We start from the raw sequence: 72,089 nt of genomic DNA on the forward strand, positions 1-72,089 counted from the left end.
GTGTCCGGAACATAATAAGTATTCAGTGTTTTCTTCTGCACAAATAAATTAGAGATTTCATTACAAGAAGAAACAGGAGGTAAATTTTATAAAATAGGTTGGTGTTGGACTACACAGGATGTCAATGTAATTTATTTCAGAGGCAATATAACATCCTTAAAGGTTTTGGTACTATTTATTAGAAAGATTCATGTGGAATCAGTATGTAGGATGCAAAAGTCAGAGTGAGACTAAAGCCTAGCTGGAAGGCTATTGCAAAATGCTGGGGAGGTCACTAGAAGGGAGTGGCCATGGCAATGGAAGAGAATCAGATCATAAGATAAAATTAAGAAAATGCTAGAACCTGATTGGTTCTTGGTGGAGAAAGAAGAGAGGAAGGAATGTTTTCATGTCTTCATTGCAGTATGAAATCCATTAAAAATCCATGCTCTATAATTATTATTGTAAAAGAAAAAAAGTTGCCCCAAGAACTTTCCCTCACTCTATTCATTCTAAGGCATTTTCTAACTCAGGAAAAGAAAAATTACTGCAGAACAGCAGAAAAGGATGTCAGATTCTTTACTGTTAGCTTCAAAAGCAGTGTTCCAGGACAACAAAGACATTGCAAAAGTACTTGCAGAAAGAGACTACATCATTCCTCTCCACTGAACCTTCCACGCCCAGAAGATAAGAGCCTTCTGATTAGGATGAAAAGAAGTCATGAAGGAGAAGCAAAGGGGTTAAACGCACACATGAGGAGGATTGGAACAGGATCTTCTCTCACAAGTGTGTAGCTTAGGGAGACAGAAGGTTGGAGAAAAGTGTGGTGTTCTAGATCTACCACTTCAATTTGGTACCCCAGGACACAAATGATGGTGTGGGTCTCTCTACACCATAATAACATCGAGCCAACAATTACACACGGCTGGGTATGACACAAGGGAATAATGAGGCTCTGATTCTACCTTAAACTCGCCACCGAGAAGTGGACAAATAAACTTTCCCCACTTCCCCAAGAAGGGCTCAGATGTTTGTTGAAGGAGACAGCTGAGGGCCAAAGGGGCTTAAATTTGTAACCCAAATGCCAGTGTGAATCATGGAACTGAGGTTTTTACAAGTGCAGAGATTTCAGAAGGTGACCTTAGGAAGAGTGACAAATACTATGACCACCAAAGATCAGATACTCTCTCTCCCTGACTTCCCACCTCAACTTCAATCCTGTCATTATCATAAATATGCTTTGGAACAGGAGTGCCACCCTAAAGAGAAGGAGAGGAAGGTAAAATCCAGAACTGACACAATTTTAAGCTTGACTGAAAAAGTATGACAAAGACTGAGTTCACCTGGAAATGACTAGATACAGTTTTATAGCATCAGGAGAAATCAGGCATATAATAGAAACTAAATGTAAAAACGGGAAAATAAAATGTTACCTGTTTTGCATATATGATTTCAGGGCCCACGAAAATTATACTTACAGCAGGTATAAAGGAATTTACTGCATTCTTAAGAGGATTAAGAACTCTCTTTGGGGAACTATAACATATTTTGTAAAAAAAAAAAAAACAAAAAAACATAATAAATCATTGACTGAAATGCTGTGACACTAAATTGAAATTAACAAAGTGAACTGCTATTTTCCTCATGCCTGGGCTTCCCTCTGAGGCATGGGCTGATTCTAATTTAGTGCTGAGTTTGAATAACTAAGGTGATAAGGGTCACTAACCAGTATTCTTCAGTACAGGGTATTCCAAAGATTTCCAGGCCATTCTTGGGTCAAAGTCTACAGGACTCCAAAAAAAAAAAAAAAAAAAAGCATTAGGTATTGAAGGTAACCTGATAGTTAAGATAAACTCTAGAGAAGTGGTTCTTAATGGAGAAGATGGGGGAGAGGCAGCAGGTAGTTGGCGGGGGAGGGGAGAAGGAGGAAGGGGGTGGCATCCCATGGGACAGTTGGCGATGTCTAGAGATAGTTTTGGTTGTCATAACTTAGGGTGGTGCGACGAGCATCTAGTAGGCAGAGGCCAGAGATGCTGCTAAACATCCTACAAAGCATAGACAGTCCCCACAACAATCAATAGTCAAAATGTCAATAATGTCAAGGTTGAGAGACATGCTCTAGAGGTGAGTGAGAAGCCTAACCACGCTGAGGATCCTGGCAGCTTCATAAAGTTGACCTATCACTTTGATTGTTAATATAACAAAGTTATTGTTCACCGGATCTTTTGTTCTGGGAAGAGCTTGGACAGAACTTCTAGAATTTTTACAAAAAATACTTTTTCTTTTAAAGGGCTCTTGATGATGATAATGATAAAATTCAGGTGAACTTAGTTCTAGTCATAGTTTAGAGCAAGAAAGACCCAGATAACAATCTACTCATCTCTCTATTTTGGATTCTATATTCTGGGCACTTAAATATAGTTATCAGGGGAAGGACAGAATAGAGGGAAAGGAAGAAGCCTGTAAGAGAAAGAAGCTCAATATTATCATTTCTGTTATACTGGGGAATGAATAACTAGGTCATTTAGTAATATCAGCTTTGAAAAATATAAACTTCAAATTTTAAAATGGTCATTAGATTAAGAAATATTTTAAATTCTAAATAAAAATAGTCTTTAAATTCTTTCCTTTCCTCCTTTGATTGTAGAATTCAATTTATCAATAAATAAATACATTGCCTCCCTCTTAATTTCAGCAATCTGTTCTTGAATAGTTCAGTAAAAAATACTTACTGTGAACCTAATTACCATGATTTTAATGGGAAAAATTATAATGTATATGTCAACCACAAACCCACAGCCAATTTCCTAAAATGCAGTAAAACACCCCTAAATAATTAACGAACTATCATGTTAGAACATAAAATGTTTAAACATTACTTCCCAACAAATCAATATAGCTAATAACTTAGCAATATACTGAACATCTCCTCTCTGAAGACTCAAGAGCTTTTCAAATATCAACATGTGGGTCTGATGTTGCGGCTGAAATAACTCAAAAACACTCCTATACATTGTTTCATTGGACATATTTTGTTGATTTTTCATTTCACTGACAATTAACAGTGCTATGTACTTTTTCATGTGCTTACAGGGTATTTGTATATCTTCCTTTGTTAAATTCTGTTCAAGTATTTTAGCTATTTCTTTTATTTAATTGTATGTATTTTTACAAGTCCTTTGTCAAATATATTACTTTGAAAATTTTTTGTCCAGTTTATAGTTGGCTTTTCATTTCTTAAATATCTTTCAAAGAGCAGAAGCTTTTAATTTTAATGAATACAATTATTTAATTTTTACTTTTATGGTTAGTGGTTTCTATAAGAAATTTTTACCTACTTCTAGGTCACAAAGATATTCTCATGTTTCTTTCTTCCAGAAGCTTTATACATACTAGAATGGCTGAAAATAAAGGTTGACAACACCTAATACAGGCAAGGATGTGGAGCAACCAGATCTTTCATAAATTACTGCTGAGACTGCAAAATGGAACAAGTACTTTGGAAAATTGCTTGGCAGGTTCTTAAGCTGTGAAACTGTTAAACGTATACCTACACTATGACCCAGCAATTCTAGGTATTTATTCAAGAGAAGTGAAAACAAGTCCATCAAAAGTTTATACAAATATACTTACAGCGACTATATTCGTAACAGCTTAGAACTGGAAGCCACACAATTGTCCAAAAAGAGGTAGCAGAAAAACATACTGCAGTACTGTATATTCATATAATGATAAACGAACTACTGCTACAAACAATAATATAGATGAATCTCAAAAATATGATGAGCAAAAGAAGCCAGACACAAAAGAGTTCATACTTTATGGTTCCACTTATATGAATTTCAAAACAGGTAAAATAATTGACATTGATAGAAATTAGAATAGTGATTGCCTTGGGGTAGAGGGAAAGATAGGGGATTGAACAGGAAGGGATACAAGGGAACTTTCTAAGGTGTTGAAAATGTTTTATATTTTGACAATGGTGTGGATTGCCTAGGTGTATTGATTTATTATTGGCTTGTATACTTGAAATTTGTGCATTTCACCACATGTAAATTATACCTAAAAAATATAGAGCATATTATATTTTAGAAGCACAAGTATAAATTTTTCCTACAGCTGAGATAGGTACACTTTATGACATATTAAAAGTCACAGGCATTCTACTAGAAAAATGTTAAACTAGGAGAAATCCTGTTGGGGTATGCCTGTATTTCCTACATGCCTGGGAAGATCTGTCTTTGTCTATGCCCTTTTAGATGTATTAAGTAGAGAGTCAGATTATGTGCTGAAGGTTGTTTCACTCTGGATTACAACATTTTAACTCAGTGGGAATTCCCAACAGTGGGGCTATGTTCTCCACTATGTTTGAACTGTACTACTGGGCAAGTGCCAAGAGTTAATTCAATCTCTACCGAAAGTTGTAAATACAAAACATGGAATAACAGGGTTTTATTTATAAAATAACAAGGTTGGAAACTATTTTTGTTAGCTATAAAATTACATGTAACCCACTCGAACCAGGGTGAGTGTACACTTGATCAGTGACCGAGATCTGCTAAGACTCCAACTCAGTCTTAATAGTACAAGAGAGACTACATAACTGCAGGTAAAGCATTAACAAAACCTCTTGTCCTTTATGAACAAACTTGACCCTGGTTAACTTTACAGCACTGTTTCCCTGGAAACCTGAAAAAGGTAGAATGGCAGTGGTGCTACTAGGCAATATTTCTCACGATAAAAAAATTACAAATTGCATCTGGCAGGAGAGAAACTATACATGAACTATAAAAACCTGGTGGGAAACCACAGTATGGGGCTCCCTGCATGTGATGACTCTAATAACGAGGCAGGCTCTAGAATTTATGATTGGGAAATTCACTGCTGTTAGACTCATTGTCATCTCTGTCCCACGGATAAGTCACTCTTCAATGCCACAACATAAAGTGGAGATAGCATCTGCTCCTGTACAACAGTAGGAATGTCATGAACATAAAATAACACATGAAATACTTTGACCTCCTTAGAAGAAAATCAAAACATGTTTTGGGGCTTCCCTGGTGGCGCAGTGGTTGAGAGTCTGCCTGCTGATGCAGGGGACACGGGTTCGTGCCCTGGTCCGGGAGGATCCCACATGCCGCGGAGCGGCTGGGCCCATGAGCCATGGCCGCTGAGCCTACACGTCCGGAGGCTGCGCTCCGCAACGAGAGAGGCCACGGTGGTGAGAGGCCCGCGTACCGCAAAAAAAAAAAAAAAACCATGTTTTGGTACAGGCACAGCTGCTAGCCTTACGTCCCTGGACATTTTTGACAATATTCTATTTTTTGTTTTCCTCTCAGATATATACATAAGCAGTTCCTCTTTTTAAAATACTAAGTTTATGTGTATCAAAGATGAAAATTATAATCTCTCCCCTACATCTGGTTAACTCTAACTAGCCATTAAATATCACAAACCAGAAGCAAACAAAGGGAAGAGTCAAATACCATTAGAGAAGTTAGTGACCAGAGAGTAGACAGAAACAAAAAATGGAAATCCCCAAACCATTCTAAAGCAGAGAGAAAAAAATTAAGGATATTTAGACTTAAAGGCACTTGATACAAACTTTAAATAGATAAACTAAGAGTAGCTCCTGAACAGTCTCCCATGAGCATATAAATTAATCTATCTGTTGAGTCTATCAGAAATCAGTATAATACTCTAAGTCACTACCTTTTTTTGAGTTTTGCTATATAAACCTTTTTCCTACAGAAACTTTTAACGTTCCCAACGTAAAAAGTAAGCCAATGAACCTAATATTATGATGCACTGTAGAGAGACTGAGTCTCATACTGAGAATACATGAATTTGTCATTTGAACTTTAATTATGAAAAAGAGCTGGATATAGTCATCTTCTCTTACTGAGTTCCAGATAGAAAGCCCACATCCTCATTTGTCAGCTAACATTACCATTTGCACATACTGAATGACTTTGCAAAAAAAAAGGTTCAACATATCAATGACTAGATAGCTACTTTGGGCGGATAAAGCTGCAGGGTTTTTTTTGTTTTGTTTTATTTTTGAGGACATAAAACCACTACAGGTTTCCAGATGATTAAACTGAAATATTTAACAATCTGCAATTCTAATTTATTTTCTAGGCATACATGCAAATTTTACCAATAGCCTGTAGCAAAATACTTAAGCTGCCACAATTGATTGACACATTCTAGCCAGAGTCAGTTCCATTCTCCTGGGTGTTTAAGAAGTACCTAGGGGTAGAGATGGAGGAGAAAAAGGAAAACTAACTCACCCAACTCCTTAACCCTATAATCTTCTCCACCAATGAGTTTATGTCTGAGTGGATAAGAAATAAACAATATGGCCAAAATTGTCTACACTGGTGTCACTCCTATGGCAATAGAAAAGAGCCTCTCTCAAATGGTGCCTTATAGTAGAATCCATGTGGGCCCATTGCAGAGATGACAGGATAGACTACCTCTAGGAGGTACCAACTAGGAGTGCCTAAAAGACTAACCAGTTCCACTAGTTATACTGAATTGGAATGCTAATAAGCACTTGCTCTGTGATAACAGTGTGTTAGATAGATGACTCTGTGATTATTCATTTGTACCCTTATTGTCAATTCCTCAAGGATATGCATGAACAGAATAGTGGTCATTTAGTCTCAGCAGCTACTGAAGATACTGCTACTCTATCAATTAGGATGTTTTCAGCTACAATCAACAAGTAACAGAAAAGCAGACCAAAAATGGATTAAATGAAGTAGACATTATTATCTTATTTTTAAAAAGGTGAATCCAAGATTGCTGCAGTGATTCAATTATGTCACATGGGTCCAGGTCCTTTCTATCTTTACACTCTTCTAACCTCAGTATGTTAGCAATGTCTGCCTTCATGGTCACAAGATGGCAGGTAAAGCTTCAACATCACATCAACACAAGAGTAAAGAATCGCCAAAGCAAAAAGAAGGGGGTGAGCAGAATTTTCTTTTTTATTTCCAGAGGTTTTTCCATTCTACCACATTTTTGCTTACCTCTCACTTGCCAAGACTGAAACTTGTCCATTGTTAGTCTAGATGAAGAAGAATATAATTTCCATAACTGGCATAGAAGAGTTCTCTAGGGCTAGAGAACAGAGAACAAAGATGGATCCTCCCTGCCCTACTCTACCAATGAAGACAATGAGGATGGTTTACATGGAAGAGGAGGAAATAGCTATAACCAGCAGTATTTGCATAGCTCATTAACAAAATAGTATATAGCAGATCCTGAAAAGTCAGCACACTCTCAAATCATTCATTCATTCATTTATTCATTCAACAAATATTTGGCAGGCACTATTCTCTGTCCCTGAGATATATGAGAGAAGAAAATATAACTTCCAAACCTCATGGAATTTACATGCTAGAGGAAGAAGACAGACAATAAACAATAATTATGATAAATAAGATAAATGTATCTCATATATACATATTTCATATATACATGAAAGTAATGATTTCTTTTTAAAGACTGGGGTAAGGTGGGACTGAGAGGAAGCTTTAAGTAGGGTGATTGGAGAAGGCCTCCTAAGGGAGTGATAATGATTAAACAGCAAAAGGTCAGACTGTTACCTTCCCAGTCCACCCTAATTTTTCAGATGGCCTCAAGATAACTGCAACTAAAATAAAAGAACATGTCAGAGGAAGAAGAAAGCAAAAACTGAAGTACTGTATAGAATATATCCAGAAAAAATTTTTGGTTGTGCTTACAGACATATTGGAAGCAAATAACCTACGAGCTTACTAAGATTGAGGAAATTGTGTTGGTAAAGAATCTATGAGCCTGAGAACCAAAGATCCATCTGACTCTGAGCCTTAAAACAACCTACAGGCTTACAAAAAGCTGCAAAATACACACAGCCCCTAAGGGGAACATATTCCCACAACACATTTCAGATGTGGCCAAGAAGAATAATAGATGAGGAAGGTTCTTCCAGAAGGTAGCGCAAGGGGCCACAGAGAGCAATGGATAAGAATTCCCTCCCAGAGAGTAAAAACAGGATGCAATCAAGGCACTTCTGCCACTGCCAGAGCAAAGGTCTTTTTCTTTTTTTTTTTTTTTTGTGGTACGCGGGCCTCTCACTGTTGTGGCCTCTCCCGTTGCGGAGCATAGGCTCCGGACGCACAGGCTCAGCGGCCATGACTCACGGGCCCAGCCACTCCGCGGCATGTGGGATCCTCCCGGACCAGGGCACGGACCTGTGTCCCCTGCATCGGCAGGTGGACTCTCAACCACTGCGCCTCCAGGGGTCTTTAAGACCCCTGCCCAGCTGGTATCCATCAGTGCTATGGACCAATGACTGCTGTGTCTCTCATTGTTTTCTTACCTGAATAGAGGTTTTAATTTTTTGGGCCACCCTGATCTACCTGAGTTACATCTGGACCTGAGTGAAAAGACTAAACATCACTCAGAAATCCTTGGATTTGAGCTGGATATAGTAAGTAGATGGAACTTTGAGCTGTCTCCCTTGGGAAAGGGGTGAGTGTGCTCTATGTGTCTTGCATGGAGAAAGGATGAATGTGAGAAGGACATACACAACACTTGGCAGCCAGAATTGCAGGTTATGTGAGAGACAGCTAGCTTCCCATCAATATTCATCCACTCCTTATTCCTGGCACATAATTAGGTTACATTTCCCAGTCTCCCTTGCAGACTGATGTAACCATGTGACTAAAATCTCAGCTATGATATGTGAGTAGCTGTGATACGCACCTGTCTCTTCAGGACTCCAGCCTTTAAGAGAGGTGTGCCTCATCCACACTGTTCCCCTCTCCACTGGCTGAACCTGAGGTGGTGAACAAGCGTTGACATGATGACAAGGTGCCAGAGGATAAAAGAGTCACAAGATGACAAGTTGGGAGAATCTGGGTCCCTGAATCACCATGTGGAATAGAGTTGCTACCAACCTGGAACACCCTCGATTATTCCATGAGGGAGAAATAACCTTCTTGTTCATTGTCACTGATTTTCTAAGTCTATTTTTACTACAACTTAGTCTACTCTAACACAGAAATTTAACTCCCCAGCTAATGTAGAAATTATCTTCTATATTTTTAAGATGGCAAAAAAGAACATAATGTTGATACATTTTTGAAAACTTTTGTCTTAGTTTGGGCTGCTATTACCCATACCATAGAACACCATAGACTAGGTGGCTTATAAACAACACAAATTTATTTCTCACAGTTTTGGAGGCTGGAACTCCAAAATTCAGGTGCTGGCAGATTCAGTGTCTGGTGAGATCCTACTTCCTGGTTCATAAACAACCACCTTTTCACTGAGTCCCATGTGGCAGAAGGGAAAGGGAGCCCGCTAAGGTCTCTTTTAGAAGGGCACTAATCCTATTCATGAGGGCTCCACCCTCATGACCAAATCACCTCCCAAAGGCCTCACCTCCAAATACCATCACACTGGTGGTTAGGATTTCAACATATGAATTTGGGGAGAACGTTCAATCTATTGCAGCTTTCTTTCAAAATAGCTAAAATTTTTAAAGTATTAAAAAGTATCATTTTCCAGTTATTCTGGAAATAAAAAACTGTGGTGGACCCCCTCATTTCCTACAGATTATAGATAAGTGAATCATTACTATACTTAACATGTAAAATTTATCAGAATAATGAAAAAAAAGCAGAATACAAAAATATATGCCAATGTGGTACTTAGACATCTTTATAATGCTACGGCAATTAAAATGTAAATATATTTCAATGCCATTAAAAACTCCATTCCAAAAGCAATTACTTAATGCCTGTCCCTTGCATCAGTGGTAAATTTCTCAAGAGTAGGCACTCTCTTGCTCTCTACTGTATAACTAATACCTGGAAAAGTATCTCAAATATAAAGAGCATTTAATAAGAAATTGTTAAATGAACAAATAAATAAATGAATGATTAAATGAATGAAAAAAGTATTTTAAAAATTGAATTAGTTTTAACTTTTGTGAAAAAGTACACGTTTAGTAGAAATTCCAAAAACAAAAAAGTTGTATTCTTTTTCACTTACCATTAATGCTATCATCTCCCATCCACAAACCTCACTGAATTAAAGAAAATCCTGAAAATTTTAAAATTCTGAAATTTAAAATTCTCTATCTAACTCAATTGGTACACTAATAGTTAACTCAGAAATATGTCGGGATTTCAATGTCTAGCTTGAGTATTCCATACCCAGACATCTTATATTTATACAATGAAATATAAAAATAAACCTCTGGTAAAATATTGTGAAACAGACTGTTTTCTAACTTCAGACATCAATCCCAAACTTCCCTTTTATCACCTTGAATTTAACAGCGGGAATGGTGCACATTACTAAAGACTGGATTTGAACCACAGTGGAAAAAAAAAAAAATCAATAGCTTAGTAGTTAACTCCCAATCTCCTCCCAGCAATGCCAACAGTGAATTCATCTACAGACTGGAAATAGGTTTGGTTTGTTCTGCTTGCACAACAGGACAATGGATCAACAGACAGCTTACCCATAAAGTCAGCATTACTGAAACTATAAGTGGTAAATCCCTTTAATGCAAATATTTGTAGCCCAAACTTTCGAAGGGATGCTGGTCTAAGCTTAAGAGGACCCATAATTTTAAGAGAGACATTTTCTTCAGAGTTAAGAATTCCAATAGAGCAGTACTAAACTTTGTCTATAATCCTATAAAAATTAGACTTTTAGAAAATGGATCAACAACACTGAAATAAGCCTACCACACTGCTCAATTTGAGTGTAAAGCAAAAAGAATTCTAAAACAGTCAATTTTTGCTTTCTTGCTTGCTAAAAATGAGAAATAGGATAGGTATTTTACCTCAAATAGGTTATTTAAGCCAGCATTGAATCTAAGATTGAAAATTTAGTCTTCAGAGTTTATTAACCAATTTTAATTTTTAATACATGATTCATTCACTTAACACATTCATTCAAGAAATATCTATTGAGTACTGTGCCAGAGATTGCTTGTTGCCTATTCTAATATACACTGTTCCTATTTAGAAGCCCTGATTTTTAGCTGGGCACATGGATGCTGGAATAAAGGTCTGATCCCAAGTCTCCCTTTCATCCAGGCTCTTACCACTGGAAGGGTGGGAGGTAACCAGAAATGTTTTGTAGCAGCTTCTCAGAAATATCCTTAAAAAGCAGCTGGTATATATTCTTTGCCCTGTCTTCTCATCTTCCTTCACCCTGCTGTTTAACATTTGTTTCTAATGAAAGGGGCTATCTCTTGCACAAAAAGATGAGTCCATGTCCTAGGGATGACAGAGTAGAAAACTAGGAGCAGCATGCGTTCCTGAGGACTTTGTGGGTCAGAGCCACCACATCTACCCTAGACTGCACATCCCCAGACTTTAATGTTAGAGAAAAAATAAAGCCCTATCTTTTAAAGTTACTTGTATTCAGGGTTTTTATATTACTGCAGTGAAACCTAATCCTAACTGATACAAGCACAATCTGTAAGGTAAGTGTTGAAATACAAGATGACTAAAGCAGGGTTCCTTGCAAACAACCGGCTTAAATTCTAGCGATGAATATTGAAGTATAAAGAACACCAGAGTGAATTAACAATAGTTTTTGCCTGTTTGTTATATTTTCAAACCAACTCCCTTCTTCTGGTAACAACAACCACTTTTCTTTGGAGGAGTTCTTCTCCCATATTATGAGATCAAATTTTAATCCCTGCAGCCCCATTCCTGAGCCAACCTGTTTTCTGGGGAGGGGTGAGGTGGGAGATGCGGGAATGTAATCAAAGCCGGGCCAACTGAAGTACTGGTTTGGCCAAAAAGTTCATTCGGCTTTTCCGTAACATCTTAATGCAAAAGCCAAATGAACTTTTTGGCCAACCCAATACTAGCCACTATAATTGATTCAGAAATGAGCATATGAATTAAACTTGGCCATTTAGAATCCTGCTGTATTAACAACCATCGCTACAATATGTTGCATAACAAAACAACCCACAACTCAGTGTTTATAACAACAAGTATCTATCACAGGTTTGTAGGTCAGGTAGGCCTCCCTAGCTTTAGGCTGCTGATTGGACGCAGGTCTGCTCCACATCTTTCATCCTCCTTGCACTGGCAACTATCTGGGCGAAATTCTCTTAGTGATATATGACAGAGGCACAAGAAGCCAAGTTAAATCACACAAGCACATTTAAGGTCTCTGCTCACGTCATGTTCATTAATATTCCATCAGGGTGGGGAAATATATTCTGCCCACTATAGTGAGCTATGAGGTCACATGGCAGAGGGAGGGTATGAAGAAGTGGAAATAATAATGCAATTGATTATGCACACATCTTGAGTTTCTGGGTCCTTTAGGGTCATGGTACTAGAAGGCTCTAAGCCTGGGGCTGCATGCATCAATCTTCCAGGCTAAATGGATGAAGCACATCTCCAACAGCAGAGAATGAATTAACACATAAAGAGAAGCAAAGGCAGCAAAGGTAAGAGATGGATGAATAGATACACTAAGTATACTGAATCCTTTACTTTAAAATAGGAACATGCCAGAAAAAATACCAAGAATAGCAGTGGTATGAACAAGAGTTGTGGGGATTCAGAAAAGCGAGAAGATTAGAGAAATTTTTATAGCAGACATTCATTGGAATGATGAGCGAGGGTCATTTGCACCAGAGCAGACATAAAAATGATATTCAGAAAAGAAAATTATGTAAACTCTCTAGCAGTCATTGTTGGTTTATATACCTAACTTCTTTTCCTTGCCTCTGTTATAGAGGTTGAAAAAACTAAATACTTCCCTAGAATCCATTGTTGTCATGTAATTTCTAGTGATTAGATATAAGCAGAAATCTGCTGGGGTCTCTCAGGAAAGCTTTTCCTTCCTCACAAAAATGAAAGAGGCAGCTTTCCCTCCCACTTCTCCCTACATCTTCCATTTCCATCCTCTTGCCTGGAAGACAATATGTTGCTTAACTGTAGGGCAGCCATTCTGCTCTTGAAAGGGAAAGCCAGAATAGATGCAGAGAAGGTAGTCCCGATATAATGAGCCAGTGAACCACTGCCGGGAGATGGCTCCTCAGATCTTGTTCGGTGAAACAAATAAAACCTTACCTGATTCAGACACTGTTAATCAGGTTTCCTGTTACTTTCATCTGAAAGGATTCCTAACTGATTTAAGCCTGAAGTCAAGGTAATGTCGGTTTTAGGTCAAGAACAAATTATATAACTAATCTTTGTATATATCCCCTTACAGTTTGTAACACATTTTTGCACACTTTACTCAGTTACTAAATTAGAAAGGATTGCAGTTAATTAAAAATAAAATCCTTGACTATCCAAGTAAATGTTAGGTTTTATCAAATGAGACAGTAAACTGGAAAGCCCATTGTAACTGTCTAAATGCTGAATAGATTCATGTATTACTGTTAGGAGAAAGGCAAGATGCCATGACAAGTTTTTGAGAAGGGGAGTTCACCTGTGTTTATTTCATAATGGACTGTGAAAGACAGACTGAAAAAAAACTAGATCGGAAGCAAAGAGACCTGGGAAGAAGCTCTTATTTGATGAATGAAGGATCCACTGACAAAATAACAAGGGATTCTAGCCAGGATGGAGTAAGGAGTACCAGAATAGCTCTTCAAAGTTAGAAAACAGGGCAAAATTTATGAAATAACTATTTTCAGACACTGAAACACACGCAGAGCAAACATGTCATCCCAGAAAGAAAGGAAACAAATGAGGTGAGCCCTACAATTGCCCTGGTTTTATGCCTGGAGGTACTTTCAAACCATGGTCCACATGAGGAGATTCAAGCAAAGCTGGGAGGAGGAGACAAAGATTGAGTCTGGGGAGTACAAGATGTCTGGAATTTGTAATCAGGAATGCAAGAAAGGAAGAGCTATACACAGAAAGAGTCTCAGAACACGCTTTAAGTCTTCACCTGAATACTAAGCTGTGCATGTACAGGGTGAAGCTCCAAGAGGCTGGGCAAAAATTAATTACCAGGGAAAAAAGAATTACTTGGGAACTACAATATGAACAACTACTGGAACTCATAGGGAAAGTAATTATTTGAGTTTTCTCCAAGTAGAGTATAGAAACTTTATTAAAGACCTGTGACATACAATAGACAGCCTAAGCCACTCCTTAAGAGAGAACTAGAAATTCTTATAGCAAAAGGATAGTCTAGAGTCTCACAAAAGTTTAATAGGCTACTAGAGTAACAGCCTCCCAAATAAAGCCCAACACTCTTTAAAAATCTAGACACTCAATGTATTAGTTTTTTAATGCTGCCATAACAAATGAACACAAATTTAATGGCTTAAGACAATACCATTTACTATCTTACAGTTCTGTAGGTAAGAAGTCCAGGTACAATGGATTTCTAATCCTCCATTTAGAATTTCACAAAGCTAAAATCAAGATGTAGACCAGGTTCTGGATTGAACTTCCAAATCCATTCAGTTTTTTGGTTGAATTTAGTTCTCCAAGTTTTAGGACTGAAGTCCCCATTTCCTTGCTGGCTGTCAGCTGGGATCCAGTCTTTGCTCCTAGAGCAATGCTAACTCAAAGTTTCTAATCACTTTGACTTCCTCTTCTGCTGCATCGCTTGACTTTAGTTGGAGAAAGTTCTTTGCTTTTAAGGGTTCATGTGATTAAACTGGGATCACTCCCCAGTAATCCAGGATAATCTCCCTCTTAAAGTCCACAACCTTAATTATATCTGCAAAATCTCTTTTGCTATGTTACATACATATTCACAGGATGCAGGGATTAGGGTGTGAACATCTTTGGGGAGCTATTCTGCCTACTACACTCAACAATATCACTTTTACATTGTTCAGCAACTAATCAATGCATATCATATAAAAAGCAAGAAAATATGACGTACCCAGCAGCGGAAAAAATAGTCCGTTAATAGAAACAGGCAGCACATTAGTATAAAGACATAGAGGGGTTAAAAATAAAAAGAGGAGAAAAGAAACACATGGAAACACTAATCATAAGAGAGCAGGAGTGGCTATATTGATATCGGATAAAGTAGATTTCAGGAGAAGAAATGCCACCAGAGATAAAAATATCACCAATGATAAAAGGGTCAAATCATCAAGAAAATAAAACAGTCCTAACTATGTAAAATGGCATAACCACATGGGAAAGCAGTTTGGCAATTTATTTTAAAATTAAAAGTAAGTGTACACTTACCATACATACGACTCGGCAATTCCACTCCTAGTTATTTCCCTAAGAGAAAGAAAACATAAACACACAGAGACTTTTACATTAATACTCATAGCAGCTTTATAATAGTCTCCAAACTAGAAACAATTCAAGTATTCATCAATATGTGAATGGATAAACAAATTGTGGAATATTATTCAGCAATAAAAGGAACTACTATTACAAAACATCATTGTGAATCTCAAAAACATGCTGAATGAGAGCAATCACAAAATAATACATACCATTTATTTCCATGTACATAAAGTCCTAGAGCAGGTAAAACTTGTCTTTAGTGATATAAATTAGATCAGATGTTGGTGGGAGGCTTGACTGAGAAGGGGCATAGGGAATTCTGGGGTCGTGGAAATGTTCTGTATCTTAATTGGGGTGGTGGACTCAGCAACTGTACTTTTAAAACGGGAAAAATTTTTTTCTGTAAGTTAAACCCCAATGTGTAGGCTTTTAAAAATAATTTAAAATAAAAAACAAGGTGAAAGGTTTAAGGAGAGTTAAAAAGGCAAAATGCCACAGAAAGAGAGATAACCCTGAGAAATGAAAAGAACTTGTTCGATACAAGAAAATCGTTAAGCCGCAGCACACAGACAGGATCTTCGTTGTGGCATGCATGTGGGATCTAGTTCCCTGACCAGAGATCGAACGCAGGCCCCTGCTTTAGGAGCAGAGTCTTACCCACTGGACCACCAGGGAAGTCCCTTGTTAGTGATTTTAGAAAGCACTTTCATTGAAAAGATGGGTAGAATCCAAGATGTAAGACATTTTAGTCATATTTACTTAGAATGTGAAATTCAAGTAGAAAACGCATAGATTTTTCTATTTCAATTAGTGCTTCTCAAACTTTCATCTGCATAGGAATCACCTGGGGGGTCTTGTTAAAATACAGGTTCTGATTCAGGAAGTCTTGGGTGAGACTCCATAGTCTACGTTTCTAACAAGATACCAGGCAGGTGAGGCCAATGTTGCTGGTTCATCTCCTACACTTCAAGTAGCAAAAACACAGACCACTTTTCTGGGGCACTGATGGTTTATATCAAGTGTCAGTTTGGTCTAGAAGTTCCCAAGATCTATGGAATGCATTCCTACCACCGGTTACATGTAGACTGACAACCTAGTCCCCTTTCTCTTTGTTGGTGTAACCAGGACAGCTGTTTATGATGCTCTGGAAAATAGCAGCGATTTTACGTCAGCAGCCTTGGGTTCAAGTCCCAGCTCTGTTTCTAACCAATAGATAATCTGGGTTAGTCATTTTTAGGATGCAAAAGAAGAAAACTCTTTTCGTTTCTCTTCTCTGGCTGTTTTGAGGATTACAATAGAAAATGTAAGTGAAAGTGTTACATGAATTATAACCTTAAAAAAATGGTTTAAAATGTCAAGCAAAGTGAGCAAAAAGAGATCAGCTTTTTAAAGAGGCAGGACCTAAAGTAAGAGGTGGGGCTCCGGGATTATCCTCGTGGGCGTGTAAGGAATGCGCCATATTACAGGGGAGGGGCGCCCCATTTCTAAGACAATCTGTAAAAAATAAGCTTCTGTATTTAAGATTATCCCTAAATTATGAAACTTGAAAACGAACTTTTCCCTCATTAAATACTTCAACTGGCACCTAACTCAAAGATCAAATGATACTATTTTGCTTCAGTCTACCGATTTCACACGAAGTTCCACCCACGCATCTCTGGCCCTCTCACCCATCCACTCATCACTTTTCTGCCCCCGCCCCTGCGGCCCCCGCCCGGGGGCAGTAGTTTCCACTACCCTGAAGGGGGAGGTGGTAACGGACTCCTCTATCTACTTGCCTAGAGGAGGGGGCGTGCGAGGAGCTACCTTCCACAGAACGGTAAGAGACCCCGGCCAAGAGGGGCGGAATCAAGAGAAAATCCGAGTTGAGGCCGCGGCGTCGGTGCAGCAGGGGAGCGGCGGTGCCCGCGGCCGCCGAGCGAGCGCGCGGCTTCGCTATCAGCCGCGCCGTCCCCCATCCCCCCCAGAGCCTCCGAGGGATGGCACCGGCGGGAGGGGGCGGGGCCGGCGCACGGCAGCCTTCTCCGCTGCGGCCGCCTGCGCTGCGGCCGGAAACAATAGTGGAGGAGCCTGGGCCGCGCGGATCGGCGGCGGCGCGCGAAGCCGGACGGTAAAGCCCCAGCTCCCCTGCCCCCGACTGCCTGCGCCCCGGTCCCTGACCCCTCGGTCCAGCCGCCTTCGCACTCTGAGCCCCGCGGCCCCTGGCGCTGCTCCGCGCGGGCTGCCCCGACGGACGGTCGGAGAGAATGACGGGTTCGCGGCACCCTGAGGGGCAAGCGCGCGCCCCAACGCCGGGCACCCGGCTCCCAGAGGCGCTGAGTCCAGATGGACCAGCTGCCGTGGCCCTCGAACGCCTTCTTCCTGGGTGGGAGGAAGCCCGGGGCGAGGGGACGCGGCGCTCCCGCCGGCCGGGCTCCGGGACCCCCAGCCTTGCTTGGCCACCCCGCCTCCGGCCGTGCCCGGGCCGCACAGCGGAGCCGCTGCCCGACCTTCCGTGAGGATGCTTTGTAAGCGGCCGGGCCCCCTCCCTAGTGTTCACTTTTCCATGTGCATTTTCCTGCCCCGGATCTCGAATAGGAAACCTCGCTACGCCGAGCTAGCGAAACGCATCTGAGGTTCCCACAATGAAGTTAGCAAAGCAGTGTCCCGAGCAGATCGTTCGTCCTACCTTTAACAGCGTTAAGTAGGTTGACCCCGGTAGCTGAATAGGTGTCGCTGCTAAGATCCTTCACCTACTCAGGGATGGGGGTGGGCTATAATACCCGAAAACTGCTTTCCGTCAGACCCGGTCAACTAAATAAAACACAAGACCGAAAAAGGCGCTTAGGCGTAGTGTCACTTACGGCTAGGCTTTAAGTTTTACTAGCTTTGTGTCTTTGCACAATAAAAGTATAATATTGAAGTACAAGTATGGCAATGCTTGTTTGATGGGGCTGTTGCTTTAGATAACCTGAACAGCATCCTTTGTCTTCCTAGAAGTTCCTAATATTGCCGTTAATGGCAAGTTCTTGAAATTGTGTAACTTTCTTTTTCTGTTTCTTAACAGGGGCACTATGAACGAAGAGGAGCAGTTTGTAAGCATTGATTTGAATGATGACAACATCTGCAGTGTTTGTAAACTGGGAACAGACAAAGAAACACTCTCCTTCTGCCACGTTTGTTTTGAGCTAAATATTGATGGTAAGGACACAGTGTAATTAATTTTATGGCATGAACTTTACAGAACTATTTTATGCTGAACTAGTTACAAGGTAAAACTAAAATTTCTTGAATGATTGTAAATTGTGTCAAGTAGGAAGTGGAGATCTGTTAAAGATAAGGGTTTCTGGAAATGAAACTGAAGGTAGCACAGCTATGAATTTAAGAGAAACTTTTTTTTTTAACTCCCACAGCATTAATCCCAATTTTACTAATATAAAAATGAGGAATGAGTATTGACTAGTAAACTTTGCTGGTTTGAGAGCTTAAGTTGTCAGATTTTAACATACGTGTGTGTGTGTTTTGTTTTGTTTTAATATTAAGAAATAACATAACCAAACATTTACATTGATAGGCGAATGTAATTTTATTCTTTTGGCCTACCGTGCTAGTACCTAATTGAGGTGAGCTATAACTTTTTTCCCCAGTGCTATCTTATTATCTGCAACACATTTTAAAATTTTTAGATAACCTCTTTTCGGTGATCACACACACCTTTAAACTAAAAAGGCTTTTAAAATTTCTCAGTAGTATCTCTAAGAGTATACGAAAAAGAGTTCTCCAAATACTTAAAAAAAAATCTCTATTAAAGTATTTGGGTTGGTGCACAATTAATGTGTCTGTGGGTATCAGTAGTTTGTCCCTGAGAAACATGTGGGATATGTTTTCTTAATCTTAATGTTACCGTGATAAATTCTGATTTTTTTTTTTAATATTTGAGTCACACTAAAAAAGAATCTTAATATTCTGGCAATAAAAAAAGTTGGCCTGCCATTTGAATTTTGAATTGTAACATTTCAGTAGAGAGATTTTGTTAGATCTTTAGATTAATTTGTATTATCTCTACTTGTTCTATTTATTAAATAGGAAATATCAAATGTTCTTGCCATTAAAAAAAAATAGGATTATGTACCTTGAGATTCCTATTAAGACTTGTTTTTCAGAAATTGTTGTAAGCGCCAAATTAATATATATAGATACTCTGTAGTAAAAGTCAAAATTATAACCATAAGTAGACTACTAAAAACATGTAGAGTTAATTATATGACATTCATTTTCCATTTAAGATCATATTGGTTTTGACAGTTTTGCCATTGTACTCAGAACTGTAGTTGCTAAACGTGATAATCGATGGAAGATCATGGATTTCCTGTGGGTTGCATAGAACGCATAAAACTTTGGCTTTAGTAAATGTAGCATTATAACTAATTTCAAAGGGGTGACTTAAAAACATGATTCTTCTGTAGCATTTAAATTACCATGTCCTTAATCATGCTAGAGTGAAAGATATTAATGTATGTTCTTTAGAAATAGAGCTGGCCCTATACATTCTTTTACATTGTAGATTTTAGTTTTAGATGGGCAAAGGCATTAGAAATGACTCAGCCAAACCTGTATTTACATTGAGGAAAACTGGCAACCAGGTAGTTGGACTGTTCAAGGTTGCTCTAGCAGTGATGGCAAGCTGTTGTTATGTGCCAGGCATTGTACTAAGCACCTTACATGGATTATCTATTTCAGCTCAAAATAGCTCTGGGATGGCTACTATTATCCATTTTAAAGTTGATGGAGTCTAACCTTCAAGACCTAAAAAATGCACTTTGAAGTTGCCCAGCAGTGAATGACAGTGCTGGGCTTTGAAGCCTGCCAATCTAGTTCTAGTATATGTGATTTTAATTCCATTGATCTACTGTCAGTAGTTATTTTAGTTGGTAGGGCTAATATTAGAAACCTGTTTTCCTGACTCCTAATTGCTCTCCTTGATATTCGGTCAGCCAACTTTTCCTTATCAGTGCTTCCTGCTAAATCATTAGTGTTGTTCATGCTGTGATAGGATTTATCTACAGAAATGTAAACTTTCATATTTGCTTTTCTAGCCTGTTTTTAATGCCTTTTAACTGGTTCTTCATCATTGTATAGAGAATATACAAGTATTCCTCAGGTACCATCTTATAAATATTTCATCTCTGATAACATTTATCTCAATATATAAGCTTGTCATAAGCCCTATGTGTTGAAATAAGAGTTGTCTTTAACTTAAAAGACGAAAATTATTCTCAATTTGTATTAGAACTCTATATTCTATGTACACTCAAGGTTGTATATTTTTAAATGCCAATTAAATCTTCATAAGAAAAATTATTTTAGAATTTTCTTCTCAATTTATCTGAAGTCAATTCCTAGATCTCACAGATACAATACATTTTATATTTACTACAGTGATGAGCTTGTGCATATAACCATTTTAATATCATGAGATTTTTTTTCTAAGTATTAGGAATTTTAGGGGAAAAGGAGGGAAATGAGAACGCTGAATTCCTCAAAATTTCTATTTTTATATCAGTATACAGGTTTTTATTTTTATTTATTTATTTTTTTGCGGTACGCGGGCCTCTCACTCTTGTGGCCTCTCCTGTCGCGGAGCAGAGGCTCCGGACGCGCAGGCTTAGCGGCCATGGCTCATGGGCCTAGCCGCTCTGCAGTATGTGGGATCTTCCCGGACTGGGGCACGAACCCGTGTACCCTGCATCGGCAGGCGGACTCTTAACCACTGTGCCACCAGGGAAGCCCAGTATACAGGTTTTTTAAAAATCAATGGTAAAAAGTGATAATAAAGTAATCACATACCTGAAAAATAACAAAGTCTGTTCTTTGTCAGTAGACCTTTTTAAACATTTTTGAAGTTTTCTTTCCCCTACCAAATTCTCAGCACAGTGCCAATCAATAAATAGATAAGAGGGACTTTAAAAAAATATGACATTTAACTTTACTATTTTTGGTATAACTTTTTTGTAGTATGGTAATGTTGCTGTTACTTGGTTTCTTAGCTTTCTAATTGCTGAGTTTGCTCTAAAGCCTTCTATTCTTTTTTCAGCTAAGAGGCTAGATAAAAATTTTCTTAGAATTTTTAGGGTAGTTTTGAGTCCACAGGTTTGTAGTAAACAAAAATATTTTACACCTTTTGGATTGTTACTTATGTCAAATCAAAACTGCGCTAATCAAGTGTTGCTTATGTCAAATCAAAACTAGTCTAATCAAATTTTTTAAAATGTGCTCATGCATATATTTATAAAATTAAGATGAAAGAAAGAAATAACAAAAGACAGTCTAATCTTGTAGGAGAGATTTCATATTCTGAGCTTGGCTCTAAGTTGCCTTTTTTTCTATGACTTTACAGTACTTAAAAGTAAACGAGTACCTACATTTCATATACTTTCAACCCATAGGTGATATACTTCAAGGACCTAATAAATGCACTTTAAGGAGATTGATGGGGGGGCACTTATAATTCACCATTAGAATTACTTGTCCACTTCTAGGATTAGGAGATAGCTGCTTAAACTTCTTAATACTGATGGCCTGTCCTTGACACTAAGACGCTATATGCATGAATGATCAAATACATTAATATGCCTCATGGTTCATGGTGCTAAAATCTCTAAAGTTATTTACCAACTACTATTACCTACGCTATTAAGTCTGGGAGGAAGGTAGCCCAGAGTGGTCAGGAGCCAGTAATGAAACTCAACTGTAATATAAGAAAGTCAGAAATGAAACTACAGCTGGGGGATGGGAGAGAGATCCAGGGCTCCAATCTATTACTTCATACTGTCAGTTTTCATTTTGTACCAAAATACTGTGCAAATAGTTAGTATTTGTACCTTCCTCTAATAATTGACTTCCTTTCTATTCTATAGAGAGAAACTTTTTTTTTTTTTTTTCCTGTATACGGGCCTCTCACTGTTGTGGCCTCTCCTGTTGCGGAGCACAGGCTCCGGACGCGGAGGCTCAGCGGCCATGGCTCACGGGCCCAACCGCTCCGTGGCATGTGGGATCCTCCCAGACCGGGGCACGAACCCGTGTCCCCTGCATCGGCAGGCGGACTCTCAACCACTGCACCACCAGGGAAGCCCGAGAGAAACTTTTTTATAAGACAAGATCAGTTCCTCTTATGCCAAAGTTTTCAGTGTGAGTTGATCTTGCTAGTTGATTAGTAAGCATTTTTAATGCCTACTAGTCCATCTTGGACTGTAAAATCCATCTCAGACTTCATTTTCCTCTAATTTGTTGAACTGCCCAGGAACGTTTCTAGAAACAGACCCTAATGCAGATCCTTAGTAATCTTTCCAGCAAGAGAAGTCTATAGGTGTTTTCTCTTGATTAAGGCACCGGTGAACCCAATGCTCACTTTTCATTTCATTCTTCCTTGATTCTCTGTGTCTTTGACCAAAACATGGTTCACATGGTCAGTAGTCAGGAAGCAGTTTGAATCTCAATATTAAATCTTGACTTAGCTTGGAAGTCAAGATTGATTATTAACTACTCAAAGCCTGTCAACAGCTCTTCCTTTGACTTGCTTCTGGCACATCAGCATCTTTCCACTTAAGTAAAAGCCCACCACTTTACTTGTGATAAGGAGACTGTATATTGCTAATTCAATCTGGCATTAACCTCTTTCTCTTGTTTCCCGTAATGACAAACATCATGCCTTGCTATTAACTAAAAGAGCACTTTTAAATATAAAGCCTAATATGCCTTTTGAACTTCAGCTTGGCTATCTTTGATATACTTAGAAATACAGATGAAAGGTTTATTTTTTCTTTAACTGCCTTTTAATTCTACTTTAAATAAATTTGAACACTTTTTAAATGGCTCTGATAGTAAAATCTCATTATTTGGACAGGAGTAGGGAGGGTAGAAGTGAAATGTAGGTTTAATTGGTGATAACTTTAAATTATAGAATATTTTTTAAAAATAAAACTAGGCTAACAACATCTGGTAAAGACTTGTGACTTAACTAACAACCCATATCTGAGGAGCCAGGTTCTAGATTCTTATCCCAGTCCTAGTAATTGTGGCCTCTTTTTAGTTACTCCCAACTTTTTCTCCTTTTAACTTTAAGCTGTCTAATTTTAAAGTCTAGGATGAATTTAAAATTGAGATCGTACATGAATTTCAGTTGGAATGGTATATTCTATTAGGAGTTAGGTCTGGCTGTATGTAATAGAAAATCCAAATAATAATGATGAAATAAAATGGAATGGATATTTATATGTCTCATATTAAAAGAAGTTGAGTCTGGAGTTGGTATGGTAGCTCCATGATCAGAAAGACTCAAGCTGCTTCTGTTTTTCTAATCCACTTTCCTTAACACATATTTATTTATTTTTTTTTTTTGCGGTACACGGGCCTCTCACTATTGGGGCCTCTCCTGTCACGGAGCACAGGCTCCAGACGCGCAGGCTCAGCGGCCATGGCTCATGGGCCCAGCCGCTCCATGGCATGTGGGATCTTCCCGGACCGGGGCACGAACCCATGTCCCCTGCATCGGCAGGGGGACTCTCAACCACTGCGCCACCAGGGAAGCCCCTTAACACATATTTGCCATCGTCAGTCATCTCATGAGCCAGGGTGGATGCTAGAACTCCAGCCATTGCTTCCTTATTCTCAGACAGAAAAGAAAGGACATCTGACAAAAGATACATGTTAGCATTCTCTCCTGCATCTAAAAAGGAGCTTTTCCTAAAGTCCCACCTAACAATTTCTTATACATTCCACTCCCCTTTCAAGAGAAGCTGCTCCAAATAAAATCAGTGTTTTCCAAAGAAAGGGACAAAGGACATTGAGTATGCACCTAGCAAAATCGGCCATAGAGAGGCCTTTCTGGTAATTAAAGGTTACCACATTGAAGACAAACTATTTGAGCTATAACTAAGACCAACAAGTAATGCTCTGGTGATTCTTCTAACCCAGGAGTTTGAACTGGAAGGGATTTTTAGAGAATGAGGCATTGTATTCTGAGGATGGGCATGCAGCCAGATCTCATGTGAACTTGTTGCCAAAAAGCTTATAAGAATTTTCAAGTTTCTGACCCATCTCGGTACATAAAATGTGATGTTTAACGCTACTGCTCATTATCGGTAAGTTAGATGTTACAAACTTAGGAAAACCACTTCCTGCTTTCTCCCAGCCTCTGTTCATGACAGACTAACATGGTAATGCCACCTTCCTCATACCTTTACGGGAAAGATTGATTTTCTACAGCTGGATACATCTGCTAAAGGTCCACTTCTGCTCTAGTGATTGAGCATGTGGGCCTTGGGCTCAGACCTGGCCTTGAATCTTGACCCTGCCACTTACTAATTGGGTTTTCTTGGCGAGATACCCAAGTTTAGTGTGTCATACTGGTTCTCAAATGTTACCAGTAAGAGCAGTTTTATATTTTTATTTCTTAATCTTGAAATTATTGTGCCAGAATCTAATTCAAAAGGCTGAACTCAGAAGGGATTGACACAGAAGGGATTCAGATCAGGTCTCTGGTGTCAGAGCAGTTGTAACCATTGTGAGAAATGGACATTGACCTTTGCCATATTTTAAGTTTTAAATTGCAGACCAGCCCTGCTATGTTGATGGCATTCACTTATTGGTTTTGCTAATGCCTCTGATTAGTCCTGATAATCTTTGTAGTGTCTTTTTTGTTGTTGTTGTTGTTTACGTTGGCGTGCTCTGTCCTAGACCTTCCATCGTCACTCTGTCTGGGCTTTAATGGCCTTTTATGTGCTGATATGTAGCAGATCTCCTCCTACCTCTTCCTCCCCACCCCCAAGCTACACATCTATATATGCAACTAGTTTGTAGACATCTTCACTTGTATAGCCCATAAGTACTTCCAACTACATGTCTAAAGTTAAACTGTTATTCCTGTACCACGTGTATCTCCTTTCAAAATGAATGAGTAAATAAATTAAATAAGTGAATTCCCCTCCACCCCCGCGATCAGAAGTGTTGGGGTTGGAAGCGCACTGTGGAGAAGGTACGGACTTACATGCCTGGTGAAAATGCGTGCAAGGCAGCGCCGCAGGAAAGAACCTGCCTGCCCTGGCGCTTGGAAAGGCACTTCTCAAAGCGGTCTTCCCTGCCCTAGCACTTCCCGCCCCTGCCACCGCTGTCAGCCCCAACCTGCTTGTCCTCATAGCGCCCTTTCCTTCATGGCACTTGCTATAATTTGTTGCTGTAACTATTTGCTTATGTGTTTGTTTAATGCGCCACCCCTCCCCCATTTCTAATTGCGTAAAGACATGGATTAGAGTCTTTTATTTACTAGTATATAATCAACAGTAGTACAAGGACTGGCAAGAAGTTATGAATGAGTATGTGATTGATCAGTGAATCAGTCTAAAGGAGACTTGAGAGAACTGTCTTTTTTTATATTTTTCCCTTAAACTGGCCCACAGTGAAACTCTTCTGCTATTTTTCTGCCCTTTCACAGAATTGCCTGAGACCTTTCTGGAGTCTCCGAAAAGTTTTACAAATTTTACTAATAGAAGAACTTTGTATCATATTCAAAAGAAAAATGTAGCGAATAATACTAAGAGTGATATATGGTTATCTTTTTCAATCAGGAAGGTAGAAAACAGACATAGTATTTTTCTCCAAACACAGAGCAAGAAGTCTTAAACAGAGCTGTGTTTAGAGTGGGAGTTTCTACATTCATTTACACACTGCAACTCTTGTTATTCAGAACACCTCAGCATGGTGATGTTTGCTCATAATGATGACCCCCAAGGTATTTGATGATCCAGAGTTCCTTTTAAATCAGTAATAATAAAAGTATGTTCTTTAAATCAATGATTTTAAGTTGAAAACAAAGAAACAATATACAACCCAGAATATCTTATTAATAGAAACATCATAATTATAAATAAAGGATTTGTTAAAATAGATAAAAATGACATTCTGATTCAAATTCATAATTCATTCCTTCCAGTGTATTGACAAAGATGAAAAAAAATGTTTTATGAGTTATACGGAAACAAATTAAACCTAGATTGAAAATCTTTTAATACTTAGGTCAAAAATATTAATATCTATTCTCAGAAAAGGGATGCACTTTTCATGGTTGAAATAATTTGAATAACTGTTACTAGAGAGTTTATAAAGAGAAATTAGCTTCCCAGAAATAAAGAGTAATTTTTCTGTTGCATGCAAAATAATGCCTGTGAAGAAAGAAGACAAAGATAAGTTTCTGTCTCTACTCTGGAAGAAGTGAAATAATCACTCTCTAGTTGGGAGAAGCTAGTCCAACTGTCAGATACTTAAGGGATTTACACTTTTAGGTAAGTGACTTACCTAAATAATTTAAGTCAGTATTGTTTGTCAGGTATTCTGTGTTACATGCATCATTTCGTTCTTAATACAACTATATGAGCTAGGTGCTAGCTTATCCCAATTTGATGAATGAGGGAAATGAGTAGAGAGTCTGGGAAACTAGTCCAAAATCACACGGCTTGGAAGTCCAAACCTAAGGTATCTGATTCCAAAAAGTCCAAGTGCCTAAATCATTTCTCCTTCCAAAAAAAATTACATGAACTCTTAAGAATCTAGGAGATATTAAGTAACTTTCAGGCAAAGTTACAGATGAATTACACAAATGTGAATGTTCAAGCAAGGAACAAAATTTGGGTCTCAAGAAATGCTTGCTTTTTAAAAGTTACTTCTACCTATGATATTATTTGATTAATACACATTTGGTGGAATATCCAAAAATAGACATTTCTCATGACCTAAGAGAGTGGGATGATGCAATCTCCATATAGATTACAATCTAAATAGTCTGTCAAGAAAATGTGGTCTTTTAGAACTCTTGGATTAGATTGATGATTATCAGAGAGGAGGAAAGAACTAGGAAGAAGAGACGCACACATGACAGTCTTGCTAGTCCCTGCCTAGAAGGAACAAGGAAGTTGAGCTGCACACTGACATTTGCTACAGAATCATACAGGTGGCAGCTGGTGATGAGGCAATTCTTCTAACACTGCTCTCCATCCTTCCAACCATTCAAGTAATAGAGGCTAACACACTTATCCTGATTAGTCTTCCTCTGAAGACAGAATAGGGTTCTAAGTAAGTGGAGGCAGACAGTGCAAACAACAGTGAAAAGATTAGCACCAATCCTGGAATTGCACGCTATCTCCCTTTTGCTCATCTGCCCCGGTGGTCGCCTGGAACACTTTTCCGGAAAGAGAGAGAAGAAACAGGTGATAAGACAACATAACTTTATAAGGCACTGTAGATGTTCAGAGGTGCTTTTACAGCATCTTAATTTAATCTCCACATTATAAAGGATATTAACATTCTGAATTTCAGATAAGGTGTTACATGCAAAATGTATAAATGATTGAAATCAAAGTGGCTAAGTAACGCTGCAGAATTATCAAAATGTTATCAACTATAGTTCTAGATAGAGTGGATTTAAATTATTCTAATACAGTTTGGCACACATTAGGATTTAGATAAGGGGAATAAACCCATTAAACACTGAGCCTTGGATTTATAGTTTGTAATAAAGGGGAACAGTGTCTGTTTATTTACAAAAAAATTTAAACTAGTGTATCTATTTCTGTTAGCTTTTTGGCATTACTGTCTCAACTGTAAAACAGTAAGGCAAAATAATGGTTTGTGTGTACCCATCAAAATCTGAATCTCAGAGTTAAAGCTATGTTCATAGCAATTTTTATACACATTGATTAAGTAAATATTAATTGAGCAACTGCTGTGTGCCAGAAATTGTTCTGGTAGCTAAGGATAAGGCAGTTAACAAAACAAACATAAACTTGTGAAGCTTACATGAGAGGACGGAAAAGACATCAGAATAAGTTATATGGTACATTGGAAGGCGATATAGGATTATTTGCCTTTTATGAAGAATAAATTCAATCGCTGATACATTTTTCCACGTATTACCTTACTTAAAATTCACAGTTAGTGTTTATTTCCTATATAATGTGGAGATTAAAATTAATAGACAGTAAAAACGCCTTCCATCCTCTAAAGTGTTATACAGATATACTTAAATGACATCTTTAATATCTAAAACTCATGATAACTGGTGTAATAATATCTACAATGAATTTAGTGAATGATAATTACTAGTCTGGTTTTTTTTTGTTTTTTGTTTTTTGTTTTTTTGGCTGCGTTGGGTCTTCGTTGCTGCGTGCAAGTTTTCTCTAGTTGTGACTTGCAGGCTCTAGAGCGCAGGCTCAGTAGCCGTGGCTCATGGGCTCAGTCGCTCCACGACATGTGGGATCCTCCCGGACCAGGGCCTGAACCCACGTCCCCTGAGTTGGCAGGCAGATTCTTAACCACTGCACCACCAGGGAAGCCCCCAGTCTGTTTTGAAAACAGAGTTCACATGTTGAAGTTTGGTGTTATTGGAGGGGAAGTGTTTCAAAATTAACATGAAGTCCTCTTTTATTCATACTTCTATATTTTTATCTTCAAATATTAAAGAGGATCTTTAGTATCTTTAAGTGTTGGGAAAGATTTTAAAGGTTTTATATTCTTACTACTTCCTCATTAACACTGTTCGCAGTATTTGCCCTGAGCACATTTCTGTTATTTAGTATTAAAGTATCTTTTATAATCTTGACCAAATCTCACCAGAATAATTTCAATATATCAACCATCAAGTTTCAATGCAATGTCAATCAACATTTTGGCTATATTTCTACTACAAAGTAGAATAAATACAATATAATAAAATATAATTCCTATATAGTAAATCAGACAGTTCTCCATAAAACTCAGCCTTAGATTACTAGTGTATTTACTAACCAAATGAAATAGCAGTCGTAAGTATCTGCAGAAAGAAAATATCACAATTCTCGGTAGAGACTAATTACAGAACAATTTAATTTCATGCTTCCTACATTCTGTCTCTCTTTTCTACCACCCACTCTTCCTTCATTTATTTATCCTCTCCTTCATTTGTTTTATCGTATATTGACACATCATCTTGCCTACCTACAGTTATCTTCTCCGTCGTAACCTGGCAGATTGACCAAAAAGATGATTAGAATGGCAGAAATGCTCATGTCGCCCATGTTTAAAAAAGAGAAAAAATCAAGGGAAAAAGCTTTCCCCTCTTTCCCTTAAGCCATAGTTCTTGAAAGAGCAGTGTTCATTCATTGTCTCCCTCTGTCTCTCCTCCCAACTTAATCTTCCATGCCCCTGTAACTGGCATACCTCCTATGCTTTCATCATTGACTTCCTAGTTATCAACACAATAAATAGGTTCATGTTCCTGCCGTTTTCAAAATCTGACATTTAACATTTCCCTCTTTTTTGAAACACTCAGCTCCCTGGGTTCTGTGATAAAATATCTCGGGCCTCTTATTTCTGCCCTCTTTTCTTCCTAGGGTCACTGCTTATTACAGGTCCCTGAAATACTAGTGTTTCATTGAATTCTGTCCTTGTCTTTCTTTTTTTCTCATATCGCACTCATCTATTTCTTTCACTGCATTGGCTTCAGCTGTACCTCTGTAAGCTAATGGAACTCCACAAACATATCACAGGCCAAATCTGTCTTTTAAGCACCAGACTTATCAATATACATCCAACCACCTGCTGGACCTCTCCATTTAGATATTCTACAGCCGTCTTGAATTTACGTTTCTCAAACTAAATTTCTCTCCTTATTTCCATATACACATGCATTTTTATTTCCTTCATCTTTGGTTCACATGGAATTCCAGGCCCTATACCCCAGAAATTTTGTTTCAGTAGGTCTACAGTTGAGATATTTTGTTTCAGTAGGTCTACAGTTGAGTCTAGGAATTTGCATTTTAGTAAGAATCCCAGCTGACTCTTATGCAGGTGGTTTCAGGACCAAACTTTGAAAAACTGCCCTTAGCGAATGAATGGTTCCAGTTTCTTCAGGACTGTCCACATAAAGTTGTGTAGATGCAGTGAGGAATTATGGCTGAAATCTTACCTAAGCTCTGCTTTTCAAGCCGTGCACCCTGGCAGGGATGGCTTTTCAGTTCTCAAAGGCAAATTGGCCTGTGGCCTTGCAGCAACGCTGTTCCCTTACTGCTTCCCTCCCACCCACCCTCTCCATGCAGTCTGTCCCTGAGTCCTGTTGATTCTCCCCAATCTGTTCCTGACTTTTCATTCCCACTGCTATACCTTTGACCAGGCCTTTATTCCTTCTTACCAATACTACTTCAAGACCCACTTAATCAGTTTCATAGACTTTATCCCCCTTTCCCCATCGCTACCGCACACCCCTAGTTCTCTCTCAGTATCACCAGAAAGGTCTTTAAAATGCAAATCTGAGCATGCTGTTCATTTTCTTAGAACTCTTCGATTCCTTACTATTTTCATCTGGTTAGGCTGTTAACTCCCTAACATGACATGTAGGACATTTCATGACCAGGTATCTGCTTAACTGGCTACCTTGACCTTTCATTACCCTTCCAAAGGCACTCTACAAGCCAATCATTTGTGCACGCTGTCTCTCCCTTCCTCTCTTTTCCTCCATTTCTTTCTCACTTCCACACTTTTGTTTATCTAGTTCCCTCTGTTTTGAACCATTGACTTCTTCCTCCAAGTATGCAACTGCTTAACTTTTGGAGTACATGTATTAAATAGAGGTGATGTTGCCTGTGTTCACAGTGCTGCTGCGAGGATCACAGAAAGATGATGAATATAGGAGCTCTTTGGTAAATATAGTATGTGATGCAAATGTTCGTGTTGATTTAAATTGAAATATAGAAGGGTTTTGTTTTCATCTCATCTGAAAAGATGAAATTCTACTGAAAAGATTACTATGATTTGTTTGTATATTGAACAACTCCTCCGTTGCCAAAATAATTCATTGTTTTATGTACATTGAGGAGGTTTGACTTTATCCTGAGTTTACCTTCTTATGATTTGGCTTTCAGTAGATTTTTCTGCTCTAGCTGCCGTAATTTCCTTCATGTAGGAGCTGCCCAGCCAATCCTTTCCCCACAGTTTCTTTCAACAGTATGAATTCTGCTCTTGTATCAGTGTCTTTTTCCCTCATTCCCTTTGAAGTCTTCCGGGTCTCCAACAAGGATTGCCAGATAAAACTATACTGTCATTATAATCTTACTTTGGGGGAGAGGGACTTCTTGCATTTGAAGGTTATCCTTTGATAGATACATTGTTAGCCTAAGGAAATTCTCAATTTAAAAACATATTCAGAATATTGGGATATTTTAGGTATGTGTATCTTTACCATTTCAGCTGTAAATTTTTTGTTTTACTTAGTTCACTGGAACATACAGTACAAAACCTAATTTGTCTCGGACTAAGGAACACCATTTCCTTTCCCAGACCGAAATGTTTCCTTATGGGCATTTTTTTTTAATGTTTTAAATTTTCACTATTAAAAATGAGAAAAGATTTTTTTTCTCCCATAATAGTCTTTTTTTCCATTAAAAAAGCAAACTATGCCTATTACAGAAAAATCAAAATACAGGAAGCAAGAAGAATTTTAAGATTATAATCCCACCTATCTACCAATAATCTCGTAATATTTTTGGTATGTTGTTTTTCTAAATTATTTTCTGCATAGAGTATGCATGTGTGCGTGGTAAATTGTGTTTAAAAAATGAAATCAGGCTATATATACTATTTATAACCAGTCTTTTAATTTAATATATCAGAAACATCTTTTTCGTGTCAATAGGTAAAATTCTACTATGCTGACATTTTTGTAAAAGGTTTCATTGCATTGGACCATAATTTTTAAAACTTTGTTTCATCATGGAATGATTTTATTGTACACTAGTTCTCCAAACGCTTTGTTCTAATCAAAGTTCTTTTTACTCTAGAATTGCTATGATTCAATTATAATACACAGTCACAATATTTTTTTAATATTTTACAGTATGATTCATCAGTTATCACCTTTTTTTAATCTTTAGTTTTTCTAATCAAATGGTTGGTGAATTGTAGTGATTGTTTCCCATGTCTTAATTTTTACCATTTACTACCTATAGTAGTAATTAAATTATAAATGCCTTCAAATTCACTTGCTAGTAAATCTCTAATTAATAGATATTGCTATAAAGCATTTATATAAGGAATAGTCAACTAGAATTTCAGGAACAGTGATTCAAATATAAGCAGAGAAGTTGAGATGCAAAACAGATGTTTTATAAATAGCTGCAGGACAGCTTTTCATTTTGTTTTTCTTATTTGTAAGAAAATAAATCAGTCAAAACCTTAACTGGGCAGATGGCAGGCAGTTCAGGAGATGAAGGGCAGAGTGCATATGGCTATCACATTTCTGGCTTTTGAACCCATAAATTTCCTTTGTTTTAGTGGTTTATCCTCTTTCATCCAGTGTTACTATGAAAGCCTTTTTTCCAGACTGTCTTTTGTTTAGGTAATGTGTATATTTTTTAACCTTGCCTATTTTTAGGGAAGTTTTATTTAGGAGAAAAATGGAACAAGTAGAGGGTTACTTGGGTCAACTGGATTATTGACTTAAAATTTTTTATAATATAACTTTTAATTCTTTGTGCCACTTAAAAATTATAGTCTAAATATAATATATTTTAATGTGCTAGAAAAACAATTTTAGCTTTTTATATTCTGTGCTGCTGTGAGCTTAGTATCCTGAACATGGATAGCTTCCATTCATATTTTTTTCCAAGTACCCTTTCACTTCATCAATTACCTATGGACAAGCTGCCCTGTCCCATATGGTAACCTAACCACAATTTGGTTATTTAAATTTAAGTTAATTAAAATTAAAGTTAAAACTTTAATTCCTCGGTCATACTAGCTACATTTCAAAGGCTCAATAGCCACATGTAGCTAGTGGCTATCCTATTATATAGCACAGATTGAGAACGTGTCCATCTTCACAGAGAGTTCTATTGGACCTTTCTTGTTAAAACAGGTAGCTAAGTTTGAGAGCAGAACTGAGTGTGGATTGTTATTTTTTTGTACCCTGTTAGTAATAAACAGTTGTTATGTAGGTGTGTTTCCCCAATTTCCCAACCATTATAATGAAAAAGTAAAATTCACTGAGAAAGGTTTTCTTTTTGACACATCATTTGCAGTTTATATATCCATCAATAAAAGAACTCAGTTCTGCTGTGGCTACCTTGGTTATTTGAGGTTGAGATTTATCTTTTAACATCATCTCTCTGAACACTTTGCTGATTGAAATTTGCCCTTATAATTCCTTTATTGGATTAAGCTGCTTTGACCAACTGCTTAATCCTCTTAGCTCACACAAAAATTTTAAAATGGCATAAACTTCTCCTAAGCAGAAATATGCTGTCTAAAGACCACCTGTTGGTATGTCTTTCTTTAAGGCAGTGATTCTCAAAATGTGGAAAAAGCAAGTTGCTGAACCCATCTGTATATCAGCTTAGTACAGTTGCCAGTAATACACTGTTGCGTATTTGAATACGGCAGACTGTAGGTGGCATGAGGGGGTGGGGAAAGGAGCACTGTTTATCATAGTACTCACTAAGGCACATAGGACAACTGGTAAAATTTTCCAAGAGGTAGAAGCCTGTCCTGTTTTGGGTTTAAGGAAGGAAGTAGGTGCTCCAACTATCCATCCTTGCCTTCCCACCTTCGGGCTGATCTGCCTTTTGTCAGTGACAGGATAGACAATCTGAGCATCCTCCCACTGCATGTGTGACCAGCAGTAGGTATAATGGTAATAACTCTTCTTGAATCATGGCTTGGCTGCTGCTTGATCGTCAAATGCAGAGTAGCCTGGTCGCTTTGGGTGTCAAAGCATCATTGGGACAACCATTATTTACACAGAAGCAATCCAGACCTATGTCATCACAGAGTCTGAGTATAGTGTGAGAGTCACTAACCAACATGGCTGCAGAGCTTGCTAGGTCACAAGTTCCTGCACACTCATGAAAGGAAGGATAAGGACTGTTTGAATTGGAGAGCACTTACCTAATGTTCAGGCAGTAGCTGCTTCTCATTACTAGCCAGTTGCTGTCAGATCTTCTGATTTTGTTTTTAAGAGAAACCAAGAAATTGAAAATTGTAAGTGAATCTTTAAGAAAAAGAACACTTGTAGGCTAAACTTAACTTGCTGCAGTATGGATCCAGACTTCAGGCTGTGGGTGTGCCACCTCTACTTACAGAACTTTTCCTCTAGTCATTTTATCAGAAATGGGAACCTGACCCTCAAAATCAAAGGCATAACAGCTCAGTCCTTTCATTCTTAGTACAACAAAGTTTAGCTCTCCCTCCATCTTTACAGTTAACAGTTACTTAAAGAAGTACATAAACATGGCTTAATATGGGCAACATGTAAACATGCAGGTGCTTGTCCTCCCTTTCCTAGCAACCAAGATAAGATCATCATAAAAAGAAAACACCTTAATTCTTGGAAAAGTCTTTACTCTGGGCAAAATGTGAGCCTCCATAAAAAAGATTTTGAAGCAGTACTGCGTGAATTGTTGCACAGATGTTGGTCATGTCTAAAGGCAGTGTGCTTAAAATTTCTTCACAGCCTGTTAACAACCTGGAACTTAAATTATAACTAAATTATCTTGTCTTATTTAAAAATTAAGAAAGAACACACAAACCCACCATTTGGAAAACTAATACTGCCAGTTCTCTAATTCTGGTTCTTTTACGTTTGTAGTAAAAGTCGAAGTGCTTACTCCCTTAGAGCTTTCCAGTCTCCTACTGATATGGTAACATGTATTACAGCTTTACATCCAACTATTGGTTGTATTATATTTGCTCTACCTATGGAATACCAAATTATATGAAGCCAGTCCTTTGAGAAATGAAATATAGTAGTCAAATTCAGAAGGAATTTGACAGAGAGTAATACTCTTTGACAGAGAGTATATATGCGTAAGGCAGTCAGATGATATGATATTTGAGAACGTGTGAAATAAAAGGCATGTAACATCAGTGTAGTCGGCTGAGAGATGGTACTGTTTGACAGGACCAGCTAGGGAACCATCAGGGAAAGATTGCATAATTACCACCAAATCATAAATAAGATCTTCAAGAGGCTGGGGGTAAAAGCAGAAGGTAATGGGACACGTCATAGAACTCTTAAGTGTTTTGGGTTTTGTGGCTATTTTTTAGTGCCATTGAGAGTATCATCCTGTGAGAGGAAAAATTATGTTACTACAGTAGGCATATTAAATATATGCATGGAAATATCTTTGTTTTAAAAGGGTGACACTGATAGGTAGACAGGAAGATCTACATTTGAGTGGCTCTTGCTCTTTTATGAGTATAACCGAGTTTTCTTAAAGCAAATTGATCCTAAAGAGGAATTTAAAGAATAAAAATGGGGATAGCATGCCAGATGGGTTAGTGGGAGGGTTTTCAAAGTATGTGAGAATGGTGTAACAAAATCAGAAATGAAAGTGGGAAGACTTTAAAAAGAAAACTGTTGAATAGAAACAGCTTAACTTTTTAAAATACCACTGTTCATACAGAAATGTACTGCCTAGGGGCTTCCCTGGTAGCACAGTGGTTAAGAATCCACCTGCCAATGCAGGGGACATGGGTTCAAGCCCTGGTACAGGAAAATCCCACATTCTGCGGAGCAACTAAGCCAGTGCGCCACAACTACTGAGCCTGCATTCTAGAGCCCATGAGCCACAACTACTGAAGCCCACGTGCCTAGAGCCCGTGCTCAGCAACAAGGGAAGCCATCACAATGAGAAGACTTCGCGCCGCAATGAAGAGTAGCCCTGCTCGCCGCAACTAGAGAAAGCCCGCGCGCAGCAACAAAGACCCAACGCAGCCAAAAATAAATAAATAAATAAAAAAGAAATGTACCGCCTATATAAATTTCTAAACAGCCTCTATCCAGAAGAAACTAGTACATACTTCTAAAAAATATTAGCAATTACAGTTGCCAAGTAAGGTCTTGGTTCTCTAATAATCATGAACTCAAGACACAGTTACATGGACATCTTTGTGTTATGTTTTAAAGATTTTATGATAGTTAAGGTGTCAATTATATTGGCCCTCAGAATTTTTATTAGTAAGGAAGTTTCAGTGCAATTTTTGTTGAACTGGTTTGAAAATTACTTATAACTCAGGTTCTCAAAAGTATCAACTTATTTAATTGCATTTAGATTCATTCCCTTTCAAAAGCTGCTGAAGAAATAAATGGTACTCAGAGCTGTTTACACTTGTAAATGCAATTAAAATTGTAAAGTCAGTTGGGAAACTCACTGGGATCTCTGATAATAGCAGTGGTTGTTACTCTTATATTCGAACTGATAAAGTGGAAAAAAAAAAATCACTTCAGGAGTTTATACAATGACACCTATATTGCTGATACAAATTAAGTGGGCTACTCACATTCTTTTCTAGATTAAAAAGTAATTTGTTCAAGTATACGAAGTAGTCCGTGTATTAAATTTTTTGTTTCTTCTGCTACTGCATATTTTAAGCTATGTTTATAAGACAAACATTTTCAAATTGAACTTTAAAACTGATTCAAGTTTTAAATTTTTAGTGAGCTAAAGAAGTTACAGGTACAGATCTGGATGAATGAGCTACAGTATACATAAAATAGCCTTCTTGTATATTCACTGTATGTACATTTCTAATGAAAATATGTAATTGAATAGAAGTTCCTGATTTTGTATGGCCAATTGAACGATGCCACAGGAATGCCATTTCTGTATCAGTGCCACTCATTAGTTCTTGGGACTAATGGCACGTTAAACTATAAACATAGGAGTAACTTTACTGGAAGATGCCTTTAATTAACTTCTGAGAGCCTGGCCTAATTGCACGTCCTACTTACCTTGCTAGGATGGGCAAAACTTCATGGCAGTAGACCTCAAATAATAACTGGTAATAAGTTTTAGGTTTGTTTTTTAATATAATTTTAATTTTCCTTTATTCATTTAATTTTCCTTGAGTATTCGCTGTGTGCCAGGCACTATGACAATAAGGATGCATATAAAACAGATGGTCCCCTTTCTCACAGAACTTACCTTCTAGCAGGGGATAAAGGCCAGTGAAGAAGCAACTGTACAGTCTGGTGTGATTAACTCAGATGTTACTGGTTAGAAAAGGCTTCTTTAGAGGAAGTGAGAACTAGATGGGATGGTGAGGAAGACCCAGATAATGTAGTGGGAGTAATAATGGAGTGAAGGAGGATTTAATATGCTGTACTGCTAGACTTTAGGGGGAAAAAAATCTGTTAAGATGGACAGTAAAACATCTGGGATGGGGGTGCAGGGAAGAACTGTCAAGGAGGACACCCAGGTTTCTTCCTTGAGCAGGTGGTGGTACCAGACTCAGGAAGAAGATTGGGTTTGGGTGGTAAAAATGGAGGAAGAGGAGTGTCATTTAGGCAGGGTGAGTTTCAGAAGCCTATGGGACATCTAAGTAGAAATATTTCCCACATTCAGAACTCTTCCTGACGTGAATTTTTTTATGTCTTTTATAGGGGATTTTTCACCTGAGTGTCTGAATCGGAAATTTATTTTACATTTATGTATTTTCACATTAAATTGAATATTGTAGTTCTCTGACTTGCTGTTTATCTCAGCAGATTACCAATATGCATATAATCATGTGCTTACCGGGTTCCAAGCATTCATTTGGGGATTTAAGTAAAAGTTAAAAAATTATTTCTGGAGGACAAAAAGTTATATTACATGAATTACTAAGAAGCAGCGTTGGGGAAAAATATCTTTAAAAGCCCACATTAGTCTTCAAATAAACATCCATCATACTGATTTGTTGTTGAAGCTGTGGGGTACATCAGGAAATTTGTTTCATATAATTTTTTATCTTTTTTTAATACAATTTCTGAACATTCCAAATAAAATTTTAAAAACCCGAAAAAACAAGGGCTTCCCTAGTGGCACATTGGTTGAGAGTCCGCCTGCCAATGCAGGGGACACGGGTTCGTGCCCCGGTTCGGGAAGATCCCACATGCTGCGGAGCAGCTGGGCCCGTGAGCCATGGCCGCTGAGCCTGCGTGTCCGGAGCCTGTGCTCTGCAACGGGAGAGGCCACAACAGTGAGAGGCCCGCGTACCCCCCCGCCACACACACACTATATATATATATATATATATATATATATATATATATATATATAAAACAGCAAAAAATAATGCCTTTCTGTAGCCTAGTTTAGAACCCTTTTTATATGCTGAAGGATTTCCTTTCATACATAGTAAAGGAGAAACAATTTACGGTGTTTAGATTCAGCTAAAGCATTGCTACATGATTAGTGCTGTGGCAGTGGACCGAGTGAGAATGAGACTGTTTACTGTTTCAGGGATTAGCTAGCCGTCAGCCTCATCTTAGGCCAGTGAGCCCTAAGAGAGTTTATAAAGAGTAAGGAAGCTCTTTAATGAATCCTCCAAAGTTAGTAAAGTAAGCAAGCTATCAGGTTCTCTCTGCCTAGCAGTAAGTATTAGAATCAAACAGCAGAATGGAGGTATTTCTTATTTTGTCTATAATTGATACTAACTACCTTTTTGTCTTATGATATGAAACATGCATAATAACAATACTTTTAATATTTTTATTCTAATCAAGGTTTGTGAACTTCCTTTTTTATGTTAATTTACCAGGTTTTGAAATACAGCTGTGAGGTTTTGCACTTAAATATTTTAATTCTGCTGGAAATTTGACCCAACCAGACAATAACTGGTAAAAAATATGTATACACACAGTTGCAGTACAGGTACCAAAGGGGTAAATAAAACGTGTATGAAATTCTGTTTAAGTTCAGTTTTTACACTCAGTGGAAGAAACAAGGCTGAGATAGTTGAGTTTTCCTGGTGAGAGTCGTTGACTCTCGTCTGCTTAGACTGTTAGTGTTTAGGAGGCATGCCCCATAGCTTACTTGTGAGGGAACTGACAGCCCAGTTAGCACTGGTTTTGGCAGTCTTAGCAGGACCTACCATTGGCTGATGTTATGTCATTTTGGAACAAATTGGTATTCGCAAGCACTTTTATACCTGATTTGATGCCATTAAAGCACAAATACTTCATTATCTTAGTATTAGCCAGCATTTGCAGTTCAGTTAATAAAATTGTTACAACTTCAGTTTTTAAAACAAGGGGTGAATACAGAATGTAATTTTTTCTGACGAAGTCAGCTAAAACTTTTTTTTTAACCTAGCACCTGAGTGGCTCTCCACTTACTCTGTTTTCAAAGCTAAGCAGATTTAGACTGCTTAATTCTGGCAGGCATTAATTTTCAGTTCCACATCCCTTATTCACCTTCAGTATAAAAGCACTGCTGTTTGACCTTAAATGGTTTGAACTTACGAAAATGTATGAATGTATTCTATATTTGGAAGTGTGTTGTGTATTTGAAAAGGTATTCTGTATTTTAAAACACAATTGAGATAGTATGCTTAAGCCGTACTAAAAAGTTGGGAAACATAAACATGTAATATGAATATTTCCATTATTTATGGTGCATAATGAACACTTGTGAGTTCAAGAATTATACTGGCTATTGTATCTTGGTAGACTGAATGTGTTGCTATATGAGTAATAATTGTGTGTAATGCATTTCTTTTAGAGATAAAATTATCTTGATAAAGTTTTAATAAGTATCAAACATGTGAAAACATTTTAGATGCTTTTCTTACTTAAAAAAATAAACAGTTCATCGACTTTTTGAGGCTTTTATTAATGTGTATTTTTCTGGTTCTGGTTTATCTTTCCCCAGTAAAAACGTAACTAATAACTTAAGTTCATGATTTACTGTGTTTTTTGTTGGGAAAAAAATTGTCAAGCATTTCTCTTATTGAGCCTATAATAGAAATTTTTTTCAAGTGTGTACTTCAGGAGGATTAGTGAAGAAAGCACTATAATATCAAGGCCAAGATTCTGTAAATGTAAACTGCTGGTTCAGTAGTATTTTTTAATATTATGCAACAACATGCCTCTGGGCTGAGGTTGAAATTGAATCATTAAGCCCTTAGAAAGGCTTTACTATTCATAAGAATTTAATATTTCTGCTATTCAGAATTTACTGAATAGTTAAATTGAAGCATAAATTATTAGTCTGTATTTTATATTAATACCAATATTCTTCAGCATTTTTCCTCTGATTTACAAATTATCAGTGACTGTGTTTTACTAAGATTTGTATTTCTCAATGCACCTTATAAAAAACAAAACTGTCTCAAGTCTTCTGTTTCTTTTTTTTCTTTAGGAATACCAAAATCTAATCTCTTGCACACCAAATCATTAAGGGGCCATAAAGACTGCTTTGAAAAATACCATTTGATTGCAAACCAGGAGTGTCCTCGATCTAAGCTTTCAAAAAGTACTTATGAAGAAGTTAAAACCATTTTGAGTAAGAAGATAAACTGGATTGTACAATATGCACAAAATAAGGATCTGGATTCAGATTCCGAATGTTCTAAAAATCCCCAGCATCACCTGTTTAATTTCAGGCATAAGCCAGATAAAAAGTTACTCCCACAGTTTGACTCCCAAGTACCAAAGTATTCTGCAAAGTGGATAGATGGAAATGCAGGTGGCCTCTCAAACTGTACACAAAGAATATTGGAACAGAGGGAAAATACGGACTTTGGGCTTGCTGTGTTACAAGATTCAGGTGCCACTTTATGCCACAATAGTCAATTGTGGCCTCATAGTCACAACCAGGAACAGAAAAAAGAAGAGACAGTCTCTAGTCCAGAGGCTAATGTCCAAACCCAGCATCCACATTACAGCAGAGAAGAATGTAAGTAAAAATAGGGAGAAAAGGTAAAGGTTGGAGTTTTGTTGGGGTTTTATATGTTTTATATATGTGATGTGTCAAGAATTTTGCTGTGATATTATAGATTTGGTAAATACAGTATTTAAATGACAGGTTCACCCTAGCAAAAAATGAGATGTCTTAAAACTCTTCGTCATTTCTTTGGAATATTCCTTAGTAGGTCCTAAACCATTGGAATTCTGCAGGCCCATCATTTGTTTTGCCATTTTAAATTATTAACGGAATGGAATCGACAACTGTGAATTGGAAAGTTCAGGGTTCATATAGTTTAGAAGTACAGCCTCAACCATTGACAAACACACACTGGCACGTTGCTAATCCCTACAAGACTAATTGGGGGTGGCATTTCAAAAGCAGAAATCTGACATTTCACTAAAGGCCAAAGGTAATGTGTGTACTTGGAAAAAGTGACTCATTCAGTCTGCATATTATTTCTTCAAAAACTCATAGAAGCTAAGATAATTTTAATTGACTTAAAATCAAGTGATCTTAGAGCTAGAAGGGCGCTTGGGATTCTGCATATGAATTATCTAAGGTTATATAGCTAGGTAGACAAATTGATTTTTCAAACTATTTCCATAGCACTTTAGTGTTTTTCAAGCTACACATCATGAAGCATGTAGTGCTTAAGCAAAATCAACTTGATGGGTAGTGACTAGCACTTTTTAAAAACTGAAACAGAATGAGAAATAGCAGAATCCATTGGACCTAATGCTAAGAGTTTTTCAGTGAACGTTTTATTACAGGTGGAGGTAGACTGGGAGTGAAATGTTTCTTACTGTGGGTTGTGGTCAGAACTTGAAAACTCAACACTTTAGGAGTTAATGAATGAATCTTGGGGCCCTGCAGAATGTTATGTGGGAAGATAAGTGCAAATATTTCTTTTAAATAGGATATTGTGTTGGTGGTGTAGATAACTTCTTTTCCCAGGTTGTCATGGTAATAATGAATATGTTTTCATGTTTCAGTGAATTCGATGACTCTTGGTGAGGTAAAGCAACTGAATGCAGAGCTCCGACAACAAATACAGGGTAAAGACTCAGTGTCAGTGCTTATTACATGTGCAAATTTTGATACAGAAAATCCCCTGTTAGCTTCATCTGCATTTAAATTATGGGATTAGAACCTGCTCGAGTTTCCAGAGCAAAAAGAATTCTTATTATTATTCTTTATGAACTGCAGGTGAAATAGTTTCTTTTTTAGGTGAAAACGGAGACAACTTAATCTCTACCTCTTACTAACATGTTTTTGACTACCTACTATTGTACCAGGCACTGTGCACGTGTGCTCCTTAGCAGTTCTTTTAGGGCAGGTGGTATTGGCCCCGTTTTTTCTTAATTATTATTAAATTTTCTAAACACAAAAGTAATCAGAATAGTATAGTGGAACCGTTGACCCATCTTTCCCAGTTTCAACTATAATCAAAAGCATAGCTAATTTTCCTTCATCTCTGCGTGCACCCATTCCCCTCGACCCACCCCTACCTCCGGCATGGATTATTTTAAAACAAATCCCAGACAACATTTTGTTTTGTCCGTAAATAGTGTAGGATTTTCTCAAAAAAATAACATCATTTTTTAGGCAATCACAACCTCTATCACATCTTTAAAAAAAAATGGCTAGTAATTTGTTAACATCATCAAATAGGATGCTGAAACAGTGTTCAAATTCCCCAACTGTTTCTTTTTTTTTTTTTTTTCCTGCAATTGATTTCCATTTAGGTGAGGAAACTAACTGTGCTTCAGAGACATTAAGTTGCTTGCAGTTGCTTTAGTTGCTTAGATCATGCTTTCAGTCAGTAACAGATTAAGGATTATAACCCCTGTCTTTAACTCCAAAGCTAGTAGTCTTTCTTGACCACACACCCTCTCAGAATAATAAGATAATAATAATAGCACCTTATATTTATCACGTACTTATTCTGCGGTAAGTACAAGTATGATCTTATTTAATACTCACAATAAACCTGTGAGGTGCTTACTTTCATTATCGAGGTTATATATAAGAAGAAATTAAAACATAGTTTAGGACTTCCCTGGTGGCGCAGTGGTTAAGAATCCACCTGCCATTGCAGGGGACATGGGTTCGAGCCCTGGTCCGGAAAGATCCCACATGCCACAGAGCAGCTAAGCCCGTGCGCCACAACTACTGAGCCTGCACTCTAGAGCCCGCAAGCCACAACTACTGAGCCCACGAGCCACAACTACTGAAGCCCGTGCGCCTAGAGCCGCACTCCGCAACGAGAAGCCACTGCAATGAGAAGCCCGAGCACTGCAACGAAGCGCTCACCGCAACTAGAGAAAGCCCGCGCACAGCAACGAAGACCCAAAAACAAATAAATTACTAAAAAAAAAAAAAAAACATAGTTTAAGTTACTTGCCTGAGACTCGTGAGAGTCAGAACAAGGATTCAAAACTCCGGTAGTCTGATTCCAAAGCCTCTTGGGGGGGTTCCAGACCTGGGTATTAATGGGCACTTTACTGTCCATAAGTCATATTAGAAATTGATTGAACCTGTTTATCTGTTCAGATTGAGAAAAGTATCTCAGAGGTAGCTGTAACTGCCATTTCTGCTATGCATCTCTAAGTCATTGCTTGACTCTCAAGTTTCATTTGATGGAGAAAAGAAAAACAGTATTCCAGTTGGCTATGCAAAGCATACAACTTCCTAGGATGATCAAAACACAACCGTTTCCTTGGTTTCAAACTACTTTCATTGCAAACATTTGCCCAGTGCATTCATTTTAATTAAAGTACTTGAAATATAAATCATAGATTAGCTTTCTGTGTACTAAAAATGGAACTACTTTTTAAATCTTTACAGAAGTTTTTGAAGAGTTAGCCCACCAAGTGCAAGAAAAAGATTCTTTGGCCTCAGAGCTCCATGTCCGCCACATTGCCATCGAACAGCTTCTCAAGAACTATTCTAAGTTACCGTGTCTGCAAATGGGACGAACGGGAATGAAGTCACACCTACCCATAAACAACTGAACTCTAAACTTACACGTCCTTCCTATGGCCTGCCATTTTTTTGGCCTGCCGGGCATGCACACTTTGAAGAAGTTGAAGAAAGTTATGGTCAATTATTTTATGGTCATTAAATTTGCAAAACTTAAGGCAGTGTTTAACATCTTTGTCAAATAAAGCAGATCATTACACCCTAGTCTTCTAGGGTTAATCATTTTGGTTCATTTGGGAAATCTTTTTTCCCATAATTACTAAACAGCCCTCCCTAACTTTTACCATATGTGACTACTTAAATATACTGTTAGAGTGTGACTTTGTTAAACATGGTTTAATGTAATTCACCTGTCAGAACAACAGAAGGTTAACAAAGTTCTTAGGTTAGTCTAAACTACTAAAGATAACATTTAAGAGGTAAATGGAATTCATAATACCACCTCTTATTTATTGAGCAATATTTTAATATGAAAATTTTATATATAAAAATAGTATTTTAGGTACCTTTTCATTCTGTTTATAAATGTGTATTTGAATGGCTCTGTATATTATATTTACACTTTCATGTGTGAATGTTACCCATATTTCAGATCACTGCATTTTATTCTCTTAATAATGTTTTTACAGCTGTTATCTTATTTTCCAAAGATAAATGTATTTTGGCATAGAAATCTATCTAGTTGAATTGTTTTGACTTCTAATAACTCTTATGAAAGAGGAATTAATAACTTTTTAAAGCAAGTATACAGGAAAATAAAAGACATTATTTTTTTCTAACAAAAACAGTTATGAGTCCAAGAAGAAAATGCTAATCTAGTTTCTGTATGTCAGCTTGTCTCCATAGAAGTAAAAGCCTATTCTACGTCATTATTACTTTCATCCTAATGACTTTGATGTGTTAGATTTGGACAGAATTTAAGTAAAGTCTCACTTCCAAGTCAAATGTAATGTCTATCTTCAAATATAATATGCCATGAAATTGTTGTCCTATCTTTGAAAAAAATTAAAATCATTTTGTGTACCACTTAAGATAAAAGTTCAAGAATCCTTCAACTGTCCAAATTCTGTTATCAACATCACTGAAAGTAGTGCCCAAAGAAAGCATTTTCTAAACTTTAGAATCTAAAGGAAAAGAGAAGATTGCTAGTCACAGAAAAACAGAACTCTTAATTCAAAAAAAAAGTCCATTTTTAAGAGGATACTCTTATTGCCTATCATGTTTCCAAAGAATTCTGAACAAATAGTTTGTCTCAAACAGCTAGATAAGTTTTCAAATAATATAGTAAAAGCTATAACCAATGCAGAATTAAAATGGGCTCTAAATTCTGTTTTCAACTAGTACTTAGAATGTATTTATGAGGTAAGATCCTTTGCTTGAAAGAATCCACAGAAAAGCCCATTAACTTGGCAGTTTCACACATAAAGATATGAATAACTTCTGCCTTAAATTTGGCAGCCTGCCCTGGTTTGGGTCAGATTTTAGTCTTGAACACAAAGAGTATTTGACTAAGCAAAGAAACACCTCAATCTAGTAGAAAACAACTTTTTGTAACGCTAAAATGTGTTAAATTTGCCTGAGGATATCAATTGATATCTCACTGATTTTGTTTTCTTTGAAATATGACATAACTGCTTTTCGGAGGGAGCTTTTGAAAGATGTTTTCAACTTCTCTCAATCCTTTGAGTCACCCAGAATGAATTTAAAATCCAGGGAGTGGGGGCTTTCCTGGTGGCACAGTGGTTGATAGTCTGCCTACCAATGCAGGGGACACGGGTTCGTGCCCCGGTCCAGGAAGATCCCACATGCCGCGGAGTGGCTGGGCCCGTGAGCCATGGCCGCTGAGCCTGCGCGTCCGGAGCCTGTGCTCTGCAACGGGAGAGGCCACAGCGGTGACAGGCCTGCGTACCACAAAAAAAAAAAAAAAAAAAAAATCCAGGGAGTGGGAATGCATTGCCTTAGTTGTGATAAGCTTTAATTGAATGTGTGCAATATCAAAATCTATAAACAACTATAAGTTGAATAAAGACATTTCCTGATGAAGCCGATAAGTATCTCAGTGCTTCGTTGTTATGGTCAGATTTTCAAATTTGACTTTACTCTTTTTTGACATAATTCATTAAGAATCTTCCCAGCCAGGGTGCTTCTACACATTTGTGGTTCTATTTAGGTCACTTAGGGACAGTCGTAAAAGTTTGGGATGTGTTGCCTTTGATGTAAGTAGTAGCTTGTTGCCAGAACATGAGCCATATGGTGCAGTCCCAAATATAACAGTGTTATCCAAAGAAAGTGTTTGCTTATTTCTTAGAGTTTCTGGCGAATTTATAGCATTACTAATGAGTTTGGCACAATTGCATGGGGGCGTATATACCAAGGTCTTAATTGAGGAGTCTAATTTATTCCATTTAGATATTTCTTACTTAAGCCCTTCAAAGGCAAGGTGCTCTTAAAAAATACCTGTGGTGCTGGTACTCGCACTAGTACTTAATTTGGAAGGATATCCTAGTTAAAAAAAATTTTTGAAAAAAGTATTTTGCACAGCAGTTTATCCAAATATTTGGTAAACTTATTTTATATTCCTATGTTAGTTTTCTTGAATATTCAATTATTGTATATGCTAAAATAAGGGTAAGGGATAGGGTTGAGTTTTCAGAGAACATGAAATACCGCAAATATTGGTTACCATGCTTGGCTATTTTTCTGCAGAGTTGTTAGTACTTTTTGAGGAAGTTTAGAAGAAAACCTCACATATACCTTTAGTTTCAAAAATGGTAAAAAAAGAGACTGCTAATCAGCCATTATTGTCATCTTCACAGCTTATGTGACTAAAGGGAGTGAAATAAGTCTAATATTTTTTTCACTTTAGATTTCATAATTAGACAAGTTGAATTAAGTTTAAAACATCTGTTGTTTAAAGTTATTCTGACCACACAAGATTGTTCTCTTTAAAGATTTAAAATGCTTGCAGCCTTTTATTTAAGCTAAAAACGTATTTACTTTGCGATTATTATCCTTTGATCCTAGTATTTAGTATCCAAATTAGTCTTTTTTTTCTTAAAGGCATGCACTTAAGAGACCAATAATAGATGATGCATGCAGGCAGCAGGATAGTGTTTCTTTCTATTATGTAGTTGCTTACACACAGTGTTGGAGCAGAGAAATGTTGTTAGTTTTTCAAATTATATGTTCATTTCACCACAAAGTGCCCATTTTTATATGCATTTGAGGATTGTTTTTACAAGAAATTCATGTTGGAAAGTGATTTCAGAAATATAGTCAAAATATATTCTTTTGTTGTTGGCATCTTGACAAGCATCTTGAGATTCCTCGGGTTTTTTATTTTACTGTATTCTTTACCACTGAAAATGGTTTAAAGTTCATTCTTTTTTGTTTATATATTTTTTTTACCTAGGTGTTTACAATGTTGAGGCTTTCAGTCAGTTTTTGCCGCATTTTGGGTTTTTTTTTTAATATTTTGGGATGAATGTGTTAATGTTTACCAGTTTTGGCTTTATTTTGTTTTGTTTTGGAAGAAATCTGCTAGTGTTATTAATGTTGTAAAATGTAGTACAAAATGTATATGCTCAAAACCTCAGTAGGAACTTTTAAAGAAATTATTTGTGTAGCTTAGTAGGAGGTTCAGGTTAGTGACCATAAAATTAAGTTACGTGACATAAAAAATTTTCAAATGGTACAGTGTAAAGTTCTTGTAGTGTTATTTTTATGCTAAAGTAAGATATGTGAGTAATTTTAAGTACTTAATAAAAAGTTTAGTACTCTACAAATAGATTTTTTAAAAATATCTTTTGTTCAGATGTGGCTGAAAAGCAAAGATAATTGATTTCATTTCAGTGTTCAATTGCATTTTTAACTTTAGGTTGGTGGAAATAATTATTTGAGGAAATTTGTGGTGGTGGGGTGGGAGAGAGTTTATTACCAAAATAATAAGGTAATAAGGCTCTGGCACAAGTAAAGGTATCTTGGAGGGGGGCTGTACTACTGTGCTTGGAATAACAAGGTTCTGTCCAGCGTCTTAAGTATTTTCATTCACTTCATCCTTTCATAACTGCCCTTATGATAATGTAGTCTAACCTATTAAGCAGCTTGGTCACCTTGCTATGAACCATATCATAGCAAGTCTCTAGCGTTGAGATTTCTTGAGCACCTAGTTTGTAACATATGCTTTTCCTATTCTTTTTAGTTTAAAATAATCCAGATTACTAATGCATTTCAGTGATGTTGAATTAGTCTGCAATTTTAATCCTACCAAATTAAAAAGTTTAAAAATCATGAAGATGAGTATTGCCCTCCACCCTCTCTTCAGAAAAAGTGTTAGTTGAACTTCCCTCAACTGCACAGAAAGCAAAGGGAATTTTAGTAAATGTGTGTTTCTTCTTTCAAACGTGTAGAATGTTTATTTCCATTCTACTGCCTCCAAAAGAGGCATTTTAGGAAGTGTTCAGTAGTGACTTCTGTTAAATGCCATTCATACTTTTACAATTTGTGTGTGTGTTAATGTTGCTTTAAACTTGAGTAGAAATTCGTACAAAATTGTCTAAGACCTTTGAGAAAAGAAAATGAAGCTGCAGTGATGAAAACCAAGTTGGTTTCAAAAAAGTTTATTTAGACATTACTTGGCTGTTATATTTTCCTTTTAAAACTGCAATAATTTATATATTTGTATTGCTCTGCTTTGGAACTGTAACTACATATGCTTGTCTACTATTTTTAATTTTACAACAATAAAATAAATATTTTATTATCTGCTAGCTTCAGTGGATATTTTTGTGTCCGTATATTTTCTTTAAATTATTGACCCAAATGAAAAGTTTTGTTTTTCACGATTAGGGAGTCTATACTTAGAATTGTTATCTAACAATTTCTTAATTTTTTGTGAGAATCTTTCTTTGATACTTAATATTCCCTCTGTCCCAGGAGTTCAGAAGCAGAAAATAAGATTCCTGTGGCTTTCTAGATGTCTATACAACTTTTTAATTTGGAGTGTACTTTTTACATACAATAAATACACAGATTTTAAGTGTGTTGTTTGAGTTTTAATAAGTGTATACAACTATGTAACCATCCCCTCTTTGGGCCCCTTTCTAATCTCTTCACTCTCCATTTCCTTTCCACTGTTCTGATCTCTATCACCGTAATTTGCATTTGCCTGACTTAGAACTTGACATAAATATTATTCTACAGGATGTGCTCATTTGCTTCTGGCTTTTTTCACTCAGCCAGCTGCTCTGAAATTCATCTATATTAATGCAGGGTTCAGTAGTTCATTCCCTCTTTTTTAGCTGACTAGTCTTTGGTGTGTATTATAATTTGTTTAGCCATTCATCCTGTTGATGGACTTTTGAGTTGTTTCCAGTTTAAGGTTATATGAATAAAGCTGTTGTGAATATTTTTAAGTTGGCCTTTAAAAGGGTATTAAAATAATAAAGTATTCAAAATTACTCATGGTTAGCACTATGAATCTGAATTTTGTTTTTAATTATCATTTTTCCCACAAATGATTTTTAAAGTAATTTATATACCTTGTGGTAATAATTGAAACTAGGAAACAGTTGTTCAAGAGATAAGAGGAAGATTACAAAATAAGGGATGTTTGAGCATTGAAACATTTAATGGGTTGCAAAGAATACTGATCGTCCTTGAAGGTCTCTTCAAAGTCTAACAGTCTAAGACCACTTTGTTTTCCAGAAGAGGCAATGAAGACCAAGAGAGTCTGGTTTGGAGAAAGTACTGGAAAGAGCGCCAGACCACAAATGAAGTTGTTCTCCTATTTAGCTTTAACTGCTTTGTGACGTTAAGGGAAATTAATCACTTAAATTTTTCTAAGCCTGAATTCACAAGCTAGAGCCAACAGTTGGTAAAATGTAAGCCTTCTGCTTCATCATCTTTGTTCCTGCACAGGTTCTGAGCCTTCTCAAGAATTTTCAAAGTACTTGTAAAATGATTTGTTCGCCCTCATTTTTAAATGTCATTACAGGACCCAGAATTCTTTGTAGGTGTCTTAGAGACTGGTAAGTAGGTGTGAATAGGATGAATAGAAAGGAGGGGGAGCTGCAGGCAGAACGCCTTTTAAATCATTTATATATTGGTGTTCTAAATTATTAATTAAAAGGTTTTAAAAGGTTTTATCTTTGGAATCTGATCTAGATGATGTCTTAGATCCCTTGTAAAGTTCCACACGACTTGCAAGTTTACATCAGTGTATTTTTCTTTGGAGGGGTAGGGGCGACATGTGCTCTGCATCTGAATCCCATTCCAGTGTTCAAATGGCACAGACCACTTTTACCTGTGGAAGCAAAAACTTCACCCAACCTCCCTTGCAACTTGGACACTGCACCCTAATTGGCGAAGCAAAGAAACTGGGTAGGAGAGGATCCACGCTGAGAGCAGCAGCGTCTAACTATCACTAGGGGAAACATCTGGTATAGCCAATGGGGACAACAGGTAAGCTCCTAGCATCTGGTGTTGAGTAGCCATTGCTCTGAGAATTTGGCCATGAACCTATTAGCCGATGAATCACCTTTGTTGCTGCCTGGTTTCCAAGCTTCCTGGGCAATCTCTACCCATTGAATAAATTCCTTTTCAGCCTAAATCAACCAGTTGCCTTCTCTGGCTTGCAACTGAGAACCTTGTTACACCTCATTTCAGTGCTCTCCCGCTCTGAGATCTTACAGAATTGGTTTCTAAAAGTGAACTGCTGAGAGCCACCACATAGCTGAACTATCCCTCAGGACCACATGGTCTGCCTTGGGTTAGCTGAAACTGATGCGAAGGTTCTAAAGAGAAATTAAATCTTTTGGTAATGTAGATGTCTGTTTTCCTGTTTTGTTTTGTTTTGTTTAAAGGAATTTTGCCTTTTTTAAAAAAATTTTATTTATGGCTGTGTTGGCTCTTCGTTTCTGTGCGAGGGCTTTCTCTAGTTGCGGCAAGTGGGGGCTACTCTTCATTGTGGTGCACGGGCTTCTCATTGCAGTGGCTTCTCTTGTTGCGGATCACAGGCTCTAGGTGCGTGGGCTTCAGTGGTTGTGGCTCGCAGCCTCTAGAGCACAGGCTCAGTAGTTGTGACTCGTGGGCTTAGTTGCTCCGCGGCATGTGGGATCTTCCCGGACCAGGGCTCAAACCCGTGTCCCCTGCATTGGCAGGCGGATTCTTTTTTTTTTTTAATTAATTAATTTATTTTATTTTTGGCTGTGCTGGGTCTCCGTCTCTGTGCGAGGGCTTTCTCTAGTTGCGGCAAGCGGGGGCCACTCTTCATCGCGGTGCGCGGGCCTCTCACTATCGTGGCCTCTCTTGTTGTGGAACACAGGCTCCAGACGCGCAGGCTGGCTCAGTAATTGTGGCTCACGGGGCTAGTTGCTCCGCGGCATGTGGGATCTTCCCAGACCAGGGCTCGAACCCATGTCCCCTGCATCGGCAGGCAGATTCTCAACCACTGCGCCACCAGGGAAGCCCTGTTTTCCTGTTAAAAGTGTTCATTGTTCATTGGTGGGGTGACTTTGGAGCACTTCTCTCTGTCCTCCACGAATTACTGTAAGTGCTCACAGTTTGTATCTACAAGGATCTTGCAGGAAGTGATCTAATACAAACCAGTGATGATCATAACTTTAGCTCTGAGCTTGGCCTGTGTTCTCCCTGGTCATACGAAATGACCCCGGCACAGTAAGCATATGTTGAATGAAGGAGTGAATAAGACTTCAGAGGCAGCACCAGGATTGCATGTTCTCTATGTCAGTAGTTACAAAAAAAAAATGTCTAAGGCCCTCATCCAGTGACTGAATACTGCACATTCTCTTCACATACCCCATTCTCCACAACATTGTGACTCTATTTTAGGCCTTTGATGACTAGTACTTATTCTGTCTCTGTTTCTCCTCCAAACCAGTAGTTCTCTAACTTTGAGCTTCATGAAACATACGTCACGTGGCTGCACATCCAGAGTTTCTGAATCAGTAGATCAGGGTGGGACCCAAGAATTTCATCTAACGAAGTCCCAGGTGCCGCTGATCCTGCTTTTTTACACAGCACTTTGCAAACCACTGCTCCAAACCATCTGCTGCCCCAGAGTTTACTTCCAAAAGATGTGATATTACTATTGTACTTCCTTTCTCAGCCTTTTATAGATTACCACTGCCTAGAGAATAAAAATCAATCCTCACAGCTCAGCATTAAAAGACTTCACCATTGGGTTCCCACCTATTTTCCATTTTAATTATTTCATCAAATTGAGATTGTGTTCCAGGAACTCTTAACAAACCCTGTAGGCTTTGGGTCTAAGAGATATAAAAGCCAACAGAGCTATATTGGCCAACTGAAAAGGATTCTGCCCAGCAATTAAATAAGGATTGAAAAAGGTCCACTGGATTTAGCAACTAGGAATTCAATGAGAATAGTTTTACTGGAACTATGGGAGCAAAAGTAGATCATAATGATTTGAAGTGTGTGTGGGCAAGTAGGATAGTGGATTTGGGGTATGAGCTCTAAAAAGTCTAACCATAAAATAAAGTTGAGGAAGTCAGGATGGTGGGTCCAAGGTTTTTGTTTTGTTTCAAGTTGGGGAGTATCAATACTTAAACATGAGTAAATACTGAGAAGACAGATCTAGTGGAAAGGCTAAAGATGGAGAGGCTGCAGTAATCAAAGGAGTAAAGCACTGAAGAGGCAGAACAATGTGGCACACCTAGAATGAATTGTCTTTGAAGAGGCCAAGGATCATCTCAGGCTTTGATATTGGACAGACGGTAAAACTGCAGATGAAAGTATTTGAAGGAGATTCGTTGGAGGGTAAGTTGAGAAAGTGCCTACGTGGCTGTTTCTATTCTCTATGAAAGAAAAGGAAAAGATGATGGGGTCAGAAGCTCAAGGGAAGGGGTGAATAGCTGCTTCTTGAGGAATGAGAAAAGTCCTGGCTACAACTGGAAGGGTTGCCAGACTGTTTAGATGAGGTGGAGATTGGCACCCATGACTCACCATTGATTGAATTTCTCTAAATTTGCATTCAGGTTTTGTTACTGTAAATACCTACAGAGATGGAGTATTTTTGCAATTGGAGTAAACTAAACTGAGAGCACTACTGAAAATAAATCAGAATCTGAAACTCAGATAAATTTGTGGCTCAAAAATTCACAAAACTGGGCTTCCCTGGTGGCGCAATGGTTGAGAGTCCGCCTGCCGATTCAGGGGACACGGGTTCGTGCCCCGGTCTGGGAGGATCCCACATGCCGCAGAGCGGCTGGGCCCGTGGGCCATGGCCGCTGAGCCTGCGCGTCCGGAGCCTGTGCTCCGCAACGGGAGAGGCCACAACAGTGAGAGGCCTGCGTACCAAAAAAAAAAAAAAAAAAATTCACAAAACCCTACCCAATAGATAAAATTTCAAGTGTGTGGAAAATGAGAAATTTGAAAAGATCCTATACATAGTATGTAGGAAACAAAATGAATTCTGTAGCTTTAATTTAAGCAATAATTTCCAAGCAATTATTTTCACTTGTCCTCTCAGTAATTGACCTTACAGGCAAGAGTTGACTAAGGCTGTTTTGAAGGGCAAGCCCTTATAGGTCAGTTGGTATCAAGCTTCAGCAGAGGAAGGTGGGGAAATGCGAAACCTAGATAAAAGGAGGTTTATGAGAGGCCATCCGTACACAGAACGTGGAAGAAAGCCAGGGCATAGCTAAACACTGAGTTTCAGATCTGTAACATCAAAGCAAAGAAAAGGAGAGGTAAAAGGAGAAGGGCTCTTCTGGGGGAAAGAGTCAACTGAAATGAAAGTGATGACGGCAGAAGAGGAAGTTTTAATGAGCAAGGCCATTGCTCTACTGAAATTCGGGAACTTGGGGTCTAACCCTCCTCTGCCACTCCTGGTCTCCACTCCACCTTTCTTAGCCTCTGTTATCTCGCCTGTCAAAAGTAGACTTGAACATTGTGATCTTTAGGGGAACTTCCAGCTCTTACACTCTTAGGATAATGAATTTTAAGAAACTTGCAAGGGAAAACTTCCTCGGCCTCTGCATGAACAGCAGAACTGAGCTGAAAGGACATAAAGGAAGTGTGGTTTCATTAAGAAGAAACAGTGAGGTGCTTTTACAACAAGATGTTTCTATGACCATCTGAAAAAAAAGAAGAGACGGCAGAATGAACATGGCTCATAAACAACTCTACAATTCTCTAGGTACTGTTTGTGGAAAGGAGAAAAGGACAGTAAGTCTTGACACCTCATCACTTTCCCACATTCTCTTATCAGGGAGAAGTATTTGGGGAGACTGTTCTCTTAGGAGTGACAGTGGGGCTGTTCTCCCACACAATCAGAAGCTGGGTCACCCCGAGCACAAGTCCTAAAGACTGGCTCAGACATTTCCACCTGTGAATGGAAAATGAAAAATGTAAAGTCAGTGCAGTAAGCTGTTTGGTAGGACATGACTTCTTCAATTAGTAGAACTCCTTTATTCTGAGATTACTTCTTTCCTATTATGGGAGCAGAAAATTGTTCTTTCCTTCATGAAGTGATAACAGTAGATGATTGGTTTTCATTTTTATTTATTTGTTTGGTTTTGAGTCCTTATTGGTAAAAATTAAAACCACAATCTTATGTTGGTGCATTATTCAGAGCTCTGCAGAGAAACAAAACCAATACGGATAGGTAGATAGGTAGGTTGGTAGGTAGGTAGGTGGACAGAGAGATGGGGTGGGGAAGAGGTTCATTGATTTTAGGGAATCGGCTTACTCAATTGTGGGTGCTGCAGGCTGGAAACTCTGGCAAGAGTTGATGTTGCAGTCTTGGACCTAAAAGCAGTCTGGAGGCAGAATCCCTTCCGCTTCAGGGAAACTTAGTCTTTTCTCTTAAGGCCTTCAACTGATTGGGTGAGGCCCACCCACATTAGGGAGTTATGGAGCATAATCTGCTGTGTACAAAGTCTACTGACTCAAATATTAATCATATCTAAAAAATATTTTCACAGCAACATCTAGACTGGTGTTGAAACAACTGGGCACAAAAGCCAAGGCCAGTTAGCACATAAAATTAATCATCACAATTGATTCACATGTTTATTTTAATATTCCATGAATTTAATAAGTCTGGAAACCATGGATCCGGCGTTACCTCATCCAGGCAGTGGCCTCTAAGCAGCGCTACCTCAAACCCCTCAGCTCAGGTCTCTGATTTCCAGAGAAGGAAGTGTACTCAAGAGGTTCTTATACTATTCTGAATTTTTCCATGTGTTCTAAGAGGGCTTAGAGGAACAGCTTTTCATTATTTTTTAAATAATCCTTTGTGTAAGAAAGACAGTTATCTAATTCTCTTTTTTCTCTTAACATGGTGTTGGTCTTAAATTATTTGAAGACCGAGTTTTATACAAAAAGTAAAAGATGTATATGGCCCCTAGTAGATTCAATACGCAGTAATTTTAGATAAATCACTGAAGGTTTTATAACATTGAATATTTGGTGTACCGCTCTTACTCTCCTTGCTCTCTCCTACCTCCACCCCACAAATAACTCTCCAGACAGTTATTCTGCATCAGAGAAAGATGTCACTCAATCTCAACCACCACCAGCCCAAAGAGCACATTCTTGAGGTAAATGTACACAGTGCTGGGTGGGAGAAGAGCTCAAGAGTGCCCCACGACTAACCGGGTAAATAACTAAATTGCGGGCTAGCTCGTTTCGGGGAGTTGGCTCCCTTTGTCCTGATCAGATAGCTCAGAGACTAGGAAGGGCAGCATCTGGGCCCCCTGCTGAGTTTCTCCCCACTGTTGCTGCCACACTACTTCTCACAAACGCACCCCAAAAAATGTGGGGTCCTGGGCACTGCTGCTGCCCTACAGAGATCGGGGAGCTTCCCTCACTTAACAGAAAAGGCTGGAGGAGTTGAACTAGTGACATGCAAAACCCCATTTCCTTTGCTTCTTCCACCTCTTCTCATCCTCATACCTGTTCGAACAAAGTCCAAGCCAGCAGATTTCATGTCCTGCAGGGCTCTGCTGCCCTTCGTCAGAGTACAGATGGAATTTCTCTCCCAGATTGATACAGATGGGGCTCATCTCAGAGAACAAGTGAACCAGCATGTAAGATGCATAAACGTCATAGGAGACCACTAAATATGTGGTGCTAAAGGGGACTTTGAGAGTCTCATAAGTTTTATTTGATTTGCTCTTGTTTTATTTTACGAGAATGCTTTCTTCAAAAAAAAAAATCCTTCAAGTACAACTAAGGTGTAATATATATGAAAGTTGAGCTGCTGCTGCTCTAAGTGAAAGACAATGGAGATTATCACAGCACAGCCCACTTTACATCCTTCTCAGTGACTATCACCCCAGTTCCCCAAAACTGCTACCATGAACCCTGGAAGCAGCTCTGAGTGACCTACAGTCCCTGGGTATCTACAAAGTGCCAATTAGAAACTGCTGATCTAGTCTCATCCCCTTAGCTGGCCTAAATTGCTTAAGAAGCTTCCAAACATTCTACAGAACTTTTTTTTTTTTTTTTTGCGGTACGTGAGCCTCTCACTGTTGTGGCCTCTCCCGTTGCAGAGCACAGGCTCCGGACGCGCAGGCTCAGCGGCCATGGCTCACAGGCCCAGCCGCTCCGTGGCATGTGGGATCTTCCTGGACCGGGGCACGAACCCGTGTCCCCTGCATCGGCAGGCTCTCAACCACTGCACCACCAGGGAGGCCCTCTACAGAACTTTTTAGCCACAGAGGCAAAGACTGAACCGCAAATCTCCTGATTTCATTTCCAGAGCTCCCATGATATGATACCACCTCTGTCTGGACTCCTAGTTTTTATTTCTCTGTCTAAAGGAATTGTAGGACATTCATCCACACTCTGAGGGACCACAGAAACAGCCAGGAGGGGAAAACAGAGGGAAAAGAAAAGCCAGGGTAAGTTTCTCCTGCTAGGCAATGCAAGATTTAGTCTGAACCGGGACAACTGCTAGTGAATCCAGAGGGTGCCTTATCTGTCCTCATTCTGGAAGGCAACCAGGATAGGCTACAAGAATAGTTCCCATCAGAGCCTGAAGACAGCAAGTGCCTTTCTTATATCAAAAAGGCAGTTTTAGCAAAACTCATTGCTATGAAATGTCAAAGCTTATAAATGCCCACTGCTTTACCTAGAAAATAAAGGGAAAAACATACTCCACAGCTCCTGACTGTTTCTTCAAAACAGAGGCGAAAAAGTCAAATATGATCACAGTCATATATATTCAAGGGACTGTGCACAGTGTGGGTGGAATTTCCTCTGTCAACAGAAGGAAATGGCAACAGTGTGTGCAAAGCCCCAAATGTCCTATATTAATTATATTATATTTATTATATTATATTATAGTATATTACATTACATTATATTACATTACATTACATTATATATTACATTACATTACATTATATTATATTAATCTCTTGTAGAAATGGCATATTTCTGTACCATACCCTAGAACCATTGAGAAGAAGGCTAACATGGGACCAACAAGGAAGCTCAATATGAAGCCTAATTCCAATCTCATACCTAAGTGAATTTGAAATGGAAACCTAGTTAGCTACAAAGAAACTTTAGAACAAGACCTGAAACTGTTAGTTAAATAACCCTCTTCTTACCCATTACCAGTAACTTACTGCTCATTAGAAGTAAAAGGAGGACCTATCCAATTACTCACTGCTCGGGACTGCTGGAAAGCAAGAATCCCTGTCTGCTGCAGCCTGCAGCTTGGCCACACGTCAGGGTGTGCCGCCAAGTTCTTCTGACCAGTCAACTTAGGTAAAATCTCATGACTGGAGACACTAGAAGTAGCACCAGCAAAATGACCTGAGAAAATGCACAAAGTTTATGCTGCCCTTTTTCCTTTCCTTCTGGAACAATTCAGTCTAAGAGCTATTAGCTGGGACAAACAAGGGTGGTGTCCACAGGGGTGTAGAGGGGTAGGGCCACTGGTATGGGGTGTTAGAGTTGGAGCAGGTGGGGGGGTGCTCGTGCAGGCTCTCAGGCCGCCAGAGGGGTGAGGAGGGCACCCATGGGGGCATCAGCAGAGATAAGAGCCTGGATGTGGGGTGTCGGAGCCCCAGTGGGCTGAAGAGGGCACCTGCAGGGGGAAGAGTGGCAATGGAAAATTGGTAACACACACAGAGATTGATCAGATAAGTAAATATATTAAGGATAGGGCTTCCCTGGTGGCGCAGTGGTTGAGAGTCCGCCTGCTGATGCAGGGGACACGGGTTCGTGCCCCAGTCCGGGAGGATCCCACATGCCACGGAGTGGCTGGGCCCGTGAGCCATGGCCGCTGAGCCTGTGCGTCCGGAGCCTGTGCTCCGCGACGGGAGAGGCCACAACAGTGAGAGGCCCACGTACCGCAAAAAAAAAAAAAAATATATATATATATATAGAGAGAGAGAGAGAGAGAGAGAGAAAGAGAGAGGATAATGGGAGCCTGGTTTCTCATTCCTGAAGGAGTTACAAGTTGGAAAGGGAAAAAACTAGAAGGATCCCTGTGGGTTTGACTAGAATTGAAGATAATGAGGTAAACTCATCATTTTCAAATAGATATGTGCATACATGTATATATATACATACATGCACAATCAAACATACCATGTGTGCTTGTCCACTGAGAGAGTCTGGGAGAGTGACCTCCAACAAAAGCAGTGGGTACACATAGAACTCAAATCTTAGTTTCTAAAACCACTCTCCACTAAATCAGCACCCTTTAGGGAAGTGATTGATTTTAGTGCTGAGGCAGGGAGAGAACAAGATGAGTCTTTTTGTCCCCAAAAAGTCCTCAAAACATGATGTGGACATGTCAAAAGAACACAGAAGCTATGTTGAAGGGGCTCCATTGACCAAATGGGAGACAATTTAAGTATCAAAATAGTGAATTAGTTGAATAAAATTTAAAAATATGTGTCCATACTGATTTTTAAAAATGAATAAATGGAGAGTTTGTCATGAGAGGTGGGAGAGTTATTAATGCCAAAATCTCAGCTCCTGTGCACCAGTGCCAAATCGAATCTCGGAGACAGAGTTTTGGGTGAAGTAGAAAAGAATAGCTTTATTGCTTTGCCAGGCAAAGCGGGGCACAGAGGGCTCATGACTGGAAAACTGCATGTCCCAACCTGGGAGGATTTGGTGAGGAGTTTTATAGCAATGGTTCAAGGGCAGGGTGGCTGATAAGATTTGAGTGTGTGCAGGGCCTGTACGCCTTTAATCTGGTCTCAGGTAATCTCTATTTTTTTTTTTTTTTTTTTTTTTTTGCTGTAAGCGGGCCTCACTGTTGCGGCCTCTCCCGTTGCGGAGCAGAGGCTCCGGATGCGCAGGCTTAGCGGCATGTGGGATCTTCCCAGACCAGGCACGAACCTGTGTCCCCTGCATCGGCAGGTGGACTCTCAACCACTGCGCCACCAGGGAAGCCCTCAGGTAATCTCCTGATGAGCTTCTCTGGTTCCTTTAATCTGGCCTCAGGTGGTCTTCTCTGGAATGAAGAATGCTAACTCCATTTGCTGGGGAGTTTTAGTTCTGTAAAGAGCTCCAAGATATTGTTATGTGTATACCTTGAGGCAGAACCAGGAACTTGCCCCAAGAATGCACTATTGTTTCTTTGCTGCTCCTCCCTTGTCTTGCATCCCCTCCCTTCCCTGATTAGCAACTGTTCGAACCTGCCCTTTGGGACTCAGGGAAGGTCATGGAGGCTGGAGTCTGTTCCTACAAACAAATAATGGAGGACACAGAAAGGTTTCTGTGCCCCGGAGCCCCACAGGGTGCTGCTCAGTTTCATTACCTCATCTCAAATTATCTCCCCCTAGGGGGCTTCCCTGGTGGCGCAGTGGTTGAGAATCCGCCTGCCAGTGCAGGGTACAGGGGTTCGAGCCCTGGTCTGGGAAGATCCCACATGCCGCAGAGCAACTGGGCCCGTGAGCCACAACTACTGAGCCTGCGCATCTGGAGCTTGTGCTCCACAACAAGAGAGGCCGCGATAGAGGCCCGTGCACCACGATGGAGAGTGGCCCCCGCTTGCCGCAACTAGAGAAAGCCCTCGCACAGAAACAAAGACCCAACACAGAAAAAATAAATAAATAATCTCCCTCTAAATAATTATTATTTACAAAGAAGAAAAACTTTAAGGCTCCACCTTAATCAAGTGATAAAGCAATGTCAGGAAAGGAGGCAAGAACATACAATGGAGAAAAGACAGCTTCTTCAATAAGTGGTGCTGGGTAAACTGGACAGCTACACGTAAAAGAATGAAATTAGAACACTCCCTAACACCACACACAAAAGTAAACTCCAAATGCATTAAAGACCTAAATGTAAGGCCAGACACTATTAAACTCTTAGAGGAAAACATAGGCAGAATACTCTATGACATAAGTCACAGCAAGATCCTTTTTGACCCACCTCCTAGAGAAATGGAAATAAAAACAAAAATAAACAAATGGGACCTAATGAAATTTAAAAGCTTTTGCACAACAAAGGAAACCGTCAACAAGATGAAAAGACAGCCCTCAGAATGGGAGAAAATATTTGCAGATGAAGCAACTGACAAAGGATTAATCTCCAAAATATACAAGCACCTCATGCAGCTCAATATCAAAAACACAAACAACACAATCCAAAAACAGGTGGAAGACCTAAATACACATTTCTCCGAAGAAGATACACAGATTGCCAACAAACACATGAAAGAATGCTCAACATCATTAATCATTAGAGAAATGCAAATCAAAACCACAATGAGGTACCACCTCCCACCAGTCAGAATTGTCATCATCAAGAAATCTACAAAACAATAAATGCTGGAGAGGGTGTGGAGAAAAGGGAACCCTCTTGCACTATTGGTGGAAATGTAGATTGATACAGCCACTATGGAGAACAGTATGGAGGTTCCTTAAAAAACTAAAAATAGAACTACCATATGACCCAGCAATCCCACTACTGGGCATATACCCTGAGAAAACCATAATTCAAGAAGAGACATGCACCACAATGTTCATTGCAGCACTATTTACAACAGCCAGGACATGGAAGCAACCTAAATGTCCATCAACAGATGAATAGATAAAGATGTGGCACATATATGCAATGGAATATTACTCAGCCATAAAAAGAAACAAAATTGAGTTATTTGTAGTGAGGTGGATGGACCTAGAGTCTGTCATACAGAGTGAAGTAAGTCAGAAAAAGAAAAACAAATACCATATGCTAACACATATATATGGAATCTAAAAAAGAAATCGTTTTGGGGCTTCCCTGGGGATGCAGTGATTGAGAGTCCGCCTGCCGATGCGGGGGACACGGGTTCGTGCCCCGGTCTGGGAGGATCCCGCATGCCGTGGAGCGGCTGGGCCTGTGAGCCATGGCCGCTGAGCCTGCGCGTCTGCAGCCTGTGCTCCGCAACGGAAGAGGCCACAACAGTGAGAGGCCCGCGTACCGCAAAAAAAAAAAAAAAAAAAAAAAAATCGTTTTGATGAATCTAGTGGCAGGACAGGAATAAAGACATAGAGAATGGACTTGAGGACACAGGGGTGGGGGGCCAGGGGGGAAGGGGAAGCTGGGACGAAGTGAGAGAGTGGCACGGACATATATACACTACCAAAAGTAAAATAGATAGCTAGTGAGAAGCAGCCGCATAGCACAGGGAGATCAACTCAGTGCTCTGTGACCACCTAGAGGGTGGGATAGGGATGGTGGGAGGGAGGCTTAAGAGGGAGGGGATATGGGGATATATGTATACATATAGCTGATCCACTTTGTTATACAGCAGAAACGAACACAACACAGTAAAGCAATTATACTCCAATAAAGATGTTAAAAAAAAAAAAGTTGTTATCAGGGAGTGAGGGTAAGGGTGGAGTGGGAAGAGGCATGAGACTGCTATTTCTTATAAGAAATACAATTGACCTTTTTTAATAATATAAATGTGTAACTATGATAAAAATATTAAATTGGAAAAAATTTAATAAAAATTCGTATCTGTTATTCTTAGGTCTTATTCACTGAAGCCTAGAAGATAAACAACAAATATTATAAATTAAGACTATTCAGTGATAACAAAGTATGTGAAATAAAAAAAATACATGAAAAAGTTTTCACAAAGGAGAAAATCATTTAATGTCTTTTAACACAAATCCTGATCTTTAGGGTTTGAAATGTTACCAAGTTGAATGAAGCAATTCAGAAAGTTTAGTGAATACTATCGTGAGTTATGGTTGGTAATAAATACTCTCTAGCTAACATTTGTAGAGTCTTACTGAAGGGCAAAAACTGTTCTTAGTGCTTTATACCCGTTATCATGTTTAACTTTCACAATTTCTCTATGATGTAGGTACAGTTAATATTCCCATTCTACAGATGAGGAAACTGAGGTACAGAGACTTTAAAAACCTAGCCCCACATCACACAGAGGGGTGAACTCAGAGAGTGTCACTCTAGCGCCTATGTATTTAATCATTACACTGACAGTTTTAATTCTTTAGTTCTATTCCTCCTCAAGTTTAATCAGTCAGCTAAGATCTAGTAATGTTGTCCCTCAAAACATCTCTAAGAGCTATCTCTGCCACCATGACTATCTCAGCCTTAATTCTAACCCTGCTATTTAATTCCTTGATTACTAAGAAGACTTCTAATTCCTCTCTGTGATGCACTGTATGTTTGTGTCCGCCCAAATGTCACATGTTGAGGCTCTAACCCTCAATGTGATGGTGTTAGGATGTGGGGCCTTTGAGATGTATTTAGGCTTTGTATAAGGTCAAGAGGGTGGGGCCTCTCTCTCTCTCTCTCTCTCTCCCTCTCTCTCTCTCTCTCTCTCTCTCTCTCTGCCTTGTGAGGACACAGGGAGAAAGCAGTCGTCTGTAAGCCAGGAAGAGAGCCCTCACCAGGAATCGAATGGCCAGCAACTGATTTTGGCCTTTCCAGCCTCCAGCACTATGAGAAATAAATATCTGTTGTTTAAGCCACCCAGCCTATAGTATTTGTTATAGCAGCCCGAGCTAATATACTCTCCCTATACATACTGCTATACAGACTGTCTCCATACTGGTCCATACTCAAGGCTATCTCCCAAGTAAGCTTTCAAAGACAGATTTATCCATGTCACACTCCTACTTAAAAATATGTGAGGGTATGGTGCCTGAGGGAGGGTTCAAATCCATCAGGAGGGTATTCGAAGCTTTGTACCATTGGACTCAGTTAGTTTTACTAACTTTTTTCTTTTTTTAATTTTTATTTATTTATTTATTTTTGAATTTTATTTAGTTTTTTACACAGCAGGTTCTTATTAGTTATCCATTTTATACACATTAGTGTATTTATGTCAATTGGGCGATTCGGAGATTGGGATTGGCGTATACTTTTACTAACTTCATTTCTCACTACACTTTTCTATGAAATGTTCCCTCCAGCCAGTTCCCCAAACACATCCAAACAAATGTTTGGATATACATCCTATATCTCTCTGCCTTTATATATGCTCTCTGGCCGTTTCTGGAATGCCGTGCCCCTGTTCTCTCTCCAGAAACTTGTTTTTACCTTTTAAGATACACTCTAAGAGTCCAATCTTCTGAAAAGATTTCTCCAAATCTCTGTGCTCCCATAATACTTTGCTTATAGCTCTATTTTGGCAAGCATTTATTTAGGGTCGGTCTCCACCAAAGACTGAAAATGCCCTATGGGCAAGGACAGAATCTCCTTGTCTTTGTATCCTCATCCCTTGCACATTAGTAGACTCTCATTAAATTAATGTTGAGGGAATGAATTGAATCTAAGAATATACTCCTTCCAAATTTTGATGGCCATTAACTTTGGCCAGAATAGTAGATAATTTTAACAAGTAGAGGTTAAGTTTACAGATAATCTTGCTTATCTAATTTCCTAACATTGCAAATTTCCTGCAGTTCCACATCCAGTTCACTGATCAACTATCAAACTGAAGGATAGCTTGTCATTACATCTGCAGTGATTTTGATGGCCATTAACTTTGGCCAGAATAGTAGATAATTTTAACAAGTAGAGGTTAAGTTTAGAGATAATCTTGCTTATCTAATTTCCTAACATTGCAAATTTCCTGCAGTTCCACATCCAGTTCACTGATCAACTATCAAACTGAAGGATAGCTTGTCATTACATCTGCAGTGAGTGACTTGCCTGGGGAAAAGTACACGTCACACATTTACATTTTGGCCTTAAGGTAAAAGCACTTTTCTGTTTTCTGAACAGAGGAAGAGTCTTGAAGCCTAAAACAGTAAATTCAGTGCTGATTGTGGTTAGCAATGAAAACCACTTATAAAAATATAGTTTTTTGGAGGCACGTTCCTGGTCTCGAGCTGGTATTTGTGACCATTATCAACACTGATGAGCTACCAAATTCCAAAGTCCCACACAGATGACTTGTGCAAACAGAACTTGTAACAAGCTATTCAGCCAAAACCTTTTAACTGCTAACTATCACTGGTGACCTTAAAACTTCCACTGGAAGGAAAGGCCTAACATTTACATGAAAGGTCATTCTGGGGTAGGGTGGTGAGACGGATGGCTAAGGAGAGATCACTTAGGAGGCACCTGCAATAGCCTAGATGGAAGGAGACAAAGACATTTCTTTGAAGTACTCTGATGTACTATTATTTGAAGTAAAGACTGCCATATCTAGAGACACACATGCGCACACACACTTTCAGTGTCTGTGTTTACCAGCACATTTGAACCTACAGATTATATTCTTTTCTGGGTAGCAGTAGTATAAAAGAAAGAACACTAGACTAAAAATCAGGATATCTGACCAGAGGAACTTGGAATAAATGATAATAACAAATAATGATCACAAAAAGTGATATAATAATCACTAATGATTTCCATATATTAAATGAGTTAGTCCTCTTAATAAACCTAAGAGGAGGGGACTTTTACCTTACAGGTAGGAAACTGAGGCACAACAAGATTTAGCTGACCACATCATACAGTTGTACATAGTGATGCTGGGATTTGAGAGCAGGCACTCTGGTTAACTGTGTCTGGGCTTGTAGCCACTAGCTCCAACATTCTAGTATCTGTTTACAAAATATACTGCTCTTATCACTCATGAGTTTTCCCACTTGTTTGGGTTTCTAAGCATCGGGAGATTTGTCTCCAAACAGCCCTTATGCTAAAGAGTATCTATATGAGAGGAGAAATTATACATTCAAATAGTCATGCAATATTAATTAAATGGACTATATCATAGGTGATCTTTTAGTTTACAAAGTAGGAGACAACTAATAAAGGATGCTGTTTCTTCAACCATCATTCACCTGCCTATTCATGAATTTATCCTTAGGTCATAAAAACTCTCATTTTGGGGCTTCCCTGGTGGCGCAGTGGTTGAGAGTCCGCCTGCCGATGCAGGGGACACGGGTTCATGCCCCGGTCCGGGAAGATCCCACATGCCGCGGAGCGGCTGGGCCCGTGAGCCATGGCCGCTGAGCCTGCGCGTCCGGAGCCTGTGCTCCGCAATGGGAGAGGCCACAGTGGTGAGAGGCCCGCGTACCGCAAAAAAAAAACAAAAAAACAAAAAAAAAAAACTCCCATTTTGTAACAGGCACATAAACGGACGCCTCCTATAATTCAATGATTTTATACCCCATCACCTCCTGCATCCACTTCAATCCCACAAAGTGAAAAATGCTTCTTTTAAAAAACATAAAGTAAAAACCACATCGAAATCACTGTAGATTTAACCCTTCTGGTACCCAAGAGTGTTTTCTCTGGAAAACCTCTAGAAGCACTATTCAACTCAATACTAACTCTGGCAATATTGTATCACCTGATACTAACAACACCAATTAGTGTTCAGAAATTAAACCAAGTGAGAGCATTTGAGTGTCCTGGATGAGATAGGCACCTGGGAGGTCTGCAGTGCTTGAGTGGCTAGCAACCTGATCTCAGCAAAAATGTCTGATAAACTCAACTTGCCTTATAATTTCCCAACTCCACTTCCACCAAGATTAAACTTCAGGATTTTATTTCTTTACCCAGAGCAGGAACATATCTGACCGTGGCTGTTTCTCAGCCCGCCAGTTTTATGGGGGAGTGAAATAGACTGTATTGTGTTATTAAACCATAACCAGGCAGTAAATTACAGGGAGGAAAACAAAAGCAAATTCTGCCGAGCAGGATGGGTTTTTTTGTTTGTTTTTTAAGTGGACGACTTTACCTTAGTCTGAATGAGCAAATAGTACAACGTTTCTTAAGAATTTGTTATTATACTTCATCCTTATTTGTCTTTAGCAACAGAAGCAATATTTGAAAGAAACAGTTTCCACATGGGTGAAGGTGAGCTGAGAGGATACTGGTGCCGTAGCAGTTTTGACAGTTTCTAAGTAACCCTGTTTCAGTAATTCTTAGGATTTTGCTTTTGAATCTGTGGACAAACATACAGGGGAGAAGATCAAACTCAAATATTTCAACCTTCTCAGCTTTCCTTGAACTGCTGAGGGTTGGCAGCAGCGAGGGTTGGCAGCAGCATATTTTGCTCACGGAGATCAAATTTTTTTTTTTTAATAAATTTATTTATTTATTTTTAGCTGTGTTGGGTCTTCGTTTCTGTGCGAGGGCTTTCTCTAGTAGCAGCAAGCAGGGGCCACTCTTCATTGCGGTGCGCAGCGCCTCTCACTATCGCGGCCTCTCTTGTTGTGGAGCACAGGCTCCAGACGCGCAGGCTCGTAGTTGTGGCTCACGGGCCCAGTTGCTCCGCGGCATGTGGGATCTTCCCAGACCAGGGCTCGAATCCGTGTCCCCTGCATTGGCAGGCAGATTCTCTGCCACTGCGCCACCAGGGAAGCCCCGGAGATCAAAATTTTTAAGGAGGAGTCAATGGGGAAAGAAGGAAACAGAGCAATGTCATAAAATACACAAAAACCAGTCTTTGCCCCAATAGTGTTAAGACTATGTGTGCCTGGATAGGGGTGTGGTGAATGGTGGTTCTCGGGTAGGCTGAAAGTATTGGCCTCCCATCAAACCTATTTCTACCTAATTTTTCAAACCACTCCCACCCCCAGAGCTGGAGCAGAATTTGGGAGATGAAGGCCACAGCAACTTTGTACCAAATAGCAAAGCACAAAACTTAGTAGCTTCTCTGCTTGCTTCAATATTCCCTGCTTCCTTCAATAATGACACAAGCAATCACCGAAGGATCCTTATTAAACACTATGTGTGTTACACTATAAAAGCAAAAAAAAAAAAGAACCCGTACATGAATGTTCTCCACCTACACACACCAACCCCCCATTATTCAAAACAACATTGAGGGAAGAAAATTGAAGTGACATCATCATGCATCATAGGACGGAAATTAATGTTTTTATTTGGTAGAGAACCTGAAGTTCTAAGAACCTGCTGTCGTTCTCAAGCCCACAAAGCTTCAAAATTCTGTTGTAGCAATTTTGAGAACAGAGAGAAGTTCAAGGTCAAAACTGCCCATAGCAGGGGCTCTGGATCTTTGGCAGCCTCCCTTTTCAACAAGGTCTCAGATTCTAAAGAATTGGGGGGATTAAACTTTATACCTTATTTTTTTTTAAGTCAAGTGAAAATGTTTCCTTAATATAGTCGTAAAATTCTTAAATCTTACATAGTTTCTTTAGAAACAGATTCCCTTCCACTGTCTGGAGAGTTAGGAAAGCTGTTTGCATAACAAATAACAACCATCAAAAATTTTCATCAGAAGACAGGAGACTTTTCCTAGAAGTTCAAGAGGTCTATGACTTTTGAGGATGATTCACCTGTAATTTTGCTGAGAAAACGAATTAGCTCTTGCTCAAGAGGGTTCTGTAAAACAAGGCTTTTTCAAGGATCTTTGAAAAACGAAGAAAGTAGAGGGAAAAAAATGAAACCAGTATATGGGGTGGTGAGGACAGAAATTATGCTCCTTAATAAAAATATGGGGCTTCCCTGGTGGCGCAGTGGTTAAGAATCCGCTTGCCAATGCAGGGGACACGGGTTCAAGCCCTGGTCCGGAAAGATCCCACATGCTGCAGAGCATCTAAGCCCAAGAGCCACAACTACTGTGCCCACGTGCCGCATCTACTGAAGCCCGTGCGCTCTACAGCCCGTGCTCCACAAGAGAAGCCACTGCAATAAGAAGCCTGCGCACTGCAACGAAGAGTAGCCCCCCCACTCGCTGCAACTAGAGAAAGCCTGCGCACAGCAACAAATACCCAACACAGCCAAAATAAATAAATAAATAAATTTATTTTATAAATAAATAAATAAAAATATGAAAGAGCAGTCTGTTCACTACAGCAAACAGAACTGTGTAGTCAAAACAGTTATATCTTGGAATAGGAGATAGCCAGTGCCTGAGAGAAAAAATAAGAGCATACAGAAACAAGTATTGTACTACTCTCGAACATTTTTTAGGCCACCTCTTAGATCCTAGTACAGTAGTCCCCCTTTATACATGGTTTTGCTTTCCATGATCTCAGTTACACTTGGTCAACTGTGGTCCAAAAATATTAAATGGAAATTTCCAGAAATAAAAAATGCATAAGTTTTAAATAGTAAGCCCCTGCAGAGTGGCATGAGGAAGGAACTCTTGTGTGGTCCCACTCCCTGAAGCCAGGGATCTGAATCACTCAGTTATCAGATTGACTGTCACTATATCATAGTGCTGCTTGTGTTCAAGTAACCCTTGTTTCACTTAATAATGGTCCCAAAGTGAAAGAGTAGTGATGCTGGCAATTTGAATATGCCAAAGGGAAGCCACAAAGGGCTTGCTTTAAGTGAAGAGGTGAAAGTTCTCAACTTAAGGAAAGGAAAAAATTGTATGCTGTGGTTGCTAAGACCTACGTAAGAAAGAATCTTCTATCCATGAAATTATGAAGAAGGAAAAAGAAATTTGTGCTGTTGTTTTCCTGCCGTACTTCAAACTGCAAAAGTTACAGCCACAGTGCAGGAGAAGTGGTTAGTGAAGGTGGAAAAGGCATTACATTTGTACAATAATATATTTTGAAAGAGAAAGACCATATTCACAAAACTTTTTTACAGTATATTATTATAATTGTTCTATTCTATTATTAGTTATTGTTGTTACTCTCTTACTGTGCCTAATTTATAAGTTAAACTTTATCATAGGTATGTATGGGTGTATAGGAAAAAACGTAGTATATACAGGGTTCGGTACTATCTGTACTTTTAGGCACCCACTGGGGGCTTGGAATATATCCTCCACAGATAAGCTGGGACTACTGTATCTTAATATGGTAGCCCTAGAAGGAGCTTTAGAGACACTTCCATTCTGACAAACTTAAAAGGAAAAATTTGAGGCCACTTCTGAGGCACTCATCCACCACTTCTGTAGACACTCCTCAGGTACACTTCCCTTTGTGAAATCTGTCTTAACTCCCCAAGCAGAGAGAGGGGGCTCCTTTTCTAGGTTCACAGAGCCCTTATTCCTATTGCTACCATTCTGGCATGGGTTACAACCATATTATTACTTCTTTACATGTCCATGAGCACCAGTTGTTAAGAAGGTGTGAACTAGTACTTATGTCTATTTGTGTTAACATCCTCTGTGCTTGCATGAAAATATGATAGTCACTAATTATTAGGGAAACACAAATCAAAACCACAATGAAATATCATCTCACGCCTGTTAGAACAGCTATTATCAAAAAGGCAAGAAACAACAAGTGTTGGCAAAGATGTAAAGAAAAGGGAACCCTTGTACACTGCTGGTAGGAATGTAAACCGGTGCAGCCATTACAGAAAACAGTATGGAGGTTCCTCAAAAAATAAAAAATAGAATATGATCCAGCTATTTCACTTCTGGGTATGTATCCAAAGAAAACAAAAACACTAATTTGAAAAGATATATGCACCCCTACATTCAACAAAACATTATTTACAATAGCCAAGATATGGAAACAATGTAAGTACCCATTAATGGATGAATGGATAAGCAAGATGTGGTATATAAATACAATGGAATGTTATTCAGCCATTAAAAAGAATGAAACTTGCCATTTGTGACAACATGGATGGACCTTGAGGGTATTATGTTAAGTGAAATAAGTCAAATGGAGAAAGACAAATACCATATGATTTCACTCATATATGAAATATAATAATAATAAATTAAATAAATGAACATATAGATACAGAGAACAGAGTAGTGGTTACCAGAGGGGAAGAGGGGGAAGGGTGAAATGGATAAAGGAGGTCAACTGTAGGGTGACAGATGGAAACTAAACTTTTTGCGGTGAACATGACGCAGCATACACAGAAGTCAAAAGATAATGTTTTACTCATGAAACTTATATAATGTTATAAACCAATGTTACCTCAATAAAAAAAAATACTTTAGAAAAAGGATCCTCAGGACTTCCCTGGTGGCGCAGTGGTTAAGAATCTGCCTGCCAATGCAGGGAACACGGGTTCGATCCCTGGTCCTGGAAGATCCCACATACCTCGGAGAAACTAAGCCCATGCGCCACAACTACTGAGCCTGCGCTCTGGAGCCCGAGAGCCACAACTACTGAGCCCACGTGCCACAACTACTGAAGCCCGCATGCCTAGAGCCCGTGCTCCAGAACAAGAGAAGCCACCGCAATGAGAAGCCTGAGCACCGCAACGAAGAGTAGCCCCTGCTCACAGCAACTAGAGAAAGCCCTGGCGCAGCAACAAACACCCAACGCAGCAAAACATAAATTAATTAAATAAATATTTTTTTAAAAAGAAGCATCCTCTGTGCTTAGCAAAATTTGACTCAATAAATGGGTATTAACTAATTGATTGCTCAATTAAATGACAAATTATTGCATAAGGAAAATAAGGTCACACTCATTAACTGGCTACTCAGATCACACAGCTACTTTGTATCAAATTACCTCTCCTCAAAGTCCAGCAAAGTGTTTTTATTATAACAAGAAAAATTCCATAATGAAGCTTGGAAAAACCTTAGGTCATCACCCAAATGTGTGCCAAAATTAGCTAGCTCCTTTTTTAATATTTAAACGCTAACACCGTGCTAGAAGAGAATCTGAAGCTTCAGAGCAAATGCCAAAAACAATTTGGTTCAACATAATTGTACCTCACTTTGTCTGGGGATCTGGCGCTGTGCTGGGAATAAGGGCACCAAGACAGATGGCACAGATGCTGGCTCCCAAGGATGGTGATCTAGCAGGCCCTTCATGGAAATCACAGGTATTCCTTTAATTTTTTAAAATAAATACAATTGCTTCTGAGAAAAATATAATATATGTAGTTTTTTAAACAAATAAAAGGAAAAAGATGGAGTAAATAAGGAAAACGGCATCAACACTAAGCTCTGGTGAGCTCTGGGGCGGTGGGGGGAGCGGGCTGGGGTTCTGCTGCTCCCAGCCAGCCGGGCTATTCAGTGCTCCACTGGGGTGATGGGTTGGTGGTGTCCTTGACATTCTTTCTTAGACCACCATAGTCCATATACACTAAGGGCCATGCCAATGCTTCAGTGCTCTGTTCCAAGGGGGAAAAAGAGCCATACCATCACAACATGGAGAGTGAAAAGGGCCAGGAAAGTCAGCTCGAACACCAGCCTGATGTTCCACCATCTACACCTGCGTCATACAACTCAACCCCCCACCTCCCCCTCCCCTCCTCACTCAGTCTTTCCCTGGCATTTGCTTTCTCTTCCAGAAATGGCTGGAAGTCTCTGCATGGCCAAGGTTAAGACCAACTTCATGGACATGTGACCTGGGCACTCAGAAGGGTCCCACACTTGCTCTCTACTCTGCTGTTGCCATCTTGAAATTCTACATAATTTTTTATCAAAGGATCCCTCATTTTCATTTTGCACTGGATCCCACAAATTCCGTTCTTGTGCCCTCATTCTTTTGAAATCTAGGCATTAGGACGGTAACAGAGAAGAATAAACCTGACTCCCAATAGCCTAAAATATACCTGATAGCTCATTCTCAAGGCTCTGCCTCCCAGGCTTGAGTTTTAAAGGTATAATAAAAAGTTGCAGAACAGAAAATAATTGCCTTGTTGGAGTTTTATAGGAACATTGTGACAAGACCTACTTGGACAGCTGCAAGAACAAAGGACTCTGGGACCAAGAAGTTTGCAACAACTAGCCACACCCCCTCCCCGTTTAGTATAAAAGAAACCTGAATTCTAACTCGGGTAAGATGGTGCTTTGGGA

The 72,089-nt window shown here is 38.8% G+C and overlaps 1 protein-coding gene across 3 annotated transcripts; it reads left to right on the forward strand.

Moving 5' to 3' along the window:
- Window positions 1-16,989: 16,989 nt before the first annotated feature.
- CUNH21orf91 (chromosome unknown C21orf91 homolog) lies at window positions 16,990-52,008 on the forward strand. Of its 3 annotated transcripts, none has more exons than XM_027102153.1 (5): window positions 16,990-17,058; window positions 18,286-18,419; window positions 40,418-40,954; window positions 41,959-42,021; window positions 43,814-45,132. In XM_027102153.1, exons 2-5 carry the CDS (start codon window positions 18,293-18,295, stop codon window positions 43,978-43,980), a joined length of 894 nt encoding a protein of 297 aa, XP_026957954.1. In that variant the 5' UTR covers window positions 16,990-17,058; window positions 18,286-18,292; the 3' UTR covers window positions 43,981-45,132. The 3 variants fall into 3 exon arrangements, with proteins under 3 accessions (XP_026957954.1, XP_026957939.1, XP_026957946.1); XM_027102138.1 differs by lacking the exon at window positions 16,990-17,058 and adding an exon at window positions 17,238-17,349; XM_027102145.1 differs by lacking the exons at window positions 16,990-17,058; window positions 43,814-45,132 and adding an exon at window positions 51,849-52,008.
- Window positions 52,009-72,089: the final 20,081 nt, after the last annotated feature.

The sequence above is a fragment of the Aethalodelphis obliquidens genome, unplaced genomic scaffold, assembly GCF_003676395.1.
Source record: "Aethalodelphis obliquidens isolate GAN/ISIS:26980383/991018 unplaced genomic scaffold, ASM367639v1 scaffold1, whole genome shotgun sequence".
Taxonomy (NCBI): domain Eukaryota; kingdom Metazoa; phylum Chordata; class Mammalia; order Artiodactyla; family Delphinidae; genus Aethalodelphis; species Aethalodelphis obliquidens.

Excerpts from the sequence above, each read along its gene's own strand:
- CUNH21orf91 (XM_027102153.1), top strand. The coding sequence starts at position 18,293 with ATGAACGAAGAGGAGCAGTTTGTAAGCATTGATTTGAATGATGACAAC. Across the intron at positions 18,420-40,417 it reads TTTTGAGCTAAATATTGATG|GAATACCAAAATCTAATCTC; the intron begins GTAAGGACACAG and ends TTTTTTCTTTAG. Across the intron at positions 40,955-41,958 it reads ACATTACAGCAGAGAAGAAT|TGAATTCGATGACTCTTGGT; the intron begins GTAAGTAAAAAT and ends TTCATGTTTCAG.